We start from the raw sequence: 72,089 nt of genomic DNA on the forward strand, positions 1-72,089 counted from the left end.
GAACTGAGAAATTGGCGCGGTTCACAGATAGGTAGTTCCGATGAATGAAAGCAATACCACCCCCTGGCCTGTCAATTCTATCTAGTCTTGTGATGTGATAGTTTGGGGGAACTAGTATGTCGAGGATAGGCATGGAAGAATAATTCAGCCAGGTTTCGGTTAGAATTAGAAGGTCAGCTTGCTTAGTTAGTAAGAGGTCAGCTATATCGGCAGCTTGTCTTGCGGCCGACCTACAGTTCAGCAGAATACATTTTAGCCGGGTTTTGGTAGGAGAGGTGTCGGGTTCATGTAGGATGGGAACTCGTGTGAGGTTGTTTTCAACTATACCTCTAGAAATATGTCTTTTAACTCGAGGCATTGGCTGGGATGGATTGGATTAGGGATGCTTTCTGTGAGTTATCTGAGTGTGCCGTATTAAGGGATGGAGATTGGAGCTCATAAGAATGGAGTAGGGAACTTAAATTATTCAATGATAGAGGGTTTTTCTCCTAACCGGACAGGATGAGGCATTGGGCTATGGTTCTGTTTTCCATCTGGGAAGTGCCTGTTTCAGAGAGCTTGCGCATGGTTGATATGGAGATTTGTGTGGTTGAAGTGGCGGTATGTCTTTGCTTTTACTACGGTGCGCATGGAGTTGGGTTGTTGCAGAATCAGGTCATGCAGGGATTGGAGGTTCTGTTTGATTTAATGTAAAGATAGTAGTATTTCATCGAGTCTGGGGTCAGGAGTCTGAGTTAGCATTTTTGTAGAACGGACTGTAGTTAAGGGAGGGGGGGTTGATCCTTGTGTGACATCCTGGAGGGACACGTGCTCTGGTTCCTTATGTGGTAGTTTTTCAGTGTGGTAATCAGTAGGGAGGGGGGAGTAGCAAGGGGACGAGGAGGGTATTGTTGTGCACTATAAGGTGAGACATAGGGATTTGTGGTGAGTGGAGAGTGTGAGGGTGGGAACGTGGGCTGAATGAGTGTAGGGGTGCTGGGGAGATTGGGACAGCATTTGTGTTAGAGTTGATGGGGTGGAGTGGGAAGTGGGGAGGATAGTATTGTCTCGAGGGTAAGGGGTGTATGTATAAGTCCTAAGGGAAACTGAGGAAAAGTGGCTTAATGGGGAGTCAAGTTGGGAGTTGGGCTGAGAACTGGAAGATTGAATTGTTAGGTAGGTGTGATGGGGTCTTACAACTTTCTCTTTGAAGAGGGGAAAGATGTTATCCAATAGATTTAGGTTGCAGTCCGATGCTTGCAAGAGGATGATCCCATTATGACGAGAAAATCTTTACGCCATTGGGCTCTTCTTTTGGTAAAGAAGATGATGTTGTTGGTTATGTGACCTTTGTTGTTTGAAAAGTAGGGATCAGAGATTGGAGTTTCTAGGTGGGCTTTCAATAGGTTATGTTTAAAGTCTTTGGCTGCTTTTTTTGTAAGGTGAGGCGGGTATTTGATAGAATAGGTGCGTAAACCAGTGAGCTCCATAGTAGGGGCGAAACTTTTGTAGGAGGAGGTGAAAAATGGGTCAGGGAGTAAGAGAGGTGGTGTGTCTTGTGCGGTTAAATACGAGCAAGAGTAGAAGGGAAATAACTCTCACATGTGAGTTTGTGGAGTATGGAATCAGGAATGATGTCTATGTTGTGTGTGTCACCCTTCAATTTGAGTGTCTCTTTCGCATGTTCCCCTTGGAGCAACCTTTTATGAAATTGTTGTTGTGTTTGTTTGCATCTTGAAAATACTGGTTGAAAAAAAACACCATTTAACGGAATAAACGTATAGTCTTCCGTATATGTTTGGCTGTTGCACATCTTTTCTTCTTTTTAGGATTTGTTTTCTACTCTAAGAGCATGATAATTAATTAGCTCTGAAATGTGTGAATAACTTAATTGAATTATATTGAACAAAGATTGGTTTGAGGACCATTGTTTTTCTATACCGAACTGTACCCAGGTCCACAAACTAGTATTAACTTACCCCCTTGCTTGTAATGGCTACCATTTGAAAATCAGGCAACCATCTGTGCTACTATCTCTAATTGAGAATTTAATGAAGAAATTCTCATTTACCAGATCATGTGGTGACACACCGGTCCTTGCTGTTTTTGTATTCTGTTGAGCTTAAAGGTGCCTTTTTTTCTAAGAGTCTTTGACAGTTTCTGTAAATTTAGTTTATAGCATATTGGATCGCTTTGCAGTTTGAGTCTCTATCAAAGTTCCTGGAAAGTAAAGGTGATCCACCTATTCTGTGGACTTGGTAAAAAGAGAAGTTTTTCACTTACATGAAAGCATTTGATTGAGACAGAATGGGGGCAACGAAGAAGAAGAATATACTGCTACATTATCTAGGATCGGAAGAGCAAGTGATTTTTCGAACACTATCGCAAGTTGTTGTGGAAGATGGGCAAGGAGATTTTAATGTATCTGAACATGCATTCTTGTGTATGGAGTGTAGATTCAAATTTACAATTACTATGGTTTAGAATAGGTTTACATTTTACTTACAAGCACAAAGAGATAGAGAAGATTTTGATGATTTTCTTACAGCATTAAGAGCCCTATCTATGAATTCTAATTTTGGACCATGACTGAGGAAATGATTAGTAAGCAGACTATGTGGAATGTTCAAAGTAAGAAAATACAGAAACAACTTTGAGTTATGAGAGATCCAAAATTACAAGATGACATAGCTTTGAAGCTGATTGAGAGATGGAAGAAATCTGTGCAAAGTATTAATAGTAGGTGTGTGGATGTTGCTGGGGAAATTTGTATTGTGAACAGTAATATGTCCCATAAGTGTAACGCCCAGCAGGGAACAACGTTGTTTACTTGCTATGTGTGTATGAGTTTTAATCACAATGCTTCATCTTCTCAGGGTCCATCCACTGGTAAAAAGTGCAGTAGGTGTGGGCATGCTGGATATTTTGCACATGTATCTAGGGAAATAAATAGATGGTCGATAGTACCAAGGATAGAACTTCCAGTGTACATGAGATAGCGTGCATGAATTGTATTTGTGACAATAGAATGAGTGGTGATGCTGACAAGGAAACTGTATTATTCATTCATTATCAGTTATGGAGAAACTGAGGATAGTGAAGTTAAACATCTGCCTAAATGCAAGGTTCACATTCTTTGGATAAAGCTGGAATTGATTACAGATTCAGAATCTCCGCGGACAATAATTGCTGAAAAATATTTCCTGGAAACATATGCTGGTGTCCTATGATTAGATGAGTTGCAAGAGCCTGGTATTGTGGATGAAAATGTAGATGGGTATACCATTTAATATTATTGGATATTAAACAGTGGTCATCAAATTTAAAGGATGGGAAGCCCAAATTAAATTGCATGTGGCTGCAAAGTTTTGGGTTGGAAGGACCAATGAAAGCTGGGCATTTCTTTCAACCCTCAAAGCAGATAATCAGTTGGGCGGTTAAGGAGGTTGGTATTGATGTTTGAATGACCTCTCAATATCCTAAAGTTTTCACTGAGACATTAGGTTTGATGGAGAGGTACTCACATCTGATTAAACTAAAGCATGGGGGAAGACCTGTGAAACAAAAACTGTGGGGAATATCCATAAATGTGAAAGAAGAACTTAAGTCTATTCTTAATGATGAATGATAGTATAATTGAGGAATTGAGTTGTCACCCATAGGTTTGGCTCACAATGAGGACAAAAGTTTGAGGCTATGTGTAGATCAAAGCACTTAATGCCAATATCATAGTTGCCTGCCACCTGTTACCAAATATTAATGAAGTTGTGAATAAGTTGGAAGATACAAAGATATTTTCCACACTCGACTTATAATCTGCATATCATCAGAACAAATTGACAGCAGTTTCTAAACATTTAACTGCATTAATTATACCACAATTGTTATACCAATTCAAGAGGTGCATTTTGGGTTAGCCTCTGAGACATCTGTGTTTCAGACAGCAATTTTTAATATTTTCAACGACATGTATGACTTTGCGAGGTGCTTTATTTATTTATTATTTATTTGAACTTATATTGCGCGCAGCTTCCCTCAATGGGTTTCCCGGCGCCAGGGATAGATAAAAGAAAGAAAAACAAGCAAAAGGCCCAAAACAGAACAAATAGTGCAGAGGGATTAATTGAACAGAAGGGTCTTCAGTTTTTTACGAAAAGGGAGGAGATCAGTCTCGGCTTTCAAGGCCGGCGGAAGAGCATTCCACATCTTTGGGCCAAGATAAGAAAACGAGCGGCCGCCCATTTTGGCCAGTTTAATTCTGGGAACAGAGAAATCGCCACTAGTGGAAGATCTTAAAGTACGACCAGGCTTATAGACTTGAACCAGGTTCTGCAGGTATTTAGGGGCAGAACCCTGCCTGATTTTAAAGAGAAGGCATAAGGTTTTAAATTTTACACGGTTCGGGACCTTAAGCCAATGAAGGTCACGCAGAGCCTGAACTGCGGAAGATCTCCGGGGTACATTGCACAATAAACGAGCTGACGAGTTTTTCACCACCTGAAGCTTATTTATAGTGGCCTTATCGGCCCCAAGATAAAGCGCATTCCCATAGTCGATGCGGGAGATCACAAGAGCCTGGATGACAGTTCTCCTAGTAGAGCAAGGTAGCATCCATAGGATCTTCTGCAACAATCTTAAGGTGGAAAAACAGATTGCAGCGACCCTTGTTACCTGCTGTCTCATAGAGAGCCTATCGTCGATGAGGAAACCGAGGTTGCGGGCTACGGGGGCTGGATTCGGCAGAGGACCCATAACACAGGGCCAATGCCGAGGGCCCCACAGTTCTTTATTCTTGCCCAAAATAACAACCTCGGTCTTGTCACCGTTGAGCTTGAGCAGATGGTCATGCATCCAAGCGGCAACGCGTGACAGGCCAGATTTCAAGGCAGAGACCTCATGACCCTCACTGCTGGAGAGAGAGAACACGATCTGCGTGTTGTCGGCATACGAATAGATTGTCAAACCGGCGTCCTCCACGATGGTAGCAAGGGGTCTGACATAGATGTTAAACAGCAGAGGGCTGAGAATCGACCCCTGGGGGATGCCATATGCCGATGAATAGACAGCAGATTCAGCTTCTGTCGAAAACACCTGGAAGGTGCGCTCACCTAGAAAGGAGGCAATCCAGGCCAGCGCAGATCCAGCAACACCAAGGGAGCGGAGAGAATCAAGAAGAATGGAATGAGACACGGTATCGAACGCTGCACTCAAATCCAAAAGGATGAGTGCAAAGGTCTCCCCGCGATCGATACCGTGCCGAAGCCTCTCCGTCACCCCGAGGAGTGCGGATTCAGTGGAGTAATGTGCGCGAAACCCGGATTGGGATGGATGAAGATATCCCACGTTCTCGACAAACGAATTAAGCTGAGTGTTCACATGTCGTTCCAAGATTTTAGAACATGCAGGCAGCAGGGATATGGGCCTGAAATTGGCTAAGTTAGTGATGTCCGCGCCGGTCTTTTTCAGCAAGGGAACAACCATGGCATGCTTCCACTCCTGTGCCACCATAGACTCTGTAAGAGATGTATTCAGAAGTCTCATTAGGACTCTCCGTGGCTCGAGGTCCAACAGTTTTAGGATTTTCATAGGAACAGGGTCCCGAGGGGAGCCTGACCTAATACTGTTCAAGCACGATGAGAAAGTGATGTCATCAAACAATAGCCAGTCGTAGATGTACATTGAGGGAAGGGGAAGAGGACTGCTAAAAGTAGCCGCCGGTAGGGAATCAGCAGATGGCGGAGGAGTAATCAAGGATACATGAATACGCTCCACCTTAGAGATAAAGAAATCTGCGATGGCATTACACTGTGGTTTATCCAAAGCCGGAGGAGAAGGTACCGTGTCTGCTCCCGTTAGCTTCTTCACCACTGCAAAAAGAGTCCGCAGACAGTTCTGTGCCTGAGTAATCGTGGATGCCGTAAAGGTGGCCTTGGCCAATTTACAGTTAACATGATAGCTCTTTAATGCTTCTTTATAAGCCACCTTACTAGGGGTTGAATAGGAAAGCCTCCATTTTCTTTCCAGAGCCTTGCACTTGGCTCGTTGTAATTTTAAATCTTCAGAGAACCAAGGTGCAGGAGGATGAAGGGATCTGTGGTTATTAAATATAGGAGGAAGGAATGCAGTTACAGCATCCATTAACCACTGGGAAACTACAGCATTAGATTCTGATCCAGAGCTTTCCAGAATCGGAGTAGATTCAGTAAGATGTTGATTGAATGCCACCATATTAAGTTTGTCCCACCGATAGGAAGGCTTGCTCTTACCAACACAGGGCTTAGAATTGGGTGAAGAGAGAGGTAACATGAAGTGTACCACAAAATGGTCTGACCATTCTAGTGGGCGGGCCCTTTGGGAGCAGTCGTAAGGTAGATTAGAAATAATTGGGTCTAGCAAGTGACCGGCCGAGTGAGTAGCCCCCGAGTTGCGAAGTAAAAGATTAAAAACTTCGAGGTCAGATAATAACGACTGACTGAGAGTACCTTCAACATCTTCAAGATGGATGTTAAGGTCACCAAGAATGGTGAAATTAGCCGTTTTAAATAGTACGGGGGATATAATATCAGCCAATGACGATATCCAAGGGCCAGCATTGCCCGGAGGGCGATATATGAAAAAGACCGGAAAGCGTTAGTTGAGGGCCAATCATTAATTTAAATAGTGCGGCCTCACATCCAGGGAGGGGAAACGACTCCAACTTGCATTGGTAGATGGTTTTAAAGATAATAGCAATCCCCCCCACCCTTCCCGGAAGCCCTGTCCTGCCGTACCATCACGTAGTTGTTGGGAACGGCTATGGCAATGTCAGGTCCAGAGCTTTCGTGGAGCCAGGTCTCAGTCAAAAACAATGCGTATGGCGACTCATCATTTATAAAATCAAATAAATTGAATTTATTTTTGGGGAGCGATCTACAATTAATACTCCAAAATTGGAAAGGAAGGGAAGTCAGGAGTTTCTTAGTGGGCTTCCTTTTGCCCCGGTAATGCGCCTTGGTTGTTTGTGTCTTAGAGAGCAACATTTTGCCGGTAGAAAAGCCGCAACCAGCACAGGTAAAGTAATGGGTAGGCAAAGTACAGGAGATACAGGAGACGGGTATGCGTGGTCGCAAAGATCTTAGAGTAAAAGCAGAATACGTTAAACGATTGGCAGAGAGATTGTGAGTTAACCAACCTGAGCTGGAGTGCGAGATGTCAATATGCAGCCCGTCCTGCAGCCCGTCCTCAGAGCGGACGGGCGCAGACGGGCTAAACTCAGGCGTAACTCCGGCGGAAATCCGGCGATCCCGCTGCGCGTTACCGCTGCGCGTCAGCATGGCTAGCTTTAATGCTGGTCTAGCCTCCTACCGACAACTAGACTGCTGGGAGCATGAATCGCCGCCGGGCGTGTGCCCCACTCAAGATGGCCGCCAAACGAGACAGGGCGAGGGACCCGCAAAGTGCGGTGTTCTTCCCGATTAAAATGCAGGTAAGCGGGTCAGAGATGCGAGTGTGCGAAGGCCAGTTTAAAAACAGGGAAATATGCTAATAAAATTCAACTTATTAGACAAAAACGGGGATTTTTAAAATATGCACGCAGGAGCTGCACGATGATGCAGCGATAGTCCAATAATGCACAGGATGATATTCTCATGTTTCTTTCTAAAAAGGAGAAGGGGTACTTAACACATCTTAAAGAAGTGTGTGGGAAATTAGTAAAGTATAGTTCAACATTGAAACAAAAAAAGTGTAAACTGTTTTGGGATTCGGTGGAATATTAGGGTCAGCTTATTGGGTGAGGGCTTAGTGTCAAAGAAATCATTGGTTGAAGTAATTGTCAAAGCACCTGCACCGGATAATAAGCAAAGGTTACTTTCATTTGAAGGATTGTGTGAAAATTATTGTAAGTTCAACCAGAATTTCGCGATGAAAATGGAACCACGCAGGGGTGAGACTAGGCAAATGTACATTTAAATGGTCTGAAAACAACAAGAAGCCTTTGAACTGATCAACAATAAAATTGTGGCAGCACCAATTTTGAAACCCTTATGCTTCAACCAAGAGAGTGTATCAATACTGTGGAAGCTGGTTTGTATGGCATAGCAAGAATACCGTCACAAAGGTGCGGGTGGGAGAGTGGAATGTAGCTTTTGCTTCTTGCACCCTTAGTGAGACCAAAAAGAGGTATGCTGTCAGAGAAAGAGTTGTTGCCATGTGTGTGGACTGTGGAGCACTGTTGCATTCATCAATGGGGGGTGTCGTTTTACCTTGAAAAACAATCACAAATAGGTATATTGTCTCCAAGGGCTGTATGAATTGTTACTGCGTGAATTTCTAGGTTGATGTCTAGATTGCAAACGTACTGCTTATAAGATTGAGTATGTGCTGGGTAAAAGTAATGTTACCGCTGGCTGCTTATCGCGGACACCTTGTACCCATGAAGAAAATGTAAAGGATTGTGGAGAGGTGGAGATGATATACATCATTAATGAGATTGATTCAGGAAGTTTTAAAAATATAAGTGAGTAAATGTCGAGGGAAGGCGGTGACAGATATCTATTGTCACAGCAGATGGAGAAGTATGTTGTGCAGGGGTGGCCAAGAGAAGAACATTTTCTGCTGAGTTGTCCCCATTTTAGAGACTATCTTGGGGGCTGAAAGTTTATGGTAACTTATTGTTTAAAAAGGAAAATGCATGCCGCCCATTATGTTGCAGAACCGTATTTTGTTATTGTGATGGATGACATGCATGAAGGACATTCATGCATGTAATCCATGAAGAGACTTTGTAGGATACGTTTTTGGTGGTCAGGCATAGATAGGAGGGTATGTAGGGTTGTGAGAGAGTTTGATGTTCGTGCCAACAGTGAGAAGGGTGATAAAGGTTGCACATGCCCAATTATGTCTTTTGGAATGGTCTGAATACGCATGGAAAAGGGTAGCATTTGACATTCCACTTCCTTTCTTTTCTTTTCTTTGCCACAGGAGGTTCAGATTGCCATGGTCTTCCTGTACTGTCATTCTAACTGGCCGGATGTGAATTTTGTTGTGCCAACTAATACTGGTGATGTCATTGAGTTTTATAAGGAGTTTTTTGGCTAAGGAAGTATATCTTGAAGCTGTATTCACTGACAACGGAGTGCAGTTAAAATCACTGGAGATGGAAGGATTTCTTAGATGTTGTAATATTTGTCATGTCTACAATGAATTGTATACACCACAATGTAGTGGTCAAGTGGAAAGGTTTAATTTAGTGTTGAAGGAAAGCATTTTGTGGGAACATGGGGTTGAGTGTGAAAGGACGGCTAAGTTAAGAGAGAAGTTGTGGTTATATCACAACGCACCCCATACTACCTCAAAGGTTAGTCCAATTAGGTTGCTGAGGGCTGGAATCCTGCCTCCTAATTGCACAAACGGTGTTAGAAGAAGAATCAAAACGAAAGGTAATATGTAACCACAATGAAGAAAGTGGCCTCAATAGTGGAAAAGAAACAGGAGAAAGCTAATTTAGCCTATGATATTAAGTGGAAGGTCAAGCAACACATTTTCCAAGCTTTCACCAAAGTTTGGCAAAGCTACGCGTGTGGTTAAGGTTAACAGAAACCAGTGTGGTCACTCAAATTTGTAATCTTTAGAATGTGAGAAGAGTGCTAAAGAGTAAGTGTGAGGAAGGGGTCAGAGAGAGTGTTTTATTGGAAATACTCATATGACACAAAGAGGTGTCCTAAATCAGCAGGACAAGGAACTGCTGAGGGTTGGGCTGATATTAACTTTATCAACAGTGAATGTGTAGTATCACGGTTAAGGGACACAGAGCATTGTAAAAGACCAAGTTAAGTATGTGGACTATGTGCAATTAAAGTTTAATGCGTCTTTTATTGGTATCCTTGTGCACATTTTATTTTATTTTATTTTAAGGAGATAGATGTGTTGCATTGAGTTCCTTTTCCTATAAGTATTATAAAATGTAAATATGTTTATCTTCAAGTTAGCTGGTGCTGTGCAACTGCCTAGGTGATTCTGGAATTTTGAATCCCTAGGCATTGGAAGTTGGACTTTGTATGATGTGGGCACTGTGCTGTGTCTGTCTCGGGAGAAAGGGTTACATGCACAGCATGAGTGCCACAAAGGCTCCACTTCCTTGCAGAAGAAAAGGTCTGTGGAATTAGAAAAGAACATTACTATAATTTAAAGACAATCTAGCCACCAGTTTGCATTTTTATTATAAATAACTCACACCTTTCCATTTCCAGTCCACAGAGGTAGACTTAAGTTCTCTTGTTTCCCATAGGAGAAGAAAGGCATTCGTCCTTCTTTTGCCTACTGTTGTCACGATTTGCAGATTATTTCTTCTTAAAAGATTCAGACCTATTGAACAAGAAAATAAATAAACTTATTATTAGTCTAGTGTAGGTGAACTGAGATGTTTCAGAAGAACAAAGCGATGCTGGTGTAAAAATTATCAAAACACTCAGGGTCTGATTCACAGAACTAACTTAAGACAAAATCCTAAACTTACTACCATTTTGGTATTCACAGAAGGCACTTACTCATTTCGGTAGTCACAGAAGTTAGGACTCCTAACTTTAGGACTCCTAAATGACTTCTGTGAATACCGAAAGTCTTACAGTAAGAATTTTTCTCAGTTTAGTAGTAGTAAAGTTAGGACTCCTAACTTTAGGACTCCTAAATGCCTTCTGTGAATACCGAAAGTCTTAAAGTTAGGATTTTTCTCAGTTTAGTAGTAGTAAAGTTAGGACTCCTAAATGTCTTCTGTGAATACCGAAAGCCGTAAAGTTGATATTTTCCTCAATTTAGGAGTCCTAAAGTTAGGAGTTCTAACTTTACTATTCCTAAACTGAGAAAAATCCTAACGTTAAGACTTTCAGTAGTCACAGAAGGCATTTAGGAGTCTGAAAGTTAGGACTCCTAACTTCTGTGAATACCGAAATGAGTGCCTTCTGTGAATACCAAAATGGTAGTAAGTTTAGGATTTTGTCTTGTTAGTTCTGTGAATCGGGCCCGCATAAAGTAAAACTCCCAGCATTCATCCTAAGTCAAATGATCACCAAGACATGAAATACCAAATGTATCTAAGCTAAGTCTACCACATCCTTCACATGGATCATCATTTGACATTCACTGATGCAAGTAACTATTCCAAGTGCGATGTCCAACAACCGATCTACGTCTTCTTTTCTTATTGAAGGGATATACATACGCCGCGCAGTGCAGTCCTTTGTATCTTCACTTGTATTTGAACATGGGAATACATAGTTAGTTATCTTGTTTTTTGAGGAAATGGTCTTTCGGCATCCGTTGCAAACTTGCATATCGTTGATTGCTTAGTGCAAAGCCTACAGTTGCGCCTGAGGTTGAATTTGTTTTCATTCACCCGGCCAAATTACTGCTTCCTCTTTGATTGCTTACATATGTCATGCACACCAGGCCGTTTACGTTTATTTACAGTTGCTGTACATCAAATCTAAAAATATAACCGGTTTTTTTCATAGCAGACATTTCTGATGTGTTACTATATTTGGTATTATGGAAAGTAGAGTTAAACCTCAAATTCATGGAGGTCATCTGGAGGATAAGCATTTGCCACACTTGTAATATCTAAGAAAACTCATGTCCAGTTGCATCTTCTGGAGACTTGTAATGTTTGGGCATTAAACGTTTACTCATTTTAATCATTGTCAGTCTCCAGACTTTTGAAGAGAGTGAATGGTCCTTCTGACCATGGCAGTTGCTGTAGATGCACTCAGCAATCATTCTGAAAATACACAGGCCACAGGACATGCTAGATACTAAATCCCCAGCATCCTATGTTCTGCCCATTGCTTCTCCTTCCCATGCAAATAAGTTCATTAGTCTTGATCTAGGTAGATCTCTGTTGGGTCATCTAATCAGAACTGAGCCATGTTCTGAATGTAGTTGTTGTTGACATTTTCTGTTTCCTATTTTGCCTATGCACTTGATTGAAGCTCTGCTATATCCATAAACCAATCCATTGCAGATGTTGGAAGTGAACCTGTTGGTGCTCTAGGTTCAGTAGTAGTCAATGGTGTTACCACAGGTGGGTGTTCTGCTGCTGCAATTGCAGCATGCTTCTTTCTTCCTCAAAGTTGCAATCACTCATTTTGTAGGTCACTCACTTGCCTGACGACCCAATCCTTGTAAACTGAGACATCCACTGTTAAAACAAAATGAAAGTGGGCAGCGCTCTTTTGTACCATGGATCCAGTATTGTGTCACAGATGTACTATTCAGAGAACACAATCTCTTTTGGCCGCCTTTGATTGGCGTTCACATGAAGGAGGAAGCTGTTGACTAGGAGTGGGCGGAGTATGCAGATTTGCACTATGCAGAATCCCACAGAGGTGCGTCAAAACTCCATGGAATTCCACAGATTTCCTACACGAAGCAGACACAAAAAAGTCTTCATAGTGCTGATGATACACTGTTTGAGGAATCTGAACGTGCATCTGTGGCAGTTGGTCTTGGCCTCTGCAACGAGCTCCCAGAACAGGTGGTCAGATAACAGACAACTGCATGGACATACATGAGTTTCAGCAGTGATGAGTCTCCATGCATGGCAGTATTACTGGCCCACACTGACAGCACTTGGTCAGATGCCGGCTACACCTGTACCCCTTCATCTGTTCTCCAAATCCAGAGCATGAGGCATGTATGTTTAGTAGGTGTGTGGCCCTCAGCGGGGGCAGAAGGTCCTCTGTGATGCTCTCCTTGGAGGACACTACCTTGTGCCTCAGCAGTGCATCTGATGGGAATGGTGGTCCACGGAGGTTCTTACATCATTCGTATCTCCTCCCACTGCCCTGTGCCTAGGGGCTGTGGACAGGCGGAGGGTGTTCTTATAGGGCAAGGCCCCCGGCCCAGGGTCTGCAACAGGCAGAGGGGGTGGCATGACGTTACAACGCATACTTTTACAACGCATAACTTTACAACGCATTTTTTACAACGCAACATCCATTACAACGCATTCAATTACAACGCATGCCATTACAATGAATTTTTAAAAACTACCTTTACAACGCATTCCATTACCACACATACTACCTTTACAACGTACACCATTCCAACGCATAACATTACATTGCATGTATGGTAAGTATTGGATAGTGTAGGGGTAAAAATTACTATTCTAACTCCAGGGGGTGCAACAGTAGGGTAAGTGTTGGATAGTGTAGGGGTAAAAATTACTATTCTAACTCCAGGGGGTGCAACAGTAGGGTAAGTGTTGGATAGTGTAGGGGTGAAAATTACTATTCTAACTCCAGGGGGTGCAACAGTAGGGTAAGTTTTGGATGGTAATGGTATGCGTTGTAATAGTATGCATGGTAATGACTGCGTTGTAATGACATGCGTTGTAGTGGTATGCGTTGTAGTGTCATGCGTTGTAATGGTTGTGTTGTAATGGCATGCGATGTAATGGATGTTGCGTTGTAAAAGTTTCGTTGTAATGGTAGTGTGTTGTAAAAGTTGCATTGTAAAGGTTGTTTCCAGGCAGAGGGTGTCCTCATTGGAGCACTGTTCCATTGCTTCAGACACTGCTGCAGATGTGCCACTGCACTCAGCCACAGGCGAGCCGCACGAGAAAACCAGTTCGGATTGGGGCAGAGTTTTGAGACGTCACCATATGTGTGGACGTGTACCGGCCTCACTACATAGCTATTGGAGAACACTGGTAGGTTTTGCGATCTACTGAACTGGTTGGCTTTTTAAAGAAGGGTAAGGAGGCGGGGGAATAGATAGAAGAGAGACAACGAGATGGAGAGGTGGGATGTCGGATGACAGAGGAGGCAGTGGGAGGAGACAAGAGGAGGAGGAGCTACTTGATAATGAACAAATGGAATATGCAATGTAATTACATGCTACATAATTAGTTTTCTTAAAAAGCTACTGACCCATTTACTGTCACGCCCCTGCACACTGCATACCCGACTTGAGTTAAAGTTGTACTTAGTGTTTGTCTCCCTAATAAGGGTCTCAGTGTGACATGTGCATGAGTTCCAGGATGTTTCTAGTTCCCGGAGACTTCACTCATGGATTTTTAGCCAATCAGATTGAGACACACTAAACGCATCACAACCAAAGGAAACAACACCGGTGGAAACAAGTGGAGGAGGACACCCATGTCACTGCTGCCACAAAGCGAACCCTAGGGGTCGGGGTGGTGGTCGGTGAAAACCAAAAGTTCAGCAACAACCGACTGCCATCAAGGACTGCAGTAACACAGGGTGAGCGCACCCATAAACTCCCCTCCGTCAGCAGAGTTTCTTTGCCAACCTCCGAGCTCCAGAGTGCGGAGTGGCAAAAGTCTGTGAATTCCACCAGCGGATTGGAGTTTACCGCCCACCCCTACTGCTGACCAAATCAGCTGCTTCTTCATGGACATTAGTAAATGTTTGTTCTACCTCTTGCAATCGTTCCTGGAGGATCGCTTGGCTCATGGTACTGTCCTACTTGGTGGCATCCTGTGTCAAAACCTTAAAGGGAGCTACCGTTTGGATTAGGCACTGCACTCGTCCCAATTTGTACATCTCCGTTGTCGTGGCTTTGGCAGTAGCATCCCCTCACCTTTGTAGTACCTAATCATTGATACACTTGTACTGCTAAAACGAGCATTTCTGCATGTAGAAGGTGGACCTCCAAGAGGTTGGCAGCTCCTGTATGAGGGGTTCTGCAGGTATTTTATCAGCACACCGAATGACCCTCAATAGCGTCAATGCTTTGATAAAAGGACTGAAATGAATGCAAATCCTGTGACGTGACCAGTATGTTGTTTACTACTACCTTTTGTACTTGAAAGTCCTGCATAATAAGACTGATGCAATGTGTGAAAACATTGGACTCAAAAGTATCCTCTATCAGTCATTGCTTTGACAATGTACACATAGTATGTTGCTTAACACATAGTACACATGTTTGTCATGAATTGAATGGACTGGGCAGTGCTTTCATTTACTGCTTCTTCAGCCAATTGCAGCATTTGATGGTGCAGCACTGGCAGAGAGAGAGTGGAAAATAGGTCTGGGATGGAACGTTCTATTTTGGACTGAGGGTCTCCACAAAATCCAGAAACACCTATCATACCAATAAAGAAATAGGCAGAAGGTCAGTCACTAACAATTTGGCCACTTTTCAATTGTGTAAATTGGCATTTTTTACAGGTTATGTAGTTTGGCAACTCCTTCCTGAGCATAAACTTGATAGTTGATTAATGTGACATTTTCTTTGTGTGGATACCCCCCCTCCGGACCCTCAAGTGAGTTACAGGCACCAGATAAGCTTTTTTTTTTTTTTTTAAATATATTTTTATTGTTGCATCAGTAAGAAATAAACAGCGATATAATCAGCCGCCGGCAGGGCGTCAACATTCCGCCTCTGTCCGCTGTTTGCGCAACTTTTCGGATCCACTAGTCAAAAAAAAAAAAAAGGCTCCAGATAAGCTTGATGCTTTGGGGTAACTGCATCCCTCTTTTCTTGTGCCATGCTGAGGTTGCTCCTGGGGATGAATACACACCATGGAGCTCATTAAGATGGAGGATTTTCCGCATCCTCCGGGCCGGCGGAAGCCACCGCCGGCCCGGAGGATGCAGAAAATCCTCTGCGGACCCACCAAAGACCCACCGCCACATTAGGATGGCTGGTGGGTCCTGGTTTCAGTCCGCCGCTTTTCCGCCGCGGTTGACTTACAACTGCGGCGGAAAAGCTGCAACATGGCTGGCGGTGTCTATCAGACACCGCCAGCCATATTAGGATAGTGTAAAAGAGATGCTTTTCCACAGCGGCTTTTCCGCCGTGGAAAAGCATACGGACTTTGACTTCGGGGGCCCGTTGCGGGCCCCCTGGGTGAAGAGGGGTAGGGGGTGCACATGGGGGGTACCCATGGTACCCCCCTGCATTTGTATGCAGAAATCGGCCGGCACCGCGAGGTGCCTGCCGCTTTCTGCATACAAATGCAATGTATGCATTTTTAACATTGCGGCGGGTGCAGCTTGAAGCTACACCCGCCGCAATGTTAAAGATAGAGGATGTGACCGCCACCCTGGCGGTCACATCCTAATCTTCACGGAGGGAACGCCGCTGCCCATGCGGACGTTCCCTCCTACTCTGGGGTCGCGGAAGGACTCAAGTCCGTCCGCGATCCTAATGAGCCCCCGTGTGTGCCAGTCACACGGCTGCTTCGCATGATAATAATTTCTTCTTCCTCACCTCTTATCCGTTCAACTTCTCTCTCACAGCTGCTATCTTTCTGAGGTACTGTTCACACACACTAGCATGTTGATTTTTCAGATAGGCCAGTAGGTCTCCTGTACCATAATATCCACCTGGTTTACCACAACTTGACAAAGTAACCATCCTGCAATGTGCTCGTTAAGGGGCCTAAGTGTAAAGAAGCCCCTAACTGGGAATATGATTGTTCTTATCGAGACAATGCCTGAAGAACCTATTGAGGTGGAGCTAGTCCGCTATAAGATCCTTTTCTAGGGAAGGCTGTTAATGCTGTAGATGTTTTGGTGGTTGCTGCAGGTTTTTTGTTTTTATGAAAGGATGGAAGCATGTGATGTCAGTGGTACTACATGACTCAGAGCAGGTTGAAAAGAGGAGATCTGCACACAAGCAACCTCTGTTTTAGCACCTTCCTCACTTCCACAGCTTTTATGAACTTTCCTTTTCCTTTTCCCATCATGGTGGTTCTTGGTTGGGGTCCAATCCATGGAAGTTTATTTGAAGGGGGTCTTGTAAAAGAGGGGGTTTGCTCTTTCTTTTCATTACAGGAAATCATTAAGATGATGTGTGCAATGGAAGTAGTCCAACTCTTTCTTGCTCAGCAGAAACGTCAAATTCCTGCTCTGCTCCTATCTCTAGAAGAACAAGTTTAGCAGACTGTGGTTGCTCTTGATTTTCTTGTCAAGACAATTTGCTTTGCAATTGGGAAAATCAATTTCAGGCTCTCTGTTCTCAGACAGAACAGCTGTGACTGGAGCACTGAGAGACACCTGCTTTGGTTTTAGAGGTGATGGTGGTGCCTTTGTTGATCCATGGGTGGTTTTCCTACCAGCTTCTCCCTGCCCTGGGGAGGGCGCAGCAGCTATGCTATGTGTTTCTGGAAAAAAGGATCAGGGTTTGATGCCAGTGGTAACAACAACTACTTCACCTTCCCACTGGCCACTTTCCTTAAAATACCCTCCTTTTTTGGGTCTTTCTTCTTTACTTCTGTCATGAGTCAGCAGCATAAACAGAAGCACTTAGCAGAGAGGTCTCTGCTAATGCACAGATATCTCTCTGTTTCAGTCAGTATCAACTTGTGCACCTGCAGGCAACAAACAATTCTGGTCAATGCAATACATGTCATATTCATCATCATCATACCAATAGGGCCCCAATGGGCGTCAGGGGGCCAGCAAAAATTGAATACATTAAAAATACCCGGTGTCCCTCCAGGGCCCACGGGGCTACAATAGAAGGCCTTGAGGATCAGGCAAAAATAGATAAATACATTAATTATTAAATAGTTGGTGTCCCTTCAGGGCCTTGGGGCTCTTATAGGAGTCAGGGGCTGAAATGAAAAGAAAAATGAATACATTAATATAAAAATCCCTGTTGTCTCTTTAGGGCCCACCAGCACCACTTTCCAGGGGCCTCCTGGCCTAAAGAGTTAGTTCTCAGTTTTAAGTTCTTTCGGCACAGCTCTGGTCACCTTTTCTAGATGCAGCCTTCTACAGTGCACACCTTCAGCATCATTTTTCCATTGTGAGTTTAAGCTCTTCCCTGTAGGTGGCTGCAGTTTCTTCAGCAGAAGTCAGACCCTTATGTAGCTTCTCATTTACCAGACAGCCGGGATGATGATTCTACCAAACAGGCTTTTCCTCTGGCGGTGTTGCCCTCTAGCATCAACTTGATCCAGCAGGCAGTTGCTCCTTTCTTTAGTAAATTTGCAGCACTCCTTGTTGGAGTATTTTGCCTCTTGCCCACCTCCTCTGGTAGGGAAAACAGGAATGAGAAATTCATGCTCTTGGGTTCAAGTGATTTACATCCACTCTGTTAGGTGGATCCTGTTACTGGTCAATAAGACTGCTGGCACCCTGTGTCAATTTGAGTTTTTCAGGAAACATTGTGTATTATACAGGCCCACCTCTGAGCATTTCTTTAGGCAGTGCCTGGCATTTTGAATATACGTCCAAAACTGGCCGAGCCACAGTCTGTTTCCTCTAGTGTCAGCAGGAAGACATTGCAGGTCGGGTAGCTTCATGTTCATCAGACCATCCACAATGCCGCAGCCAGACTCGTCCTTGGGACTCCACGCCACAAACACATGACCCAACACCTACAGACCTCCACTGGCTCCCTGTTGAGAAGAGGGTCACCTTCAAACTCCTCAACCACACCTACAAATCCCTCAACTACATCGGGCCAAAATACCTCAATGAGAGACTATACTTCCATGTACCCAAGAGGAATATCAGCTCCGCCAACCTCTCCCTGGCAGAGGGCCCCCACATCCGGAGAAGTAGAACAGGCGGGGGAGCCTTCTCCTACATCGCAGCCAAGACCTGGAACGATATCCCCGTGAACATCAGATGCTCTCCAACCCTCCACACCTTCAGGAAGTTCATCAAGAACTGGCTCTTCGACTGATCCAAAGCTCCCCCCCCCCCGCGCCTTGAGAACCTGGCGGGTGAGTAGTGCACTTTATAAACGCCTGATTGATTGATTGATTGATTGATGTTAGGGACATCCAACACAAAGGCACAAAAGATGGTGAGTCATCCTCTTTCAGCTACCTGTTAGTCGGTGTGGAAAAATGAGGCAAGAAGGTGGCCTGGACTGTCCCTACACTTCCTTTCACAGACGCCTTGCCCACTTCAAAGGACATCATAAATGTTCCTACAATGTACATCAATGCCCGTCAGAACTCTCCTACCTCCATATTCTGTACTTTACATATGCAGGGGATCAAAAATGAATTCTAGTTCCCAGAGAGTAGAGCATTATAGATACACACTTCATTCACCATAAACCACAAACACACACCAAGAACAATGCACACGCACTCTCCGTGAATGTTAATGCATATCCTATGCAACCTAGAGAGAGGGAGGCCCTTACCCTAGAAGTCCACTGACATATAGCTTATAATAGAAGGCAGGTATGAAAGGATGCAGCTCATATTCCAATGTAAACAGAGCTTGCACTGCATGCCACTGCATTTCTCACCTTTAGGAATGCACATCACACAGTCCAACTACCCAAGGTAAACAATTTGAACAATTGGATGTTTCACAGGTTAGAACTACTTTTCCTAACAATAATATTTTAACAAGATCATTGACCTAGTGTTATCTCAAGTTTAGCATGAACGATGATTTTGTGCAACCTTATCTTAGTGTGATCGTGACATATACTTCAGGGTGGACTTTGTGTAACATTTGTTTACCGCAAACTTTGAGTTAAAGATTAAAAATGGGTTGAGTGTTACAAGTGACCTAGTGTGGCTTCTACTTACTGTGCTCTTCCTCTGACTTAGTGTGTCTTCTCGTGGAGGGAAGCCTTTGCCTTAATGTGACCTTTGGTCTAGTGTGTCTCTGGCTTATCATGGCTTGAATTTGAGACGAGCCTTTCACTAGGCATTAGTTTAAGGGGATCTTTGACTTTACATGGTCCTTGAATTAGCCATAGTGTGTTGCTTTCCTTGACATTGAACAGACAATTAGGTATTTAAAATGCAAAGGCTTCTTGTAGAAATAGACTATCCATTATTTTTCTCAATTTCCATGATGCAAAGCACAGCAGGATCTGTCTTTTTCTCTCTGCCATTCCCTCTCTTGCATGCTCTCTCACCATTTCTCTATATTTATCATCCTGAACTCTATCTCCCCCGCCTCCTACTTCAAAGGACAAACTCTACTGGCAAAATGTCTGTCTAGAGCAATTGCCAAGAAATCCATCTTGGTAAATGTTTGAAGTCTCAGCATGCAATGAAACAATAAATGTCTAGCTTGCAAACAATTCTTCGTCTGACATAATTAGTTTTTTGTTATCAGGAGAACTGTGGTGATAATGTGTAATTAGAGTGCTTTTATTTAGTTGTTTTACAAACATTTGTTATCTCATACCCTTTATGGTCTACTAAAGTCTGTACACTGCTAGACATTGTACTCATTGGCTCTCTCCTACACCTCATCCTTCAAGCTCTGAAAAACACCAGGCCCTGGCCTGTGCCAAGCGCACCATCATTGAGTGGCCCCAAGGGATCATGCAAAATATTAGAAAAATAAAGAGCACTTTCCTCAGTGCAGGCACAAACTTGCCCCCCCTCTCAGGACACATTAGTAGGGGAGACATCGTTCACAACGAATGCGCTAAACGCATTCCATTACAACGCGGTTTTTACAACCGCGTTGTTACAACGCAAACCGTTACATCGCAAGTCGTTACAGTGACTTGCTATAGGGGGCATGAGGTGTTGGATTTACACTCCAACACTTTCCCTGCTGTTGCACAAACTGGAGTAGGAATAGTAAATTATACTATTTCTAAGTCCAGCGAGCCCCCTACAGCAAGTCTTTGTAACGACTTGCGATGTAACGGTTTGCGTTGTAATGGCTTGCGCTATTAAAGTCCATCTCCCTTGTTAAAGGCCCTCGCCTTCGGCTCGGGGCCTTTAACGCTGGAGAGGGCCTTTAAAAGCCGGTATAGCCCTCTACGGCGGGCAATAAGGCTATAATGGTGTCTGCAAAATGAAATATTATCATTACATGGGTTAGGATTTGGGAAAATGTATTTGGGTGGCTGGCAAGCCTACACAAGGTGCAGCAGAAGCAGGACCTCCACCACCCCTACTGGGGTCGGTCGGCAGGTGTTAAAGCTGTCTGCTGGGTAGGTGGGCACTTGACCCCCAAACTGGATACCATATCTTAGAAGGAAGCTGATTTTGTGAGGTGGGTGAAAGGAGGATAACAGGCCTGCCATGCAAGTGGGGTCTGTCTAGACACAGCACTTCCTTCCCCCTAAAGCTGGATGCTCTTTCCAAGTGCATGTAGATCATTTCTGAACTTGTTCTGTCTGAGACCACCACAGTATACACTGTGGACTCGATTCATGTGGGACTGGTGATGGAGGAGATGCTGAATAAAAGGCAGCCCTTGGGTGCACTTCACTCCAAAGGTAGGTCCAATGCAAGAGTCTTCCCAATGACAAATATGTCAGCAGCTCTGCTGTCAGTAAAACTAACTGTGAACCCCAGCTCTGTGAGTGAAGCGGGGGACCAGAAGCATCTCGAAAAACGTATGTTTGGTCAAAAATTTGTTTATTACACATCGAGTATGCATCATGCATCGATATCATATATATGACCCCTCTAATCCAGCTAGCCGAGGACTTCGGCACTGAAGTAGTAGCATAGGCTGATGATACCCAGCTTTTATTCACCTGGAAAAAGCACGAGACCACTATGGACCACATTAGAACCTGTCTGTCTGCTGTGTTCAACTGGTTCACTTGGCCCAGTTGAAATGCAATGAAGATAAAACAGAAATACTGTTTTTGGGGGAATTTCCTTCGCAGTTTTGGCATGATTTCTGGCCTGCTGATGTCCCGCGACCATTCCCTTCGGGTCTTCCTGTGAAAAAATCTAGACATCTGGTTCGGCGAAATACTTAGCGTTGTCAATCAGATTAGTAAATTGAAAGGTACATGTTTCGGCATTTTGAAGATGCTCTGAAAATGTCTGCCCCTGTTGCCCTTTTCCGCCAAAGAAACAGTAATACAGGCATTAGTTACCTCCGGTCTTGATTATGCCAATGCATTGTATATAGGTCTCCCTGGCTACCTAATGGATATGTTGCAGGTGGTGCAGAACGCTGCTGCGTGGTTGCTGCTGGACTTACCCAAACACAATAGCGTGAGGCAACATCTCCGCAATTTGCACTGGCTGCCGCTAAAAGCTAGGGTCTTGTTCAAGGCTTTAGTTACGGTCCACGCAGCACTCTATGAATGTGGTCCAGTGTATCCGAGGAAACATTTTTCATTTTATGCACCGGGCAGACTCTTGGGCTCCTTGAATACGTGCCTGGCCTCTGTACCCAAAATCCGTTTGAAAAGAAAGGGGAGCAGCTCACTGTCTTATTTTGCAGCTTAGTCGTGGTACTCTCTTTCCCTGGAGCTCTGTAGCCTTCACAACCCCTCTCAGTTCAGGAAAAAACTTTAAACTTTGCTATTCAATTAAGCCTGTTTTCCTTCTGTTCACTGTTTTCATTTGCTGGGCTCGCGCCGGGACACTCTTCGGAGCAGCCGTGCGCGTTACAAATCACCAATAACATAACATAACATAAGATCCCTCTGACTCCTGTGGCATCTGACTGACTTTCATCACAATATCAGCATGCCACTGGAACCCCCCAGAACCCAACAGTCCAGACAATGTACAGTATGAACAGTTTCATCCCTGAGTTCCTTAAGATTTGAATCTAACCAAGAGCAACAAAGATGGACAGCTGCCAAATACTGGCAGAAGCCCATTACCATCCTCTTCTAATAAGGTCCATCCAATGTGTTTCATTGCAGAATACATCACAGGTTTCAATTACCTTGTTTTGTCAAACTACAAAACGATATTCTGGTAAGATAACATGACTGCAATGTATGTAATGTATACAAAAGTTTTGTCGGTGAAGTTTTCCTTTCCTATTGTGTCTTCTTTTCCTATTCTCATTTACATTTTTAGCTGTGACTTGCTACCTCCTCCAGCTCTTGCCACAGCCAAATCCACTTTATCTGCCTACTCATACAGTAGAAATTGCCCACAGGGCCTACCGACAAAAAGTGAGAGGCCTTGGAATGGATAGGCCCAAGGGATACATTCTCCATGAAATGTGAAACAACCCAAAACAATGGGTACCCCTTGCCTGACTCTAGATTTAGGTCTTTTGTGTAAAAAACACCAGTCACCATAGAAAAGGAATCTTTTTCTTTTTATATTAAGGCCTTTATCCACTTTAGTAGTGACATGCTTTATCATCAGGTCTCATCCTTCCTCCTAAAAGCCACGATGGGCTTGACTGAATTTCAGGGGGCACTTAAGATATTCTTTGTGACCAGGGAATGCTAAATAAATAAAAATGCCTCATCCAGACCAAGGTATCCCTTTATTGGCGGTCTGGTTGGTTATGGACCCGAAATATCACAAGGGGTTTAATTAGGATATAATGACCCTCAGCCTTTTTATCATCAGACTGAAGATGAAGAAGTAAAGGAAAGAAAAAACGTGGCAAAAATCCATCCCTACTTACTGTTCCTGGATCTGGAATAACATCCCTGGATCCATGAGGACCACCACACCATCTGTGCACCCAGGATCTGGAACAACACCCTGTATCCATCAGGACCACCACAGCATCTGTGCACCCAGGATCTGGAACAACATCCCTGTATCCAGCAAGACCACCACAGCATCTGTGCAGCCAGGATCTGTAACAACATCCCTGTATCCATCAGGACCACCACAGCATCTGAGCACCCACGATCTGGAACAACATCCCTGTATCCATCAGGACCACCACAGCATCTGGACATCCACGATCTGGAACAACATCCCTGTATCCATCAGGACCACCTCAGCATCTGTGCACCCAGGATCTGGAACAACATCCCTGTATCCATCAGGACCACCACAGCATCTGTGCACGCAGGATCTGGAACAACATCCCTGCATCCAGCAGGACCACCTCAGCATCTGTGCAGCCAGGATCTGGAACAACATCCCTGGGTCCATCAGGACCACCTCAGCATCTGTGCACCCAGGATCTGGAACAACATCCCTGGGTCCATCAGGACCACCACAGCATCTGTGCACCCAGGATCTGGAACAACATCCCTGGATCCATCAGGACCACCACAGCATCTGTGCAGCCAGGATCTGGAACAACATCCCTGTATCCAGCAGGACCACCTCAGAATCTGTGCAGCAAGGATCTGGAACATCATCCCTGTATCCATCAGGACCACCACAGCATCTGGGCTCCCACGATCTGGAACAACATCCCTGTATCCATCAGGACCACCACAGCATCTGCGCACCCACGATCTGGAACAACATCCCTGTATCCACCAGGACCACCACAGCATCTGTGCACCCACGATCTGGAACAACATCCCTGGATCCATCAGGACCACCACAGCATCTGCGCACCCACAATCTGGAACAACATCCCTGTATCCACCAGGACCACCACAGCATCTGTGCACCCAGGATCTGGAACAACATCCCTGTATCCAGCAGGACCACCTCAGCATCTGCGCACCCACGATCTGGAACAACATCCCTGTATCCACCAGGACCACCACAGCATCTGTGCACCCAGGATCTGGAACAACATCCCTGTATCCAGCAGGACCACCACAGCATCTGTGCACCCAGGATCAGAAACAACATCCCTGTATCCATCAGGACCACTACAGCATCTGTGCATCCAGGATCTTGAACAACATCCCTGTACCCATCAGGACCACCACAGCATCTGTGCACGCAGGATCTGGAACAACACCCCTGTATCCATTAGGACCACCACAGCATCTGTGCAAGCAGGATCTGGAACAACATCCCTGTATCCACCAGAGCATCTGTGCACCCGGGATCTGGAACATCATCCCTGTATCCATCAGGACCACCACAGCATCTGGGCACCCACGATCTGGAACACCATCCCTGTATCCATCAGGACCACCTCAGCATCTGTGCACCCAGGATCTGGAACAACATCCCTGGATCCAGCAGGACCACCACAGCATCTGTGCACGCAGGATCTGGAACAACACCCCTGTATCCATCAGGACCACCACAGCATCTGTGCAAGCAGGATCTAGAACATCATCCCTGTATCCATCAGGACCACCACAGCATCTGGGCATCCACGATCTGGAACAACATCCCTGTATCCATCAGGACCACCACAGCATCTGGGCATCCACGATCTGGAACAACATCCCTGTATCCATCAGGACCACCACAGCATCTGTGCACCCAGGATCTGGAACAACATCCCTGGTCTATCATGACCATGATTAACCTTCTTCAGTATGGGAAAATGCTAAAGGCAAGCCCTTTGAAGGATCACACACAGTATGTAATCAATCCTTCTTCGGGTAGTACAGGATCCCCTACAGAGGTGACTCTTGGACCCCCCCTCCCTCCAACATTAAAGGGCAGTGGGAATTGTAGTAACATTGATTATGTCATCATCTCAACTGATCCGTGCCCCCTGTTGCAAGACTACGAGGTGGTTGCCAGATGTGGTGGTGACCAAAACCCATTAATTGCTACGCTTTCGCTAATCATTTGGCTGAAGAGGGAGGCAATGATGATGGCCACTCAATTGAATTGTCATGAAATGGGGGGGAGAAGACTCAAATGAGAAAGGATAGAAAAGGACAAATCCACACAGGAGTTCCTCTGGGAGAACAACAGTGCTTCCTCCACTAGAACATCTTGCGATGAAACCCAGTGAGAATCGCAGAGGTCTTCTGTGATCCATGCATTTGTAATTCATCTAAACTGCTAATTAATAACCCCTTAGTGGTGAACCCCCAAAGGCTGGCTAAATCATGCGTGCACTGTTTCTAACAAATGACCTAAAATGGCCTTAATGGAAAAACCTTGTTGCCAGGAACAAATTAAACTGTGTAGAAGCGAATACAAGGAGGCCATTGGATACAGGAAGAAGGAATTCAGGAAGGAAGCCTGGAAGGTTTGGAAAGGGCAAGTGGATTAAATGATAACCTGAACAAACCTTTTTTTCTCGGGTTATAATAAACCTATAATAGACACAAACACCACAGTACTCTTCGGCTATTATTAACTGTGAAAATAAGATCTCTTTAATGGTTTTCCTGGAAGATAAACAGTCAACCTAGAAAGATATTTTTCACTTAGTCAATCCAGGTTAAAGATGTTATTCATCACCATGCAGACGGGGTCACATACACAATGTTCACATTGTAACATTTCTCCTGTGTTTGATAATCTAACTATGGATGCTAAATCTTTAATTACTGAGGTTGATACCCATGTCTCCATGGCGCTCATTAACGCACGTTCCCTGAGCAAACATTGCCAGGAAATAGCTGACCTTGTCAGCGACTTTAACCTAGATGTGCTCTACATTACAGAGACATGGACTGATGAAGCATCTGCCCCTGACTATGTCACGGCAGTCCCCCCAGGCTACAGTGCCTATCGGCAGGACAGGTCCATAGGAAAAGGTGGTGGGATAGCCATCATAGCGAGAGACCAATTTGATGTCCGTTGTTCGCCGATTCCTACTACCTCATGCGAAGCCATGCATTTCAACATAAAATTGTCCCCGACCTATAACTTCAAGGGAATATTGATTTATAGACCCCCGGGGACTAGATCTGCGTTCCTCGCAAATCTTAGCAATATGACTGAGTCCATAGCTACAGAAGACTCCACCACGATTATGGGAGATTTTAATTTCTATCTGGAGCTTTCCAGTAATAGGGACACCTCAGCCCTTCTGTCAGACTTAGACACAATGGGCCTCAGACAACTGGTCACGACTCCTACCCATCAGGCAGGCCATACACTGGATGGAATTTTCACAAATGTGGAAGGACTGAGTATTACCTCAGTTCTCCCTATGACCTGGACAGACCATTCAGTCATCCTCAGCAGACTCACCATCAAAGGTCTGCAGAGAAAAAAAGTAGTCCTTGCGAAAAAGGGTACGTTCAAAGCTTGGAAGGACATCAATTCCAATGACTTAACGCTGCTTCTTAATACCACAACCCCAGAATTATCCACCGATCCTAATATTGCTACCAATCAATTCCATAAGTGGTTGGGTGATGCCACGACTCAGCTGGCACCCATTAAATCACTTTCTAAGAATAGAAATGCGCCAAAAGCTCAGTGGTATACAACAGAACTAAAAACTCAAAAACAATTAACCAGGAACAGGGAAAGACACTGACGAAGAACCTATGATAGTGAAAATAAGGAAAATTATAAAAAAGCCCCTGCTACTTACAAAGCTATGATAATAGCAGCAAAGAAAGATTTTTTCACACGCCAGATAGAAACTGCAAAAAATTCCAGTAAACAGTTATTTAACATTGTCAAAACCCTTGCTGGAAACTCCCCGGATCTTAATCCTCCCCCTTCACAAGCTTTATGTGATGCCTTATCGGAGTTCTTTTTTGCAAAGGTTAATGATATTTATCAAGCCTTCAGCTCAGATCAGGCTAGTAGCAGAGCCACTACCCCCATGATTACTCCCAAAAGTTCCATGATCTGTTTTAGCCCCCTCACCACTGACCAAATCAAGAGCATAGTCAAAACAATTAAAGCTGGCTCAGCCCTGGACCCATGCCCGACCTCCGTGCTCGCTACTGTACCAGACACAGTTATCCCCATCATTACCGCTGTCTGTAATACTATACTGACAGCTGGAATCTACCCTGATTCATTAAAAAACACGTTGATCAAACCCCTGCTCAAAAAGCCGGGCTCAGATAAAGGCGAATTAAAAAACTATCACCCTATAGCGAGCCTCCCTTTCCTAGCCAAGGTTCCTAGAAAAGGCCATGAATCAGCAGTTATCAGCCTATATAGAAAACCACAATTTGCTGGATGATACCCAGTTCGGTTTCCGCAAAAATCATGGCACAGAAACCGCTCTCATCAAAACAGCTGATGACATAAGAATCATCCGCGATCAAGGAGGAACTGCTCTGCTAGTTCTTTTGGATCTCTCAGCAGCTTTCGACACGGTTGACCATAAGATCTTGGTCGACCGTGTCGAGAGGATGGGCATTCAGCTCACTGCTAGGGACTTACTTGCCTCCTTTCTGGCCAACAGAACCCAGGCGGTTACACTGGGCCCCTTCCAGTCGGCTGATCTGTCGTTACCGTGTGGGGTTCCCCAAGGCTCATCCCTAAGTCCGACACTATTTAATATTTATGTGTCAGACCTTGCTAGTGTCATCAAAGCGCATGGGATGAGCCTAACCTCATACGCTGACGACACTCAGCTGGTGCTGGCAATAAAGGGCGATGGACAGAGGGTGGCAGAGAGATTCCAAAATGGGATGATCACTATCGGTGAGTGGATGGCAAGGAATTGCCTAAAGCTCAACTCCGATAAAACGGAGGTGGTTATCTTTGGCAATCTCTCACCAGTATGGTCTGATGCTTGGTGGCCATCGGCCTTAGGTACACCTCCCTCCCCCACGGTCAAAGTTAGAAACCTAGGTGTTACTTTTGATGACCAGCTTAACTTCATGGCCCATGCAAACAAGGTGGCAGCCAATGCCCATTTCAAGCTTAGAACGGTAAGAAAAATTATACCGTATCTACCAGATTTAGCAGCCAAAACGTTAGTCACTACTCTAGTTTTGACATCACTAGATTACTGCAACGGTCTGCTGCTCAATGCTCAGAGCAGATTTACCAAAAAATTACAGACCGTGCAGAATGCTGCCGCTCGCGTACTGTCAAAAAAAACCAAATTTGCACCTATCTCAGACACCTTGAAAAACTACCACTGGTTGTCCATCCACAACAGGGTAAAATTCAAAGCTTTGTGCACAGTCTATAAGACACTACAGGATCAAGGACCTCGTTTCCTTAAACATCAACTGATTCCCTACAACCCATCGAGAACCCTCCGATCCACCTCACTTAACCAACTAGTGGTTCAACGTAGTCGAACTGCTTCCTGGGGTGATCGCCGCTTCTCAATTGCGGCTCCTAGACTTTGGAACACCCTTCCAAATCACATAAAAACCTGCCCTTCTCTTCTTCAGTTAAAAAAAAACTGAAAACGTGGTTATTCAATCAGTAATCTACATCCCTGTACTTCCTGATCATGGTGAGATAACAATGCATTTTAGCGCCGAGACGCCCATGGGTAATTGTACGCGCTCTACAAATATAATAAAACATAAACATTCAAACAATGAACAAGAGCCGCCCTGTGAAAGCTCCAAGCCCAGACAGTGTCCCAATGGATGTGTTTAAATCAAATGTTACTTTTTGGGAACCCATCCTGACAAATGTGCCTAGGGCCGCTGTATCTAGCCATCTAATCCCAACCTGGAAGGAAGCAGTAGGAGCTCCAATTTCTAAGAAAGGAAATAAAAATTTACCCAGTTGTTACCACCCAATCTCCTTATTAGACAGCTCATGTAAGGTCTTGGGGACAGTTATTGCCTGCCAAATGGGGTCCTGGTTAGAGAAGACGCAGATACTCTATGGGGCCAATATGGGTTCTGTAAAGGTTTGGACACTATTGATCAGTGTGCCTAAAGCTCCAGCTTATCGTAGGTAAATAGGTCAGTGCGAAGGGGGGATCTGTACAACTTGCACTTATGTATCTCTGTAGTGCATTTGACATGGCAAACCTCCCCATGTTGTGGTACATTATGGAAAAACAAGGGTTTGACAAATCACTATTTAAGCTGTTGTACAGGATGCAATCGGACACAGTGGTGAAAATATGTTATGGGATGAAGGGGAGCTTTCGCCGGACATTGGGTCCAGGATGGGTTTGAGTTAAGGCTGTGTGGCAGCGCCCCTGTTCTTTTTAATTTATATTATTGTCCAAGAGGAATCCATACATCGGATAGGGAAAGACATGCACCAGGTAAAGGATACCTCAATCCCAGTTCTGCTTTATGCAGATGACGCTGTGCTGAAGGGCCAAGAAAGGCCAGTGGGTAGTAAATTCTCCTGGATGGGCTTAAACATTTTTGGGATTTGTTAGCCCTAAAAACAAATCTTAATACATCTTTTATTATGATAGTTGGAACTAAAGGTACCAAAACTATGAAATTCCAATTAGGGGGCACCTATATTGTAAAAGTGTAAACCTTTACATATTTAGGGACTGGGTTTGATTCAGGAATGTGGTGGGACCTCTTACTTAGATCACACGTACTACAATTTCAGAGATTTTTTATTCTTTACTTAAGTTTGCATGAAGATTGGGCCACAAACCACTGAGGAATCGTACCACATTTTACAATACTAAGGGCTCGATTACTATTTCAGTCGGAAAGCATTCCGACCAAATCGGTCTCGGAATGGTTTCCGAACGAATCGGATCGGGGGAGTCCGATTGACTGACCGAGTACCATGGTTCCGGATACCATTCGGTCAGACTCCTATTGACACAGGCTCCCATTGAAGAAAGAGGTGGGTGAGGAAAATCGTGCACCCTGTGGTGGGCACCCTTTGGTGCCTGCCACATTGGGCATGGTCTGAAAGGGGGGTCCCTTGGGTACCCCCACGGCCCCCATTCGGAAGGCTTCAGGTGAAGGGGGGCCTGCTATGGGCCCCTAAAGTCACATTCTGACAGCTGATCCATGTCCAAAAATTTTGGGGGGAAAGGCTGTCTGAACCCAACATCGTAATTGCTCCGTTGGAAATGTGGTCAGTAGACCTGTACGAGTCAGCTCCAAATGACTCGGTTCATCCAAATGCCATCCGGAACCAACTCAGAAAGTCAGAACGCTTTCCCAACATCGTGATCAGTTGTTAGGAAAGCTTTCTGAATTGGTCAGAAATATGGGTTCTGAATTAGATTCAGCAGACCCGAATTCAATTCAGAACCCTTCCGACCGATATCGTAATCGACCCATAAATGTTCTGCGATTGACTCATATGGAGCTACAAAAATTAGGGCACTCTGCAGAAATGTAAAAATACGCTTTTGCGTAGATTGATGGCTGCACCACAATCCCTGTCCACTTTGTATGTCATCTGGAGCTTGGTGTAAATTATATAGAGGACAGAATTAAACTCAGTCCCTTAAACCTCTTACTAAGGATTTGGATGACAATAGAAGTCAGTCTCACCAGGGGGGCAATACTAGATTGCCTGTGTTTGGATAATGTTGGGACAATATCCCGGTTGAAGTATGTTAAATATGTCTTTGACACTTTGGGAATCTCAGAGTATTTTGTAAATCCAGAAACTTTCACAAGTGGTATTAAATCATTGGCTAACCGATATTTCCATAAATGGTGAGAAGAAAGCCACCTGAGGGATTTTTTTCAATTACACACCATTTTAAACTTATTGGTAGGTTTATGAGATTGTCCTGCAGTTCAGTGCAGCAAACCACCTTGCTGAGCTGCACTGCATGTGACAGGGAAAAGGCAGGAAAACACTGTATTTAAAAGAATATGGTGAATTCCTGCATTTTCCCTGGCACCCATTTGACACCCTAGCGCCAACGTAGGCACCCTTGCACTATGGTGCAAGCGTGCCTCCGTTGCATGCAGGATTGTTTTTGTGCAGGAAGGCGTACCTTCCTGCGTAAAAAAATCCTGAGAGGCATAATCCTCTTTCTATGGGTAGAAAGAGGAAGTAACAAGGAGAAATACATATATTTCAACTTGTTACGCCTCTCTTGGGAAGGCATATCTTTTTGCCACATTCTCGGATTTACCGGTTTTGGTCAATCTGGGAATGCGTGAAAAACCATGGGCGTAGGGTGGGAACACCCATGGATCCCCTTCCTACGCAGAATAAGCAATGCAGTGATTTGTTCTGCATTCCTTTACTCCAAATGTATAGAGCCACTCAGGGCCACACAAAGTGGCAATGCATGGCTTCATAATTTGCATTTAAGGTTTGCGTCATACATGTACCACGTTGCGTGGTGTAAACAAGACACAAACTGGCTCATAAATATGCCCCTATCTTAAAGTCTCAGTAGGTCGGGAGTACTAATTGTCTCTGATACAAAATGAGAGGTACAGACTTTTTCTCACCAGGTTATGTTTTAATCTCATTCATTTCTTTGTAGCATACCCGATTCAGGGTACTTTGTTTACCAATCTCCCGACTCTCCCTTGCAATTACGAAACAAAACAAAGCACTCTGCACTTTATGTTGTTCAGTACTTTATTCAATAAGCACATAAAGCACTTTCTGGTCCACGCTGCTAACTGTAGACGTTATAAGACAGCCCTTGTTTTTCTGCAGAAACTAGAAACCCTCAAATTTGTTAGTAGTGGTTAACTTTATTAAAAGGGCTTTAGTCATTAAGAGGAGATGCAGACTAGCTTTATGCATGTAAAGAATATTACAGGGTGTGTCCTGTGTTCAGCCGAGGACTTATTTTCTATTTTATGCAATTGTATATTGTATCCTTTTTTATTATTTATTTTGTATGTTTTCTTTAGATATTTTTATTAACAAAATTATGTTTTTACTGTATGCTTTAGGAATTGTGCTTTTATGGCTGGTTTGCCATCCAAATAAAGTTGATTGATTGATTGATTGATGATTGACTCTTGGTTTGGAATTCAGCCTTTGACTCTCAGCAGCCCTACTCTTCCTCTTTTGCTAGATTCAGACTGCAGAAATACCACAAACCTACATGCATACTTAGCAATACCTTTTATGAAGTATTGGTATATTTGAATTCAATAATTAATTTGCAATTTAATTTGTGCATGAAATTTATTGTTTTATGTATATTATTCCATTTCCAAGTTTCATAAATGTGTATATTTTTATCATCGCAACAGCAGTTCATTTGAATATCACCCACCCATTCCTATTACTTTTTTTATTAGAGGGTAACTGGATTGTAGGTACCACATGCATTTAGAAATAGGCAATTCATTTCCACGCCAGTAGATCAGTGTCATAATAGTAGACCAATAAGCAGACACAGTGTCATTTGTCTCGGTGACGATGTTCCTCAAAAAACATCCTTCTGAGGCGCAAAGCATAGTTTTGTCAATGGAGGAATCTTGAACTGGAAATGTGGGACCATGGACTCACTGAAGAGGCTACAATTAGGCCTGGGCAAAATGTACATTTTGGGGCCGATTCACAGAACTAACTTAAGGCAAAATCCTAAACTTACTACTTTTGGCATTCACAGAAGTTAGGATTTTGTCTTAAGTTTGTCTTAAGACAAACTTAAGACAGACTTAAGTCAAACTTAAGACAGTCTTAAGACAGAATTAAGACAGACTTAAGACAAACTTAAGACAAAATCCTAACTTAAGTCTGTCTTAAGTCTGTCTTAAGTTTGTTTTAAGACAAACTTAAGACAAAATCCTAACTTCTGTGAATACCAAAAGTAGTAAGTTTAGTATTTTGTCTTAAGTTAGTTCTGTGAATCGGGCCCATGCAGAGTAATTTACACCTTTGAGAAATTTATTGTTATGCTTGTTATGTGAATTTCCCAAAATTACGCCATTTTTCACTTAGTATAATTACGCACTGTGAGCACTTGATGTTTGTAGTGCTTTTGTTTTTGCACCATTTTAAGCACATGATGCATCCTTGTTGAAAAAACTGACATGAGGACGCATTTGGATCTAAAATATAGCTCAAAATTAGAAATTTGCATTTTGCGTAATTCTGTGTGGTTTTACTGATTTGGAGTAATCTTGCATAATATGTGAATGCAAATTGTGTGCATTTCACAAACTCCTAGCTATAATTAGGGAGTTGTGTCTTACGTAAGTCTACCTGCCTGCCTAACAAACACTATAGTCGGGGATTCAAGAATATATTTCATTAAATAAAAAGTTCTTGCAGCACAAACAATTTTAGAAACAGACATATTAGTAAGTCTAACCTCAGACTTGAAACATTCCCAGCAATGAAAAGCTCCATCTTCAATTATTCCTTTGCTTGCAATGCCCTAGATGTCTCCCACTGTCTCCCAACTCTCTAAAAGAATAACAGATGCATGTTCTAACAGGTCAGCTTGATATCTCTACAGCAGCAGGAATTCACGGACAAATTATCGAAAACCTAAATATAGTGATGAACAATATTATGTACAACATATTGAGCTTATAAATGACGTTTTCCAATGCTATAATGTAAATGACAAAATTATTGAAAAACGTTTGTTTACCCTAATATTGAAAAATATGCAAAAAATATCGTTTTTTAAGATTTATATAGTTAAAAATATTAAATATTAAATTAAAATGTAACAGTAATATAAGTAAATTAAATATATGTAAGTAATAAAAAATATATAAATATATACTTATTTAAACAAAAACAAACATATATATAAGATTGTGCCCGTTTATTTACACATATACAATGTAAAACTATTATTAAAATAATAATGTACATTTATATTATAAATTACAATTTTTTATTTAATAATGTAGCAAGCAGATACACAGAAACACACAGACAAACACAGACACACACACACACACACACACACACACACACACATATATATATATATATATTTATATATACATATATATATATACTAGCAGCGCTTGCCGACGTTGTCCGGGTATGAATTGCTGCCGGCCAGTAGTATATTGTTTTGTAGGATTTCGTTTTGATAGCATTTCTTATCTGTGACAGGCCTGTGAAACGCTCCAATTCACAGTGCACTGCTGATGCACTTAAGAGTGCGCGTTCAGTAGTGTGTGAACTCGAGTTTCCCTACTTTATTTTTCCTTGCAATATTATATAGCGCGAACTCGACAACATGGCATGAGCACAATATACATTACAGAAGAACACATTCATTTGTGGTAGGCACGGGGAGACAAAGCGATTTGCCTGGAATCACAGAATGTTGAGCTGATGCCGAGATTCGAACGTAGCTCCCCAGCTCTAAAGTTCGCAATTCTAGAACTTGTGGCGGGAGGTGTGTCTAAAAGTGTATGTCGGTGCTGTCCATCACTGAGAGAGACCTGTGCATTTTTCAAATGGGTGGTGAAAAAATATAAGTATGTTGCTGGAGATGTGGGCCGCCGTGCCACCAATGTACTTACCGGGGGAGGGTAAACACCCATTATTCCGCAACTTTCTTTCCGCATACCATCACTCCGCATACTTTCATTACGAAAGTACAATGACTCCGCAATGCCATTATAACGCATGGCATTACATTTTATATGCTTTTACCACGCATACATTTACAACGAAATTCGTTGTAAATGCATGAATGGTAAAAGCATGTTTTTTTTAATGTTTGGATAAGGTAAGTATGGGGATAGGGGTATATGTTTTGGGGTACTGAGGTAAGTTTGGGTATTTTAAGGGTTCAGATATAGTTTTGGGTTATGGGGTACAGGGGTAGTTTTAGGGTTCAGGGGTAGGTTTGGGTTTTGGGGTACAGGGGTATTTTAAGGGTTAGGGGCTAGGTTTGGGTTTTGGGGTACAGGGGTATTTTTAGGGTTCAGGGCTAGGTTTGGGTTTTGGGGTACAGGGTTTTTTTAGGGTTCAGGGGTAGGTTTGTGTTTTGGGGTGCAGGGTGATTTTTAGGGTTCAAGGCTATGTTTGGGTTTTGGGGTACAGGGGTATTTTTAGGGTTCAGGGGTAGGTTTGGGTTTTGGGGTACAGGGGTATTTTAAGGGTTCAGGGCTAGGTTTGGGTTTTGGGGTACAGGGGTATTTTAGGGTTCAGGGCTAGGTTTGGGTTTTGGGGTACAGGGGTATTTTAGGGTTCAGGGGTAGGTTTGGGTTTTGGGGTACAGTGGTATTTTTAGGGTTCAGGGCTAGGTTTGGGTTTTGGGGTTCAGGGGTATTTTTAGGGTTCAGGGGTACGTTTGGGTTTTGAGGTGCAGGGGTATTTATAGGGTTCAGGGCTAGGTTTGGGTTTTGGGGTACAGGGGTATTTTTAGGGTTTAGGGATAGGTCTGTGTTTTGGGGTACAGGGTATATTTATAGGCTTAAGATGGGTTAGTGTTTAAGGGTGTTGGGGTATTTTAAGGAGTAAGGGTGGGTTATGATTATGGGGTGCAGGAGTATTTAAAGGGAGCAGGGTGGGATTAGCACACCATATGAGACATGGCATGAAGGGCGGAACGTACCACACGCCCCCAGCGTTTGTCACGCCCCTAGCACACACCCACAGCACAACGCAGACACGCCCACAAGGGACTACTTTGCTGGCACGGTTCTTTTACCTTTTAAATGTATATGGTGGGCGTCTGCATAGCCTATGTCCTTCTGCTGCAACTGCCCTTTCCAACGCTGTATTGGGTGTTGTGATTGGTGCTGTGGTTCCTGAGATTACCCGCCTCAAAGGTTTGGGCTCTCTCTTTATTATATTAGTATAGATATATATATAGCTTGTACGCAAGGCAGCGGAGGATCCATAACTGGAGCTATGCCTTAATAACACCTTGTAGCTGTTGACTAAATCATGTCAAAGTGACTTTTGTTTCCAGGAATCCCTTTCATTCACATTTCTGATGGCCCAGCTCTGAGGAATGAGAACTTTCCAACCATTCTCTCACTTCAACAAAACAAGGTGTCACTATTAACTTCACCTTCATTTGAAGCATCCGTTCTCATGACGTTTCCACTAAACTGCAGAGTACAGAAGGCAAGTGTGAACCCGAGGCGAAAAGATGATGGCTTATTTCCTGGGATTGTTGAGAATACAAAATATGTACTATTTAAAAAAAAATCTACAAATAAAAAAAGAAATCTAAACACCCATAAATATATATAAATATATACACACACTCAAACAAAATAAAATAAAAACCACAACAAATAAACTACAAAAATTAAAAAACTTACCAATTTACTTACACCTTAACATGTAAGCAATATAAAAGAATACATTTTACAAAAAATATATTACATATAAAAACATTAAACAAAAATTTAAAAAAACTTTAAATAAACAGAAACATGATAATATTTCAAACAGTATAAATTAAACAATACAATTTCAGTACTAATACATATATTATTGCCACCCCAATCTGTGCAACAGTAGGGAAAGTATTGAATTCAGGAGAGATAGAATTTACTATTACCACTCCAGTCTCTGCAACAGTAGGGAATGCGTTAGACTAGGAGGGGTAAACTGTACTATTCCCACTACAGTGTGTGCAACAGCAGTAGGGAAACCAATGGACTCAGGAGGGATAACATTTACCATTCCCACTCTAATCTCTGCATCAGTAGGTCAAGCATTGGACTCAGGAGAAGTAAAATGTACTATTCCCAGTCAAGTCTAGAAACAGAAGTGAAAGCGTTGGACTCAGGAGGGGTAAAATGCACTATTCCCACTCTAGTCGGGGCAACAGGAAGGAAAGCGTTGGACTCTGGGGGCGTAAAATTGACTGTTCCCACTCCAGTCTGTGCAACAGTAATTAAAGCACTTTACTTCAAGCACATACCCTTTTTTAATACAAGTATTTATTAAATAAAATTATAAAACTATTAACTTAAAATTGAATGTATACATTAAAAAAAAACGATTGGAAGCATTAGAAATGCTTTTAAATATTTATAATAAGAAACAAAATATTTATGGGTCGATTATGATGGCGGACGGAAGGGCGACCGCTGGCCTGGAGTAGGTGGAAAATGCCTTTTTCCTGTCCGCCTGCCGCGGTCAGCCCGTCCGCCATATTAGGATGGGAAACACTGTCAAAAGTCCGTGCGGGACAGAAGAGCACGCACCGCCGCGGAACTACACCCAACCCCGCGGCGGACGTAACCAATCCAGGGACACCGCCGTACGGAATGACGTCTCCGACCGTCCTCTAAATCACGATGGCGGAAAACACACATCAAATCGCTGCGGAAAAACAAACTGCCTGAACACGGCGGATTCCCCACAGCGAAGATACAACACATTGCAGAGATACCCACCACAAGCAGATCGCCGTCATGGACCCAGCGCTACACGCATTTCCGATACTCTTCGTGCTCCACCACCAGCAAGTCATGGACCATCATCGACGACGACGCAGGTACGCAACACACCATTTGCTGTCGGAAGGGGAGTACCTGCCAGGGCTGTGATGTTGGAAGGGGGAGTGTCATGTTTGAGAAACTTCATTGACGATAGCACCAATATATCCACAATTCAAGTACTATTCAACCTTCCATGTAATGCCTCACAGGCACAAATAAGGCTGGAGTTTGGGATAAATAATCAGCAATATGCCCGGCAAGGCCAAACTTTAAAAGTCTGGAACCGTGTAAAAAAACTATCAGGACAATCAATTGTCTCAAGCATTATGGCAAGAAGTAAGAGACAACCAGAAACTTCAAGCATGGACATACCTAAATAAAGCAAAAGAAGAATTTGGAATAACATCAATTCGGGAAAACACAATCACCCAGGAAAGGTTTAAAAAAACAATTAATAAACTGGTTATTCATCTATCGCTCATAAAGGACAAAGAACTATTGGGAAAAAGAAAGTACTCATGGCCAATTGTAAACAACTATAAAAAACAGCAAGTCCAAAACTACCTTCAAACTCCCTGGTCCGTCCAAAGTAAGCGAACATTTATAAGAGTACGCTTTGGTCTATGGCCAGGTTTGTGCCATCTTCCACCATGGAAGTCAACTGAGCGCAACACGATATGTAGACTATGTAAAGGGGGGGGCAAGAAGATATTTTGCACTTGGTATGTCTGTGACCTGCAATAGAAGCAGAAAGGAAAGTTATCCTCAGGCGGTTATTTAATGCTCGAGGTATAAGAACTTGTAGACAAGCAATAATGGCATGTCTAAGCCCGAACGATCTAGTAATGAATGCTGCTTTTGTAACATTTTTAACTGTGATTGCGAAAGGCCTTAAGGAAAATTTTATGTAGATTTTCTCTTTTAAAAAGATTAGCATTATTATTTGTATGATGTTCTTAAGCTTTTCTATTGTTGAAGATATTTTAATGTGTACTTTTTTTTGTAAGATTTTAATTAATCAAACAAATAAACTTAAACTAGCAAACTAGCAATTCAAGTACACAACCAGGAATGACAACGACAAACCACTACACATGATTGACTTGCTTTATTAAACATAATCGGGGTATAATCTTACAGTAGCCAAGAGCATGGGCACTGGGTACAACAGAGCGGGTACATCTGAGGCAGCACATGAGAGGGCAGAATGCAGTATCAAAACAGCAACAGGGCATTGTGCCCAACAGAGTAGGTACATCAGAGGCAGCACATGAGAGGGGCCAAGTGCATCGACAGTCCATGGCAGAGAAAAGGTACATCAGAGGCAGCACATGAGAGGGGCCAAGTGCATCAACAGTCCATGGCAAAGAACAGGTACATCAGAGGCAGCACATGAGAGGGCACAATGCAGTATCAGAACAGCAACAGGGCATTGTGCCCAACAGAGCAGGTACATCAGAGGCAGCACATGAGAGGGCAGAATGCAGTATCAGAACAGCAACAGGGCATTGTGGAGTACAGAGCAGGTGCATCAGAGGCAGCACAAGAGAGGGCAGAATGCAGTATCAGAACAGCAACAGGGCATTGTGCCCAACAGAGCAGGTACATCAGAGGCAGCACATGAGAGGGGCTAAGTGCATCAACAGTCCATGGCAAAGAACAGGTACATCACTGGCAGCACATGAGAGGGCACAATGCAGTATCAGAACAGCAACAGGGCATTGTGCCCAACAGAGCAGGTACATCACTGGAAGCACATGAGAGGGGAAAATGCAGTATCAGAACAGTAACAGGGCATTGTGCCCAACAGAGCAGGTACATCAGAGGCAGCACATGAGAGGGCAGAATGCAGTATCAGAACAGCAACAGGGCAGTGTTCGTAACAGAGCAGGTACATCACTGGCAGCACATGAGAGGGGATAAGTGCATCAACAGTCCATGGCAGAGAACAGGTACATCAGAGGCAGCACATCAGAGGGGCCACGTGCATCAACGGCCCATATCACAGAACAGGTACATCACTGGCAGCACATGAGAGGGGATAAGTGCATCAACAGTCTATAGCACAGAGCAGGTAAATCACTGGCAACACAAGTACGTGGGTCAAGCGACCCTTCCCAAGGACATTAATAATGCAAGGGTGATTACATTCGACATTCTACACACAAAGTGAAATGGCATGTGAGTGATGTGAACTAAACCTCACACCACAGAATCTGGTGTACTGCTTAAACTACTCGCCTCGGACACACTTCCAGCACCAGAAACAGGAGTGTGAGACACAGCCACAGATCTACTGACTGACACATGAGCCATAGACCCAGACACACTGCCAGCACCAGCAACAGGAGTGTGAGACACAGCCACCGATCTACTGACTGACACATGAGCCATAGACCCAGACCCACTGCCAGCACCAGAAACAGGAGTGTGAGACACAGCCACAGCTGTAGTGACTGACGCATGAGCCATAGACCCAAACACACTGCCAACACCAGAAACAGGAGTGTGAGACACAGCCACAGCTGTAGTGACTGACGCATGAGCCATAGACCCAAACACACTGCCAACACCAGAAACAGGAGTGTGAGACACAGCCACAGATCTACTGACTGACACATGAGCCATAGACCCAGACACACTGCCCGCACCAGAAACAGGAGTGCGAGACACAGCCACAGATCTACTGACTGACACATGAGCCATAGACCCAGATACACTGCCAGCACCAGAAACAGGAGTGTGAGACACAGCCACAGATCTACTGACTGACACATGAGCCATAGACCCAGACACACTGCCAGCACCAGAAACAGGAGTGTGAGACACAGCCACAGATCTACTGACTGACACATGAGCCATAGATCCAGACACACTGCCAGGACATGTCCCTGTACAGTGGCCAACAAATACCATGCCTGCATCTGTCACATGAGAGTGGCAGACACACACAGTGCCAGTACCTGAAACAGGAGAGGGCACAACTGATACAGTGCTACTACATGATGCATGACAGTGAACAACAGACACAGAGCCACTATCTGACACATGAGAGTGAACTGCAGCTGACCCACTAGGACCACTGGAATGATGAGCCACAGGGCTGTATGGGCCAGGAGGCAGGGTGGCTCTGGGAGCTGGGGACAGCTGTACTGGAGCGACATTGGGGTGGTCAGGTCTCACTGGTGTGTGTCTCCGTTTCTTTGTGAAATGTAGGGGCACCCTGGACATGGCTGGACTGGTAAGTGGTGTGGCCTCATCAGACATCAAAGGTGGATCATGTGCTTGTGGTGGTCTGCTCTCTGGGGACGTGCTGGACCCTGCTTGTCGTTTGCTGTGGGCCTGCCTTCTGCCCTCTGCATCATGTGTAATGGGGGATGCAACGCTCTGCTTCTGCGGGGCGTGGATGGGATTAGAGGTATGGGGGGACTCCACCGCTGACACATGTGTTTTACGTTCCTTCAACAACATCAGCTTCAGTGCAGCCAGGGGTGATGTATGCCTGTCCTTGATGGAGCTCGTGTCTATGGGAGAACCCTTGGCCCTGGGATGTGCCTTGGCCGTAGGAGGTGTCCTGTCTCTGGAATGTCCCTGATCCCTGGGCGGTGCCCTGTCCCTGGGTGCAGACTTGTCCATTGTAGTGTACCTGTCTTTTGAAGCGACCCTGTCCTTGGGAGTGTCCCTGCTCTTGAGAGGTGCCCTTTCCTTTGAAGCGTCCTTGTCCTTGGGAGTGTCCCTGCTCTTGGGAGGTGCCCTTTCCTTTGAAGCGTCCTTGTCCTTGGGAGTGTGCCTGCTCTTGGGAGTTGCCCTTTCCTTTGAAGCGTCCTTGTCCTTGGGAGTGTCCCTGCTCTTGGGAATTGCCCTTTTCTTTGTAGTGTCCTTGTCCTTGGGAGTGTCCCTGCTCTTGGGAGGTGCCCTTTCCTTTGTAGTGTCCTTGTCCTTGGGAGTGTCCCTGCTCTTGGGAGGTGCCCTTTCCTTTGTAGTGTCCTTGTCCTTGGGAGTGTCCCTGCTCTTGGGAGTTGCCCTTTCCTTTGTAGTGTCCTTGTCCTTGGGAGTGTCCCTGCTCTTGGGAGTTGCCCTTTCCTTTGTATTGTCTTTGTCCTTGGGAGTGTCCCTGGACTTGGGAGGTGCCCTTGCCTTGGGAGTACCTTTTGTGGGTGATGCCTGTGTAGCATGTGAAGCCATTTCCCCCAACACCCCTTGAGGATCCTGTGTGTCAACTCCAGTGTAGCTCACATCGTCTTCGGTGACAGATTTCCCAGTCCTAGGGGATGGTGTCTGTGCCCTCCGTGCCCTGCCTTGCTGCCTGTGGCTGCCTCTAGTGAAATAACCTGTAAATGAGGCCTGGTCTGAAAATTCACTCTCCCCTGAGACATCAAGTGGTGTGGATGGGGGAACAGAAGTAGCACCCTGTCTATGCGACTGTACAATGGCTGAAGACACAGTGTTTGCTAATGACTGCACTGTTCTGTGGAGACCAGCAACATCGCCATGCAACCCCTCCATGAATGCCACCACCTGCCCCAACATCCTATCGTGGAATGCATTGATCATGTTGGTCTGCCCTACACACAGCTGTCGCAGCAGATCTACTGCCTCAGCACAAAGTGCACTTTGTGTCACAGGGGCAGGCTCTGCGGTGCCTGCACCGAAGGCCACTCTGCTCCCCGTACTCTGGCGTGCACGAGCAGTACTTGTTGCAGTGGGTGGCAGTGTGGGCCCTGTGTGCTGTGTCCCGACTGAAGGTGTTGATTGCCCACTCCCTGCCTTGACAACAGTGCTGACTCACCAACACTGTCTGAAGATGAGGACGATGGTGTCTCCACATGTGAGTCCTCAGGGACGGTTCTGTCCCCCTCTCCGGGGCTGCCCTCTTCAGTGTCAGTCTGCCTGTGTATGATTTCGGATCCGGATGCATTGCCGCCACTCAACTCCGTCGTCTGTGGGTCAGTGCCCTCTGCCAAAGCTGAAAGAGAGAGAAAAGAGTTTTACCTAAGTGCCACACTCACGTACAGAAGGTTACAAAATCACAACTTTCCATACAGTCGAATAACATGTAGCACCAATCCTGCATACGACCCCCCCCTACCAGACATCCTCATATCAAAGAACCAGTGTTGGCTGTGAAACATGTACATAATACAAACAGGGCAACTGCATGCAGACCAGCACACATGTCATGCCATGGGACCACAGACCTCAAGGGCATGTCCTGGAACCCTCAAATACAAAGCAAGGGGTATGTCCACCTGGCGGACATGGAGGCTACCGCTCACTCCGCTAATGGCACCAACATGCAATTGCAGCAAAACAAACGCACCACGGATGTCACTACTGTGTCTGAGCACCAATACATGCATGCACTCACAAGTCTCACACACATACAGTCTGCTTACTGCTAGTTTGCTGTTGATCCCCTCTCAGACGGGCGGACAGGTCAGGATGCGTCACAGCAATGATACGGTGCATTAGAGGGGTAATGGTGCGTCGGGCCAGACGGGTTGATCTTGGAATCATCCCCAGTGTCATCTCGGCAACATTCTTGCTTAGCCTGGATATGTCGTCCCAGCGCTTGTGGCAGTGTGTGTGTCATCTATTGCACACCCCCACTGCCCGTACATCACGTGCTATGGTCCTGCACACGGCCTTGCGAAGGTGCAGCTTGACCTACCATGATGGGAGACAAGAGGGAAACGTCAGTGGACAGTTTGACATTCACAAACATCGTAGGAACACGTATCTTCATGCAGCCATGCTCAATACAACACATGTGAAGGTCCCACAGCACACCGCAAAGATTGCAGAAGGCAGGAGTCAGTGACCTCCTCATGCCCACCAACATGTTCCCCACTGCACTTACCACCTGTCCGGGGGCACCGTAGAGCCGTTCATAGTGGCTGAGCACACCGTCCACAAGGACATCCAGCTCCGCTGCGGTGAAGGGACGAGACCGGGTCTCTCGCTCTCTTTGCATGGCAAGGTGCACGACTGTGGCAGTACAGCAGCAGTTGTTGGATAGCTCGGCAGCAGCAGGGCGAGGTGATGGTCGCAGGCAGCAGTTGTTGGATAGCTCAGCAGCAGCAGGTCGAGGTGATGGTCCCGGGCAGCAGTTGTTGGATAGCTCAGCAGCAGTAGGTCGAGGTGATGGTCCCAGGCAGCAGTTGTTGGATAGCTCAGCAGCAGCATGTCGAGGTGATGGTCCCAGGCAGCAGTGGCTGAAAGCAGTGAATGTGTGCTGAAGAAATTCACACATATATAGGGCCCTGAGCTCATATCAGTGGCACACGTCTGCAGCAATTGGTTTTTCCCTGGATGCCTCATTCAAAAAGAGCCAATGACTGGCCCTGGTGTGGCGGTGCACGGCTTCCGCTATATTTGAATGCGCATACGCGCCCCGCGTTACCTCTTCCCTATGGCTACATGTGCACGGACCGTCACGGTCACAGATCTGCAACCGCATGTGCGCGCTTCCACGACGGTGCATCATTTGACCAAAATCAAACCCTGGCATCGCTATGGCGGTGCACGCATTCCGCGTGGGCGGTGCAGGCTAACACATACTTTAGAATATGCAATTCGAAATGGCAGTTGATACCCCCCTTACAGTCACATTGCAGCACCCACCGCAGACCGCCGGTCCTGGCCGGTCACCCACCGCTGGTCCTGGCCAGTCACCCACCGCCGGGTGTTGGCTGGTCACACACCGCCGGGTGCTGGTGGTGGGTGATCGTCCAGGGCATTGAGGTTACCATGGCATGGATGGGCCTGGCCGGTCACCCACCGCCGTGGGGCTGGCGGTGGGTGATCGGCCAGTGCATTGAGGTTACCATGGCATGGATGGGCCTGGCCGGTCACACACCACCAGTCCTGGCTGGTCACACACCGCCAGGTGGTGGCCGGTCACACACCGCCGGGTGGTGGCCGGTCACACACCACCGGGTGGTGGCCGGTCCTGGCCGGTCACACACCGCCGGGTGGTGGCCAGTCACCCACCGCCGGGTGGTGGCCGGTCACACACCGCCGAGTGGTGGCCGGTCACCCACCGCCGGGTGTTGGCCGGTTACACACCGCCGGGTGGTGGCCGGTCACACACCGCCAGGTGGTGGCCGGTCATACACCGCCGGTCCTGGCCGGTCACCCATCGCAGGGTGCTGGCGGTGTGTGACCGGCCACCACCCGGCGGTGTGTGACCGGCTAGGACCGGCCAGGCCCATCCATGCCATGGTAACCTCAATGCACTGGCCGAGCACCCACCGCCAGCACCCGGCGGTGGGTGACCGGCCAGGCCCATCCATGCCATGGTAACCTCAATGCACTGGACGATCACCCACCGCCAGCACCCGGCGGTGTGTGACCGGCCAACACCCGGCGGTGGGTGACCGGCCAGGACCAGCGGTGGGTGACCGGCCAGGACCGGCGGTCTGCGGTGGGTGCTGCAATGTGACTGTAAGGGGGGGTATCAACTGCCATTTCGAATTGCATATTCTAAAGTATGTGTTAGCCTGCACCGCCCACGCGGAATGCGTGCACCGCCATAGCGACGCCACTGAGGGTTCATTTTCAAATGATGCACCGTCGCGGTAGTCTGCACATGCGTTTTGAGAGGTGTGACTGTGATGGTCCTTGAACATACAGCATATGTCATGCACAATATCGTGAACAACGATAAACTTCTGTGTAGGTGGAAGGCGTCCACACATGGCATATGTACACACACTGCATGTCTCCGCACACATGTAATGTTGATAGTTGTACATGTGTGTTAGGACATGTACAGAATGCTGCAACAATTATGATGTCAAGTCAATGGCCCTTGGCCACGTGTGTATTTCATGTCCACTTTTTTGCATGTGTGGTCATACCATTGACCTTGCCAGTGGTTAACTATGGCTATTGATGTGCACCAAAGTTGCATCACATGTGCATGGCGACGCGTTGACGTCTTGGTTTTGCGTACACACGTTTAATTTGTACACATCTACACAGTACATCAAGGGTGTCTAACCACATTCAGAAGCTGTTGAGAGTGTATGGTTTGTGTGTGCAAGTAACAATGATGGGGGTATACATGGATTCTGTGTATGTGTATGTGTGTTGCCTGTTGTGTGCCCATGCATGTCATGTGAGGATGCACAGCATTGTAGGTGGGGTCATTGGTGCATGAAGACAAGGAGGGTGTGTTCCATTTTCGTGTTGTGTGTGCACGTGCATGTGTGTCTGTGGTGACGCTTGTCCACATTTGGGTCCTCAGTCATGTGTTGTTGGCAGTTCTTTAGACATGTGTGCACGTTACATTGGACATGTTTGCACACATGATGTGGTTTGTGGCTGAACATTGTTTTTGTAGTTATCTGGATTGCATGAAATATTGGTCACGTCACACATATAATCATTGTCTGCACCATGTCTTATTTGTATTGTGTTGGTCAACATGTGATAGTGTGGAACAGCTATGCGTTGTTGGTCAATTGACATCTGCTCCCATCTACTCCCACACAGGAGGGCTCCAAATGTGCATCGACCATACACTGTGCTGGAGGACATGGTTGACGAGGAGGTGATCCGCAAATTCCGGCTTGATCGATGTAGATTGCTGGAGCTTGTTGCCCAATTGTCACCTCATCTGCAGCCACGCAGAACAAATCCTGGAGCTATTACACCCACAGCAAAGGTGATGGCAGCACTTCACTTCTTTGCAACAGGCACCTTCCAGTACACAGTTGGACAAGCCGGGGGGATGTCACAATCTATGTTCAGCATGGTACTGCGGGATGTACTGAATGCCATGATGCTTTACAAGGATAATTACATCCATTTTCCACGGCCGGCAGAGTTGGCAGCAGTCAAAGGGGACTTCTATGCCCTGGCACAGATACCACACGTAGTGGGTTCCATTGATGGCATACATATCGGTCTCATTCCACCCCAGGCACGTGAACCTGTATATCGCAATCAAAAGCACTACCATTCGATCAACGTGCAAGTGGTGTGCCTGGCTGACAACATCATCTCCTGTGTGTGCCAGATTTCCAGGCTCCGCACATGACTCACACATCCTGCGGAGCAGCATTGTCCCCCAACTGATGGCTAATCTGCGTCCAGAACGTGGTTGGCTTGTAGGTGAGTATGCTGTGAGGACAGTTGTGTTGTATGTGTGGCATGGTGTTCCCACCAATCCTGGTAATGATATATGTGTCTGTCATCCACCCACATAGGCGACTCTGCGTACCCAAACCGGCTGTGGCTGCTGAGTCCCATACGTAATCCTACTACACCTGGTGAAATGCGTTATAATGATGCCCATGGGAGGACACTTCGAGTGGTGGAACGTACTTTTGGACTGCTGAAGTCTAGGTTTCCCTGCCTGGATAAAACTGGAGGGGCCCTACCATACTCACCAGGCAAAGTATGCAAAATCGTGATTGCCTGCTGCATGCTCCACAACCTGGCCTTGCGCAATAACATTGAACTGATCATGGACCCTGAAGTCCAACAGGTTGCTAGGCCTCCCATTCCACCCATGTCGACTGATGAGGATAGTGGTGAGGAAGAAGGTGTAGACCAGAGGCGTCAGCTCATTGATCGCTATTTTCCTTGAATGTGAGTAACTACCTCTTGTGCAGCTAGACAATGCGTGATGTATGTTTGCTGGTGGAGTGTGGATGTGGTGTGTCTATGCTGCCTGTTGTGGTATGTCCTGTTTGCAAATGTGTGTGGTAGATGGTGTACATGCAAAGCTCCCTGATGTGTGTCCTTTGATCCACTTAATTGGTGATGAGTGTGGTTTGTTGGATGTTGCAATACAGTGTGTTGTGATGGGTGTGAATCACTTTCCTGACCTGTGATTGATGTTCTCTCATTATCCCTAGGTCACTCCCACAGAGGCATGATTCTCAACAACATACCGCTCATAGGAGGCATGGACTCTGGCGATGGCTACCAGGGTTTCGGCGCCAGGATGGGGTGGGTGTCCTTCCCCACCTCGCCTGACAACTGCACTCCTGGTTGTGAGCTGTGCCCTCAGCTGTGTCCTGTCTCGTGCACTCTCCCTGCTTGCCTGAGATATCGATGGCCCATCATCGGCCAATGGGTCAGGCAGGGTGGCACAGGCAGGAGTGGTGATGGTGGTGGTGGTGGAGGTGGTGGTGGTGGTGGCTGCAAAGCTCACAATGGCAGGTGTTGGTGTAGTGACACAGGCCAAGGTGGTGGAGGCAGGGATGTCCTGGGAGCCTGATTGCCCTGGGAGTCTGCTTAGGCCCGCATCGTCCTCTGCACTCGAGCTGGCAATGGGATCGTCCCCAGAGAGTCCGTGCTGTGAGGGGGGCGACTGGTGCTGGCGGTTGCTGCTTTCGCCAGTCAAGTTGTGATCACCTGAGGGACAAGATTTTCATGATCAATGCTGTGGACATGACATGTTTTTGGTTCCAAAATTACAAATCATTATGTAATCAGGACATGGTTGTTGTTGTCATCATGTTGTTGTGGTTGACAGTACAGGCCTATATGGTGGCGTGGAGGTGGGAAGGCAATACTTGGATATGTGTGGTCCTGTCCTGCTATTGGATGTTCCCTCTGTGAAGATGTGTATCTACCTGTCAGTTTGCAGGAGGAGATGCAGTGGTCAGCAAATGGTGTGATGACTCAATCTTGCTCTGGGATGAGACATGGGGGCCTGTTGGGAGTTGTAATGCTGGTCCCTCACACACCCCACCCACCACCACCCTCCCTGTGGACATGGGGGCCTGTTGGGAGTTGTAGTGATGGTCTCTCACACACCCTACCCACCACCACCCTCCCTGTGAACATGGGGGCATGTGGGGTCTTGTAGTGATGGTCTCTCACACACCCCACCCACCACCACCCTCCCTGTGGACATGGGGGCCTGTTGGGAGTTGTAGTGCTGGTCTCTCACACACCTCACCCACCTCTCATACACACCCCACCACCCTCCCTGTGGACATGGGGGCCTGTTGGGAGTTGTAGTGCTGGTCTCTCACACACCCCACCCACCTCTCATACACACCCCACCACCCTCCGTGTGGACATGGGGGCCTTTTGGGAGTTGTAGTGCTAGTCTCTCACACACCCCACCCACCACCACCCTCCCTGTGGACATGGGGGCCTGTTGGGAGTTGTATTGCTGGTCTCTCACACACCCCACCCACCACCACCCTCCCTGTGGACATGGGGGCCTGTTGGGAGTTGTAGAGCTGGTCTCTCACACACCCCACCCACCACCACCCTCCCTGTGGACATGGGGGCATGTGGGGTCTTGTAGTGCTGGTCTCTCGCACACCCCACCCACCACCACCCTCCCTGTGGACATGGGGGCCTGTTGGGAGTTGTAGTGCTGGTCTCTCACCCACCCCACCCTCCACCACCTTCCCTGTGGACATGGGGGCCTGTTGGGAGTTGTAGTGCTGGTCTCTCACACACCCCACCCACCTCCCATGCACACCCCACCACCCTCCCTGTGGACATGGGGGCCTGTTGGGAGTTGTAGTGCTGGTCTCTCACACACCCCACACACCACCACCATCCCTGTGGACATGGGGGCATGTGGGGTCTTGTAGTGCTGGTCTCTCACTTACCCCACCCACCACCACCCTCCCTGTGGACATGGGGGCCTGTTGGGAGTTGTAGTGCTGGTCTCTCACCCACCCCACCCTCCACCACCATCCCTGTGGACATGGGGGCATGTGGGGTCTTGTAGTGCTGGTCTCCCACTTACCCCACCCACCACCACCCTCCCTGTGGACATGGGGGCCTGTTGGGAGTTGTAGTGCTGGTCTCTCACCCACCCCACCCTCCACCACCCTCCCTGTGGACATGGGGGCATGTGGGGTCTTGTCGTGCTGGTCTCTCACTTACCCCACCCACCACCACCCTCCCTGTGGACATGGGGGCCTGTTGGGAGTTGTATTGCTGGTCTCTCACACACCCCACCCACCACCACCCTCCCTGTGGACATGGGGGCCTGTTGGGAGTTGTAGAGCTGGTCTCTCACACACCCCACCCACCACCACCCTCCCTGTGGACATGGGGGCCTGTTGGGAGTTGTAGTGCTGGTCTCTCACACACCCCACCCACCTCTCATACACACCCCACCACCCTCCCTGTGGACATGGGGGCCTGTTGGGAGTTGTAGTGCTGGTCTCTCACACACCCCACCCACCACCACCCTCCCTGTGGACATGGGGGCCTGTTGGGAGTTGTAGAGCTGGTCTCTCACACACCCCACCCACCACCACCCTCCCTGTGGACATGGGGGCCTGTTGGGAGTTGTAGTGCTGGTCTCTCACACACCCCACCCACCTCTCATACACACCCCACCACCCTCCCTGTGGACATGGGGGCCTGTTGGGAGTTGTATTGCTGGTCTCTCACACACCCCACCCACCACCATCCCTGTGGACATGGGGGCATGTGGGGTCTTGTAGTGCTGGTCTCTCACTTACCCCACCCACCACCACCCTCCCTGTGGACATGGGGGCCTGTTGGGAGTTGTAGTGCTGGTCTCTCACCCACCCCACCCTCCACCACCCTCCCTGTGGACATGGGGGCATGTGGGGTCTTGTCGTGCTGGTCTCTCACACACCCCACCCACCACCACCCTCCCTGTGGACATGGGTGCCTGTTGGAAGTTGTAGTGCTGGTCTCTCACACACCCCACCCACCTCTCCTACACACCCCACCACCCTCCCTGTGGACATGGGGGCCTGTTGGGAGTTGTAGTGCTGGTCTCTCACACACCCCACCCACCACCACCCTGCCTGTGGACATGGGGGCCTGTTGGGAGTTGTAGTGCTGGTCTCTCACACACCCCACCCACCACCACCCTCCCTGTGGACATGGGGGCCTGTTGGGAGTTGTGGTGCTGGCTGCTTTGACAACATGCAAGGCTGGAAACGTAGGAGGCAACATTTGTGTTTGGTCATGGTGGGTGCATTTGAGCCCAGGACTTCACATTTGGGTGACTATGTGGCCCACATGCATGGATTGGAGCCAGGGAGATGTGTCTTGGCAGTTGTGCAAGGCAGACCATGGCAGTGTGATAGTGGTCATTGGTTTGTACTTACCAGCCTCTAGTTCCTCATCGATTCCTTCCAGGCTCTCAGGGTGCAGTATGCCCAGCACCTTCTCCTCCCATTCTGAATATGGTATGGGCTCCGGGGGAGTGCCGCCGCCAGTGTGGTGTGCCCGCAGGTGGTTCTTTGCCCTGATGCCTTTCACCCTTGTCTTGAGGTCGTGCCACCGCCTCTGGATCTCGTGTTTGGTGCGGGGCACGGTCCCTGACGCATTCACTCTGGTCACTTCCTGTCCCACATGTTGTTTTTGGTTGCCACGGCGGTCTGCTGGACTAGGGTACCGAAGGGATGTGGTTCAACACGGATGATTTCATCCACCATGACCTTCAACTCACTGTCTGTGAACTTGGGATTATTCTTTGGTGCCATGGTGTGTGATGTGCAAGGTGTTGTTGGGGTGGGGTGGGATGTGCAGGTGTGTGGTGTGTAGGGATGGTGTGGTGGGTGTTTGTGTGGTAGGTGTGTTTGTGTGCAGGTTGTATGTGTGGTTTTGTGTGTCTGCTGTTTGTGGTATTCAGCCTCTTGCTTGCAGCTATGCTGTGATGCAAAGGATTGTGGTTGTGGGAGGGATCCATTTTATACTCTGTGTGGTGGTTGTGTCCCAATGGTTGTTGGCAGTCAGGTGTTCTGTGGGTGTGTTGACTTGGGTGCATTGTTCGGAGCTTGGGGGGGTGTCATTGGGGCGTGTAGTTGCTGGGGGTGGGTGTTTCAGGTGGTGGGTGTCCTGTTTGGTGTGTTTTGTATTTACTTCCGTCAGCCATTTTGTAATCGGTTTGACGGAAGGGATGGTGTTCGTGTGGTCCTTCCGCAATCATGCTCCGTTTGTCGATGCATTGTTTCCGCAGCGGTCGAGGAAGGTGGTGAGTTCCGTTTGACTGGGGCGTTATCCTAATCGCGTGGCCGGAGCCTCCGCAGGTATGGCGGCGGCTGTGCCTGTTCCCGCGGTCATGTTCGTCCGCGGCAGAGGGTGTTTCTTTAGTACCGTCCGCTTGCCGCAGTCTTTGGTGTGCTCCGTCCGCCGCGGACGGTGTTTGATGTGATCCGTCCGCCGCGGTCTGAGTTTCTTGACGATATTATCCTAATCGCAGCCGCGGATTATCCGCGGTGCGGTCAGGAGTGGTTTTGCCGCGACCATGGCGGACAGAACACATTTCCGTCCGCAATCCTAATAGGCCCCTAAATCTGTTTTTCATTAAATGAACTCACTATACTCCCACATACATAACAATGCATATTTACCATATGTCTCATTAAAAAAAATAATAATTGCACAATTTACATAATTAATTGCCAAATAATTAAATAACATTTAAAAAAAAAATTAATCAAGTGGTATTGAATTAACTTCCTAGGTCAAAGCCCTACACATCCAACAACTCTCATCTAAAATGTAAAGGAAAAGATTATGACATTTACACAATTTACATAATTAATTAAAACACACTTAATTAATAATTGGTTAATATTTAGTAATTAATCAATTAATATGTAATTAACTTCCCACCCTGTCCCCTCCAAACCCAATAACCTACACCTAAAATATACATTAAAATAATATAAGAATTACCTAATTTGCATAGTTAACAATTTATTACTAATTATCTCATCATCAATAATCAATTATTATTTAATTAACTTCCCACCCTATACTCCTACAAACCCAACAAACCACACCTAAAATATAACAAAAAAAATTGCCCAATATACACTTTTAATGATCAAATAAATAATTAATATTAAATAAAAAATATAAATGAGTTACACTCAATTAACTTCCGGCCCTATGCCCCTTCAAACCTCCCAACCAGCTAGAACACTGTAAATTGCAATTTTAGAATTAAATTACAAATATAACTATCTTAAAATTAGAAACAATATTTAAAAACATTTACAACAATTACACTATTAATATAAAACATAAAATGAAAATAGTATTTAAACAGGTAAGGAAAGTAAAAAAAACATTTCTTGTCCTAAAAATCGATATTTTTGTCAACTATGTATTTGAACACAATGGGGCCCATTAGGATGTCGGGCGGATTGCCCCCGCCAGGCTGGCGGTAGCCACCGCTAGCCTGGCGGGGGCAATCCGCCCGACATCCACACTCATTTTCCCCCCCGCCATATTAGTATGGCGGGGGGACCTCGGTGGACGGTAAGACCGTCCGCCGCTTTTCCACCCCGGTCGCCTTGCGGCCGGGGCGGAAAAGAAATAATATGGTGGCGGTGTCTATCAGACACCGCCAGCCATATTATGATGGTTGTATTTAGGTGCCTTTCCGCGGCGGCGAAGCCGCCACAGAAAGGCATGCGGTCTTCACTCTGGGGGCCCCCTGCGGGCCCCCAGAGTGAAGGAGAGGTGGGGGTGCACACGGGGGTACCTGTGGTACCCCCCTTCATTTGCATTTACAAAGCGGCAGGCACCGATCCGTCAGATCCAGTTCCTTTCTCATGGATACGCTCAATAACAAAAGATATCCCACAGACGCATGCACCTAAAAATTCAAGATACTGTCACCTTTTCTTACATTTTCTAATGTCCTTCTTTATTCTTACTCAACCTTTTACCTACTCAGTTCAACCCATTAAACTCCAAAGGAAATATCCATGTTTGGTATAACACTAATCCAAGCCTCCTCTGAATTTTGCTCCAGTCTTCTGTCCCTGCCCCATAGTTTGAAAGGAGAGGGATGCAAGAAGTCCTATGCAGAGTCAGATGTGGTGCAGGAGTGTCCAGGGCTAATCTTCCTCCGTAACCTCGGCTTTGTGTGGATTCTCATAGTACTGCCAGCTGCAGGCTCTGGCTGAGCAAAGGTGCAAACCAAGACCCATATTTACTAAGGTTTTGCACAGGTACAACTGACTCAAATGATAATGGCAATCTACATACCATTGTAATGATAAGGGGGGCTTGTCTGTGTGGGCTGTGGGGTCCACCCCTTTATATTTCTAACCAAAATTGTTTGCAATTCTTTAACAAAAGAATTAAAATAATGATACGCTGAGGGCAGCACTTCAAAGCACTCATCCGCAGTTTTACCGCATTCCTTTCCCAGATGGATCTTCTCTTACTCTGCATATACACTGATATGATCAGACAGGCATCACCAATCACTGTTTATTGGGCTGATGAGCTCATGGCCTATGAGGTCATGAGATGTATTACATAACAAGGGGACCCTTGTCTACGGAACCTGGGACTCTAGATAGTTCTTGTAAAAAACAATGGTTCATACAAGGCCGATTGGTCCTGGTAAATATTTTCAAAGTAGGGGATGAATCAAGCAGTGCTCCTTTGACACAAGTTAGTTATGAAGAGACCATGTATGGGACGGGACGCAGGTGAACATTGTAAAGCAGTTCATTTATTAACAATATTCGCTATATCAATACATGCGGATTATAGATCCTGTGCTCACAGTTTAGTAAAAAAAGAATCTGATGTGGTGAGAGAAGAAAGACTTTAAAAACATACATCACAGTGACAACAAGAGCCAAAACTCCGTATAAAATTAATTCAAGAAATTAAGGAGTTTTGTTATAGAAGGGTCAACGGTGTTTCAGTCTCAGCAATTTGAGATCTTCATCAGGACAGAATAGTGAGCATATGGTATGAATCAGAATAAAGTGCGTCTAGTTGGACCCTGGGGTGGCGAATCTCAGGTCATGAAGAGAGAGCATCATCGTGGGCTGTTTAATCACAGTTATAGTCTTGTAGAATAGACTAAATTAGGTTCCGGTCGAATACTGCTGCTGGCCATATGTTTGAGCCATACTCACCTGGCCCTATATACAGTTCATACTGCACCTAGCTGTACATACAGTTGATACTGCAGCTGTCCATATATACAGTTGATACTGCAGCTGGCCATACATACAGTTCATACTGCAGCTGGCCATACGTACGAGTCATACTGCACCTGGCCATATATACAGTTCATACTGCAGCTGGCCTTACGTACAGTTCATACTTCAGCTAGCCGTACATACTGTTCATACTGCACCTGGCCACACATACGGGTTATACTGCAGCTGGCCATACGTACGAGTCATACTGCATCTGGCCATGCATACAGTTCATACTGCACCTAGCCATACATACAGTTCATACTGCAGCTGGCCATACATACAGTTCATACTGCACCTAGCCATACATACTGTTCATACTACAGCTGGCCATACATACAGTTCATTCTGCATCTGGCCATACGTACGAGTCATACTGCACCTAGCCATACATACAGTTCATTCTGCATCTGGCCATACATACAGTTCATACTGCACCTAGCCATAAATACAGTTCATACTGCAGCTGGCCATACATACAGTTCATTCTGCATCTGGCCATACATACATTTCATACTGCACCTGGCCATACATACAGTTCATACTGCACCTAGCCATACATAGAGTTCATACTGCAGCTGGCCATACGTATGAGTCATACTGCACCTGGCCATACATACAGTTCATACTGCAGCTGGCCATACGTACGAGTCATACTGCACCTGGCCATACATACAGTTCATACTGCAGCTGGCCATACATACTGTTCATACTGCGGCTGGCCATGCGTACGAGTCATACTGCACCTAGCCATACATACTGTTCATACTGCGGCTGGCCATACGTACGAGTCATACTGCACCTGGCCATATATACAGTAGCTGGCCATACATACAGTTCATACTGCAGCTGGCCATACATACTGTTCATATTGCACCTGTCCACACATACGGGTTATACTGCACCTGGCCGTACATACAGTTCATACTGCAGCTGGCCATATGTACGAGTCATACTGCACCTAGCCATAAATACTGTTCATACTGCAGCTGGCCATACGTACGAGTCATACTGCACCTAGCCATACACACTGTTCATACTGCAGCTGCCCATACGTACGAGTCATACTGCACCTAGCCATAAATACTGTGCATACTGCAGCTGCCCATACGTACGAGTCATACTGCACCTAGCCATAAATACTGTTCATACTGCAGCAGGCCATACGTACAAGTCATACTGCACCTAGCCATACACACTGTTCATACTGCAGCTGGCCATACGTACGAGTCATACTGCACCTAGCCATAAATACTGTTCATACTGCAGCTGGCCACACGTATGAGTCATACTGCACCTAGCCATACACACTGTTCATACTGCAGCTGGCCATACGTACGAGTCATACTGCACCTAGCCATAAATACTGTGCATACTGCAGCTGCCCATACGTACGAGTCATACTGCACCTGGCCATACATACAGTTCATTCTGCATCTGGCCATACATACAGTTCATACTGCACCTAGCCATACATACTGTTCATACTGCAGCTGGCCATACATACGGGTTATACTGCACCTGGCCATACATACAGATCATACTGCACCTAGCCATACATACAGTTCATACTGCACCTAGCCATACATACAGTTCATACTGCAGCTGGCCATACGTACGAGTCATACTGCACCTGGCCATACATACAGTTCATTCTGCATCTGGCCATACATACAGTTCATACTGCACCTAGCCATACATACTGTTCATACTGCAGCTGGCCATACATACGGGTTATACTGCACCTGGCCATACATACAGATCATACTGCACCTAGCCATACATACAGTTCATACTGCACCTAGCCATACATACAGTTCATACTGCAGCTGGCCATACGTATGAGTCATACTGCAGCTGGCCATACATACTGTTCATACTGCAGCTGGTCATACGTACGAGTCATACTGCACCTAGCCATACACACTGTTTATACTGCACCTGGCCATACATACAGTTCATACTGCAGCTGGCCATACATACAGTTCACACTGCAGCTGGCCATACATACAGTTCATACTGCACCTAGCCATACATACAGTTCATACTGCACCTAGCCATACATACAGTTCATACTGCAGCTGGCCATACGTATGAGTCATACTGCAGCTGGCCATACATACTATTCATACTGCAGCTGGTCATACGTACGAGTCATACTGCACCTGGCCATACATACAGTTCATACTGCACCTAGCCATACACACTGTTCATACTGCAGCTGGCCATACATACGGGTTATACTGCACCTGGCCATACATACAGTTCATACTGCAGCTGGCCATACATACAGTTCACACTGCAGCTGGCCATACATACTGTTCATACTGCACCTAGCCATACATACAGTTCATACTGCAGCTGGCCATACATACAGTTCACACTGCAGCTGGCCATACATACAGTTCATACTGCACCTAGCCATACATACAGTTCATACTGCACCTAGCCATACATACAGTCATACTGCAGCTGGCCATACGTACGAGTCATACTGCACCTAGCCATACATACAGTTCATACTGCAGCTGGCCATACATACAGTTCACACTGCAGCTGGCCATACATACAGTTCATACTGCACCTGACCATACATACAGTTCATACTGCAGTTGGCCATACGTATGAGTCATACTGCAGCTGGCCATACATACTATTCATACTGCAGCTGGTCATACGTACGAGTCATACTGCAGCTGGCCATACATACAGTTCATACTGCAGCTGGCTCACCCTGGAAGGCCTGTGGGGTCTGTTTCCCACCTTTTAGACTAGAAACCTGACATTTAACGAGCAAGTGGGCAGGTTGCCTTTCGAAGCAATTCTTGGAAAACAAATGAATTGTATTGAAATATGATGCTTCTTTTTATTTGTTGAGTTAATGGGGCCTGTGTGTGGCTCTCACATTTGATGGGGTTCTCATTTGCCTGATGATTGATGAGCAGTGCTAGAAAATGGAAGTTTGAAGAAACATTTGAAATGAAAACAACTCGGAAATATTAACGACATCTGAAATAAATGTTTCTTGATAATAGTTATTTGTTTATGTTGAATTGCATAGTGGACTCGAGAGGCCATCTATTCAAATGTTCATGCTTCCTTTTGAAACTTTGAAGCAATGCATGAGTGTCCAGTCACGAGCGACTACAGCAAATGATGCTGCACGCCATGTCTAAGGGCTATTTCTTGTTACCGGTGTTTTATATAGTGCAAACTAGACCCAAAGGTATCAGGTATTAGAGTGCTTTACATGAGCACCCCCTGTTGTTACAGACAGACACATTCATCATTTTCTTTGTTAGGCACAGGGAGATTAAGTGATTTACCCAGAATCACAGCACTTTAAGCGTCGTTGCCGAGACTCGAACCCGGTTCCCCAACATCAATGTCAACTGCTCTGGATGTTAGGCCACATCCTCCCAGCAATTATTATGAGTTTGTTGGTGCAGGAGCAGGACAGCACCGCTGGCGCACTGCAACCCTGTGTAGGAACCACTAGCCAGATCAGGAGTTTTCTCTTGGTCCGTCGGGGGGTTCTTTGCCGTTCCCAGGTCGGTGCATATGAAGGGGGCACCACAATTTGAATGTGAAAGGCAGTACCTGCACGGCATGGACTACTGCCATCCATGCCATGCAGGTACTGATGTGCAAGAACACAGGGGGGCACATGTTGTGTGCATCCACATGGCGTGAGACACCAGGGCCCCCTTTTTTTCCTCACCGCCACATTTTTCATGGTGGTCACACCGCCATGAAAAGTGTGGTGGTGAGGAAACTTGTAATATGCTTGGCACGCTGCAGTGACCCCGCCAAGCATATTGCAGCCTCAAGACTGCCACATAAACGCCAGGGAACGAAGGTTAGCTTCCGTTTATGGTGGTCTCAGGGCCCACCGACTGTCTAGTCATAATAGGGTAGTTGGCCATCCGTGGACCGCCAGACTCATAATAAGACCTATAATGGTACCTGGACTTCTCAACAGAAAATAATAACAGATGTGGGGTAAATTTGTGCCCTGAAGATAGTAATAAAATAAATGCCACAGAAATACATTTTAATTTCTATAAAGATTAATAACTTGTGGCGTAGTGTGGTTCATAACAAACTTTGAAGAACTTGTTGACAAATAAACAGTCTGATAAAAAACTTTCTCTAAAGGTATATTTGCAGTGTTTGAGCTCCTTGGAGGTAAACAACATGGCCTTGTTTGGATTATTCGTTATATGCATAGCTGGGGGAGCTCAGTAGAGGGATGTGTCACGGTAATGAATCCCATCAGAGTCAAATATGACAAATACGCCCAACGTTTACAGAAGATTATAAGGAACTAATGAGATCAAATAGTGGCAGCCCACGACAAAGTGTTAATGACACAATCGACTCTGGGGCATATTTATGAAAGGTTTACATCACGTTTGCACCACACAACGTGGTATATGAGTGACGCAAACCTCTAAGTCAAATTTGTGAGGCCACATAAAGCCACTGTGCGTGGCTTGGAGTGGCTCCAAAATTCTGCAGTAATGCAAAGCAGCGCAAATCACTGTGTTGCACTAATCTGTGCTAGGGAGGCGTTCCATATGAATTGCGGGGTGTTCCCACGTAACTGCTATCGTTTTTAATGCAGTCCCAGATTTACAAGACTTCGTAAACCTGGGAATTCACCAAAAAGATAGCCTTCCCAGGAGAGGCGTAGCGAGGAGAAATATCTACATTTCTCCTCATTACTTCCTACTTCTATGTGTGCTGTATTTTGCAGCAGACATAGAAATAGGAAAATAGCCTCTCATGGTTGCTTTTGAGGAGGATGGGGCCCCTTCCTGCACAAAAACAATCCTGCATGCAATCCCATATGCAACACAGGCACCCGTGCACAGGGTGACTTGCTGCGCTGCACCACATTTTTATACATTTTCCCCTCTGTCTTTATTTTGTAAATACACAAATTGACTTAATTGGTGAAAAGTAACCTTATGGTTGTTGGCTGTGGAGCCGTTTCCAAGGTGCGCTCCGGGACAGGGCAGCACCCAGGCTGAGCGTGCTTCAACATGGGTCCAAGTGACGTCAGCAAAGAAAGCCCTTCACCTGACGCCATCCACTCCCCTTTTTTGCCCTCTGCCTTTTCCTGGCTTTTCCTTCATCACCTCCTATGAACTGGCAGTGGGGTTGCTCTATTTCACCACAGCCTGACTGCTGAGGATGGAGGCAGGGTTCATTACAAAGCAGCAATAGGACTGCCAGTACTTTAATCCTTGAGAATAAGGCCGGGTGCAGAGTAATTAACTGGCTCAATTTGAGTGAACTAGTAATGCTCATTTTGACTATGGGCAAATCAACTCACTGAAACTGCTGCCTTCCACAATGTACAGGAAGGGAAACCTTTCTGTACAAAAATAATCTCAAGAGGCTTTTTCCTCTTTCTTTGTGTGCTGCAGATGCAGAGGCGTAAGCTTTTGCCACTGCCTCAGATTTACTATTTCTCGTAAATCTGGGGCAGTGTCAAAAGGCCATTGATGTTGCTGGGAACCCCCTAGCAACACCCATTGCACGCCCCTTTAACGCAGAGCACTGCTTTAAAGGGACTGATATTTATCAGGCAGCAATAAGCCCAAAACAAAGTGGCTTAGTGCTGCCTGAAAAACAAGAAGCAATCACATATTTCTCCTTGTTATGCCTTCCGTGGGAAGGCGTAGCATTTTGATGCATTCCCAAGTCTACGACTCATGGTAAATCTAATGCACCACAATCCATAGGTGGATGAGTGGGAACGCCCACTTAATTGTGAAGTCAGCAAAACTAATGAATGTGTTAGGTTGAACTTTAACATGAATTAAATAGATGTACATATGGTCAGACACGTTTTGGATCCATAAAATGTCCGGCAAATTGTGTACGTGGTGGTATCATCCGTCATCATGACAGAAGTGCATCTAAAATACACATATAGATGACAATGTGTCATTAATCAATAATTAAAAGCTAAGTAGCTCCAAAATCTATGAGACAAAAAATGTGTCATATTATACACCTACTTAAGTTTTAAAATCCACTATTTAATCAGAACAAATAATAACAATTGTACACAAATAAGTAATAGGTTATCACAGTATATCTGTATTGCTCTACTTAATTTGTTGTACTGTGCCTCTCTGAAGAGTGACATTTCCCCCTCTCCTGTTATCTTAACACGCCTGTTATATCTTAATGATATGGTCCCTTTACCTATGGAATGGAATTATAAAACAATTCACAACACTCATTTGCCTTACCCCTCTTTACAAAATCACATTGAAACATGTCCAAGAAACTATAAATCATTGTAGGCAGGCCCTGTGCACCTGATGTTACTTGTATCCTTCCAGCACTTGGTGAGGGAGATAAAAAAGGTGTGATAAATAAAAGGTCTTCTGCATGCCATTACGGGCTATGTGCAGTCAAGTTCGGAAAAATGTAATATACATATTTCCTATTATGTTAACAATCAGCCAGGTATTTACTATTATCTATTTTTACCTGAAAAGTCTATTGCTTGTAGTAACAGTGCCCTCAACTATAAACAATAAACAAATATGACCCCAAAGGGAAGGTAGATTAGAGGGGTCATGAAATAATGTGATGTAAATGACATAGGAATCTATTAGTATGACCAGAAGACCAAAGGTTCACTTAGACTTCACACTATATGAATTGTGTATTTAACATTTAAATGTTCGGAAAACAAATACAGTCTGAACAATCTGTCTGTGTACACGGGAAGAATAAACAAGTTTGGAAGGAAAAAATGGATCACATCATGAGATATTTCTATCTAAAAATAATAAATCATAATCATCATAAAACAAAAATAATTAATCAAACAAGAAGGGATAAATCATATTTTGTTCCAAATAACACATATTGTGATCTTGCCTTGAAAGGCAATGGCATCCAAATAACTTCCTAACAATTGAATTTTTTTATTTAAAAATATTTATTGAGCGCTCGTACACCAAGCGGTTTCATGGCGCTGTAGAGGAAAGTGATACCTGAGTGAGAGGGTGATGCGGTTTAGATTTTAAAAACCTGTGCAAACAGATTGGTTTTCAGGGTGCTCCGGAACTCCAGATACGAGGGTGTTGATCTCATTTGGAAAGGTAGAGAATTCCAAAATTGCGGAGCAAGAACGGAGAACATTGAGCCTCCCATTCTGCACTTCTTGAATCTGGGCACCACCAGTAGGGACAGAGAGGAGGATCGGAGTTGTCTGCTGGGGATGTAGGGGACGATTTTTGACATGATAAAAGATGGGTCTGTTCCCGCAAGAGCCTGGAACGTGATACATCCCATCTTGAAGAGGGCCCTTTCTCTAATTGGGAGCCAATGGAGGGATCTGAGAAGGGGAGTGGTATGGTGTGACTTGGGTAAACCATAGGCCAGGCGGGCAGCTTGGTTTTGCACCAGTTGTAGCCTCCGGATGGCGTATGTGGGGGCGCCGTTGTATAGGGCATTCCCATAATCCAGCCGGGAGAGGACCATAGCCATCAAGATCAGTTTAAGGGCCGAAAAGGAAAAAAAAACTGAGATCTTGCGAATGGTGCGCAAAGTAAAAAAGCAGGAGGAGACCACTGTGCCGATCTGAGAGTGTAGGGTCAGTTGTTGGTTAAGGGTGATTCCCAATGTCTTAACGGAGGGAGAGGGAAAAGGGGGAGGACCAAAGGAGGGGGCCAGAAGATGGGGGACCAAGGGTTGAGTTTGCCGCCAGTGAGAAGAAGTTCGGTCTTATCAGGGTTGAGCTTGAGGTGGTTAAAGCACATCCAATCCCTGATAAAGACCATCACCGACTAAAAATTAGAAATAGAATCGGGGGAGTGAGAGAGGTTAAAAATGAGTTGGAGGTCATCGGCGTAGTTAAACACCGTGACCTCCATCCTCTGAAGAGCAAAAATGAGTGGGCAGATGTATAAATTAAAAAGAAGGGGGGAGAGAGAGGATCCCTGAGGGACGCCACAGTGTACTTTGCGGGCCTCGGAGGAAAAATTTGCCAGATGGACTGCCTGTGAGCGGTCGCTCAGGAACGAGCTGATCCAGGCCAGGGTAGAACCTCCAATGCCTGCCGCCTCGACACGGGAAAGAAGGATGGTGTGATCCACCACGTCAAAGGCGGCCGACAAGTCAAGGAGAACCAGTGCCTGAGGGAGATTAACATCTTGCCCCGCTCTGAGTGTGTCAATAACAGAGAGCAACACTTTTTCAGTGGAATGGAGAGGGCGGAACCCTGCTTGGCATGGTGATAGATAGCCGCTGTCCTCTACAAAGTGGCATGACACTCCATGAACAGACAGATAGAAGCCAGGCACCTCAATTTACCATTCGGGAGGAGGGCAGGGACAGTTTTCAGCAGTTTGGGAGGAGTAGGAGTAGTTTGGGAGGGAGGAGAAAGGCTGGGTGGGGGTGATGTAGTGAGTGTATGGGAAGTAGAGGGTGTAAGAGCAGTTGTGGTGTTGTGGGTTATGTTGTGTTTGTGTATTGTTGTGCAGCTGAGTGTGTGACTCAAGTTTAATGGTGATGTGTGGTTGTGCCTTTGGATGTGTGAATATAGAATATTAAGAAAGAAAGGGTCTCAGAGGCGTGATTAATGCCTAATTCAACTATACATGAGTGAATCACATGCGACCAAGGTGAAGGGGGTTTCAGCAGCTTGGTAGGTGCCTGCCTCGATAGGGGTGTGGCTCCATGATGAACGTATAGTTGAATTAGGCACCAATCACGCCGCCAAGACACTTTCTTTCTTAATGTTCTATAATTCTAGATTTCCTCATTTATACCTTGACGAATTCTTATTCTGTCCTTTCTGTCATGATTATTCTATATAGCTGGTCCCTCATTAGCCGAGCATGGAAATGTTAACATCATGTCGGGGCTACTTCATGGATTTTGAGCTTTGTAGTGTTTTTACCCTATAGATATCACATGCTCACAATTCTGTCCAAATGAAGAGCTCAAATTGTTGAGATCGAAACGCCGTTGACCCTTCTACAACTAAACTCCTTAATTTCTTTAATTACTTTTGTAGGGTGTTTTTGCTCCTGTTGTCAGTGCGATGTATGTTTTAAATTTTTCCTTCTCTCATCACATCGTGTTCCTTTTCACTAAAATTGTGAGCACTGGATCTATAATCCGCTTGTAATGATATAGTAAGTTTTGTTGAATAAATGAACTGCCTTACAATGTTCATGAGTCCCGTCCTATACATGTTTTCTAAGAAAGTTCCTTATGCCATAGGATAACCTATTGATTCGCGTCTTTGTAAATATCTATCTCTACAAGGACCAAGTGGCCTTATATGAACCATTGTCTTTTACAAAACAAGCTGCAATATGTAGCAGAGACAGTGTGACTCAACACCTTTCATTTGATTGAAAGGGCCTGAATGAAGGTAGAAAATATTTGTGAAAGCAGTCCCATAGTGTAAATTCATTCAGCATCATCAGCACAGGCACATACATTTATGTGTAAACTTTACATTCAGCAACTTTAAATACATAATTCTGTTAGAGATATTTCCACACAAAGTTTTGTGTGAATTTGTTAACGTGTTATATATGTACACAACACATATGTAACTTCATAACTATAAAGTACTAACATTTATGTACTTGAAAATGTTACATGAGGTTGCCACCATCAGAATGTCATGTTGTTATAATAACTGAAGACCTGTTGAAATTTTCCTTAAACAGCATTATCTACCTCACAACAACAAGAGACCCTCGATGTCTTCATCCATGATCTAAAGTATTGTTTTGTGTGTATTCAGCAGCTGGCAAACCTAAAACATGAATAAGTGTCATTCAATTAAAATATCTGGGTTACTGCTTGATAGGAGTCTGGCATTTTATCATATTTGCCATAATTTCCCTAGCAATTATGTTACTTCATGTGTTATAGCCTAATAATGCACACCCATACGAACTATACATTGATCCTCCCATCATGCATATTTGATAACACAGTCTAATGACACGCTGCCGGATAATGACTAATGACATTACACCTTAAGTGGTCATGTACCATAATACCATGTGTCATGATTCTGTGGACAGCATGACCTCTAACCAGTGCCGCAATGTTATTGTAATGTCTGCAGCATCTAGAAATACAGCTAAACATGCTCCTTTAAATTGTAATTTTGCTTTAGAAGTCATAGGTATGTCAGTGCACATGTATGTACAAAGTCTTGTATTTCATTTTAGTACTGCTCATTCACCACTCAATATGAAACAAAATTCTGTATAACCAATGTCAATATTTGAGGCCTACGTGGCCCTGGCTCTCTTGTTGTTTCAGTATGAAAACTTATAAGAACCTTCATCCTTTGTCCAAACCTACATTTTGTGCAGGAATTAAGTCACCCCTGAGGAATTTGATATGCAGGCCATAGTCCAGGCTGATGCATGTGAATATTAATGAACATTTAACAACCACTGTAAGGTACAGCAGAATGTAACATTAAATATATGGTCATGTGTTTAAATTCTATACATACAGCATAGACATACTCATTTGGTACCTGCAGGATTTGTCCTCTATCAGCCGACTCACAACAGTTGGATACCGGCGATTGCCTTATAATATCCACGAAGGTTGTGATTATGGTTTATGAGTAGGTCAAAAGCGGCTATCCTGGCTGTGTGTGTGATAGTTGACCTGGGCACAATAACTCTTACCTTTATAATTCTTACACACTCAGAAAGGATCTGTGGTTATAATGTGTTGTAACCATACTAACATAATATGTTAGCAGGAAGATTGACTTTATTTATATCAAAAACATGGATTTGTTGTATACTTTGGACACTTTTTCCATTTTGAGAACATCTATTTTATAAAGAATACATATTTATTGTAACATGTATTTGAGAACCTTCATTGTATAACACACCATTTGTTCATTGTAAACATTGCACAGATTTTGACTCAATTTTACCTCGGAAATTTTCCATCATGGACACTTTATAATAGAAACAACAGTACATATATATGGGAATCTACTTAATTTGTTTTCTTGTAGACACCTCCTTCACATGTACATATTTATTCATTCCATGTCACAAAACATCATCAGGCTATGGAAATCACTTAGAACGAATAGAAAAATGAGGTATACAAATTCCTTATTCTTGCATGTGATACACTTACAGCACCTTTTGAAATTGTTTCCTCAATGTTGTGCTTTCACAACATATACTTCTATTTATGTAGATGGTCTATAAGTAAATAAAACGTTACTTTATTCAACAGGCCACACGCAGAACAATACTTACCCCGTTGTTGCTGCTCTCTGACCTTTAGCTCCCCATCAAGCAGGGGATAGGTGACTGGTAGTATGTAGGCCATTGGGGCGGTCATAGGGTGCTATACCTGCTTCAGCTGCCAGGAGTACCTCCTGCCTGTCCCTCTGCTACTCTCTTGGCCCAGCAACACAGGTCCTCTCATCACTCATGGCAATGCAGGCTATGACACCCATGGACCATCAAGGTCAGCACTTTTGTCACAATGGCCCTTGAGATAGATTTTTTGTAATAAGGACTAACCTAAGATATGAGAAAACTTAAAAATTGTAGAACAATTGTTAGCTGTCTCTTCAGATTTATATTTATAACTTCTAAACAACTAATGTTTGCTTGAGGACAATTTAAAAAATACCACTTTTAAGTGTTTTGACAACACATGAATGTGGTGTAATCAGCTACTTTAGTTTCATGAAAATGATTTTTTGTATAGTTATATTTATTCATATTTGTATGTAACATAAATGTATACACATATTTTTAAGTAAAGAAGTTATCCCTCATGGGCCTTACTTTTATGTATACATATGCAGACACACATCCTAGATCACTTTTTGGGGTTTTGTAAGTATATGTTGTTCTAAAATTGAATTTTAATTGTATTTTACATATTGAATATTCAACTGAAAATCAAATCCAATTATATGTATCAATTAATTGCTAGCTGCAACCCTTAAATATGCATATATTCCCCTTTATCACATTATAAGTTGGAAATAAAAAAGGCTTAGGTATGTGTCTGTAACCTATGCATCTGCATTTCTAGACCACATTGCCTATGGTCCCTTACTGTCTCCCAATGTGTATCTCTTTGAGCTAGTGTGTTGATAGTATCATGATATATTGAATCCAAATTTAGAAAATCAAGCATTGCATCAACAACATTTTATAATATCATGTATATACAGTGTAAGTATATCTTTGTTGTAATGTTAGCACTATTAATGCATATGCAAAGTGACATTTCATAAGTATGGTATACCACACTGTAAGCACATTGTAAATGCAACGGTGACTGATACATTTAAGTGTGAAGTACATTTATTTGAATTTCAACAACTATAAACTAATGGAAGCATGAAGAATAGTCAAATCATAGATTGTTAGGCTGAAGATAATTTAACATGTGTCAACTCTCCACAAAGCTTACATGACTTTATTGGTCTATCCGTGAAAAACAAATTGGGCCCGATGACGAGCTCGGTCATAAACCTCCGACCCTAGGTCAGAAGCCTTCCAACCAAGACCGTCAGTTTTAATTCTGACTGACTCATTACAATACTGCCGATCAGAATTGAAACTAGCCAGTCATTCCTGCTGGCTTCTGATGGGCTTCAGGAGCCAGTCTGCCAGTCGGAGAATGGCACGTAATCCAAATGGAAGGCATTTCTGTCTTCTGGATTACAATGCATGGTTTCTGGCAGGGTTTCCATGCCGTCCTTTCCGACATGGAAACCCTCTTGGAAAACGTGTTTGGGGACCCCTAGCAGGGCCCCATTCTTTTGTCAATTTCCGTTTGGGGGCCTAGGGTGTGTCATAGGTGCCCTCTTGTTGATCCCTGCACCTTGTGGCAGGCACTTTGAGGTGCATGTCACAGGGTGCGGGGATGAACACAGACTCTCATTCCTGTATTGAAGCTTATGTTACGGCCGGTTTATGGCTGTAACACAAGCTTCCATAGAGGAACGAGAGAATGCAAACACACCCTATGAGAATTAATGTTGACTGCCTCAGTAAGCATCTCCAGCTCATCAGAAGGGAAGTTAGTGACTCAGTCACAAGTAGCTTCTGCCATGGTCGCTAGCATTTGAGGTGGAGCAGCATACTATGAGGAGGTTTGGATATTACCAAAGCTAGAAGGCAGGTGAAAAACCATTACAGAACGCAAACGTCACAGTGTTGTATACATGCGTCAACAGATGTATTCCAAAGCCATTGGATATTGCCAAATCCATCAGCCCTAGTTAACCTATGGGTGTGTACTCCATTGTTGGCGGTTATACCTACAAGATGTACATTTTTCATCCATCATCATGCAGAGGTCAGGCACTTGTCAGTTGCAGTGTTACCAGTTGAAAAATAATAGCAGACTCCATAGCAACACCTAAATGGTGGTTTATGTGGCAAAAAAAACATAAACATCGAAAATGTGTTTCTTATAAAATCTAAATTTTTCTATGTGAATATAGTTATTGTATACAATATATAATAACTATATTGTATGTGGTACAATTTCAACCTCCATGGACAGATTTTAAAATGTAAGTTTGGGAAATAACATGAACAATCATACATAGTGCTCCAGGTAATTTGCTTTATTTTATTTATTTATAAAATTTTATACAGTGCAAACTAGATCCCGAAGGATATCAGAGCGCTTTACAAGAGAGGCCAAGCGTGTAATGACTACAACAAATTAGTAAAAGACGGGGATCATACAGTAAACAGAAGTAAGCGGGCCATGAGGGGGGCAATAATATGCATAGTAAAAAATGGGGATCATATGATAAACAGAAGTAAGCGGGCCATTGGGGGGAGGGCAGTAATATGCATAGTAGAAGAGCTGTATCAAATGAAGGTAATAAGAGCAAAAGTCACCCGATCCCGTGAGCATAACCCACTAGGGTAAGAATTTGCTCATTAGTAATCTTGCCTAGTCATTGAACTGATTTTTTTCATCTATGGCTGTTGGATAGTGGTTTGTTAGTAGTGATAAGTAGGGACCTACAACTGATAATATTGCCAAAAATAAAATGTACGGTTCAGTCAAAGTCTCAATAAATTATTCCCTTGCTGAACCCTTGATAGCTGGCTGCAGGCAGGATTAACTTAGGAGACAGGTTTATAAAGCATTTAAAAATGACAATACATTAAATAGGACAAAATGCAAAACAAAATCTAACACCAATTTATAAAAATATGATATATTTTTATGAACAAATCAACAGCAAAATGACAAACATGCACTGTAGGGAACCAGAGATGTGATTTTTTAAAGAATAAACACTTTTTAGTACTCAAAAACCAAAAGCTCCAACTTGGGACATTTGGTCGCTCTTGACTGGGATAAAGTCAAAGTTTGAGGCCAACCGCGATTGAGCCCGGGTCGGATACACTAAGTGGGAGGCTTCGGTCAAAGTTTTACTTTCAAACTTAAAAACTTTTTTAGGGCCTTTATCTCGATGTTGAGCAAGGCTCCTTGTCAGGCCAGATCTGCATCGACGTCAGCAACATGGTCCAGCGTGAGGCATCGGTGAAATCCTGGAAGTCTTGAGTTCAGAAGCTTTCAGCAGAATGAACCTGAAATCCAGGCTGGGTCATGCTTCAGCATTGGCGGCTTGACTCTCGTCGATGGGCTGGTCACCTTATGGAGCTATTTTACCCAAAATTCTCCAATCTTCTCCAAACTTCTGGATCTTCTTCCTGGAGTTCCTCATGTGGGTTCAAAGTGTCCAAAACACCAATTCAAGGGTCTAGAAGCTCTGAGATGGTCCTTGGGGTGTTGGGACAATATTTCCCATAATGCACCTGAAAAAATCCTTAAACGTCCTCTGGACGCACTCCAGAAGGTTATTTTTGGTGGAGATGATGCTGTTAGAGCTCTTTGAGCCTCTTGCTTTCAGGGAGTCCACTCCTTTCACCTTTGAAGCAAGGCAATGTCCTTAGCACAGTGTGCAGCAGGTTTCCAGTGGGGAGTACTTCTTCTGTAGTTTCAGGCAAAGAATACTTGTTACACTTTTGTACCTGTTGTTTTCAGGGTGTCTCTCCTCATCATTTTAAGCAAGGCAAATTGCCTAGGTATGTATTTCCAAAGTGTGTAGCAGGTGCAGTCCTTATGAGTACCGTCCTTATGAGTTCAGCATTCTTGGGGTGCAGACCAGTGGTTGCAGCAGGGCAGTCCTTTTTCATTTGATTATTCCAGGCAGGGATCTGAGTTGCTGTGTAACGCTTCCATAAGTATCCAATTTCCCTAAGTAACAAGCATGGGGCACCTCTGACCAATCGTATGCAGGAGGCCACCGTCATATATGACCACTTCTTTCAAATTGTTGGATATTCTTTACCCAGAAAGCACTATTCTTCCAAAATCCAAAATGGAGAAACTTTATCCTGGAGACTAAGATCTGGCCATGCGTTCCCACTGCTGTGGCTAAGCTACCCTAACTCTCTCCTTCTAGCACCCCTGCTAATCTCATTACTGGGCGACTGTCTGGCTGGGGTTGCAGGATGTTGGGGGGAGCCTCTGCTGTCCTAAACTATCATTCTCCCTTTGGAGACCAGTTTGGCTACTCAACCCCCATTCTGCCTTTTGATCTCCAGCTTGCAGTTCTCCTCTGACACAAAGTCCTTTTTCTCTAGTCAGGCTACTTCACACCTCATTTAGACAGCTCTGCTCAGCTTAGCAGCGGTTAGCCAACCAGAGAAGGGCTGCTGGAAGGCTTGATGTTGGCTCGTCAGAAAATCAAGTGTGATAGTTATAGTAAATCCAACAGTGACAAGTTGTTGGATTTATTCTATCATTTTAATACTGTGTAGTATATTTGTAGCTCCTTTCTTTCAATAGTTATACTTTAATAAAGTGCTCCTATGTTAGACAATAGAGCCATTGATATAGAATGGGGAAAAACGAAATTAGAAGTTTTTCCCTCACCAGTGCATATAAACATCTTTGATAAAGTTTCTTTTTATAGTTAAAAGGCACCCTACCCCTTGGGCACCTAGGGGAGTCCTTAGGGGCGACTTATATGTAACAATAAGGTGGTTTGAGACTTTGGAAGTACCTTCAGTTCCAAAGTTGAATTTGCATATAATTTACTTTTAAAAGCAGAATGAAAAGCAGGGCTGACTTTAAAATTACAGTAATCTTTCTGGGCCTCAAAACCTACATGCCCTACCATACACTATTGGCCTAGGTTGACATGCCAATTGTAATTACACCTAATTAGCATATAGGTTTCACACAGAGCACTGGTCCTGGGTCGGGTTAGCAGAGCCCAGGGCACAATCAGAGTCAGAATAGCCGCATCTAGTAGTCAAAATGGGGGCACAAAGTGGGAGAGGCTGCAAAAAGCCCTTGTTTCTCACAATGACCTTCAGGGAGTAGTAGTACATTTTCATTTTCCCGTTCATTAAAGTGGAGTATACATTACAAAATGTGTAATGAAACCACTTTTTAAGCTATGGACCTCATACATGTACGTGAAAATATTTGGGTTTATATGTATGTGTTTCAATGTGAGTGTAGACATTAAAAAAGTCATAATGTTTTTGGATGTCACAATTTTCAAAATTATAAATACATTTAGTTATATTATGTATTGTACATGCATACTTATCTTGTTTGTCTTCCATAGACATCCTCCAACCTCTACAGAACAACCCTGCCAAAGTGAATAGACGTAAACCTAGAATGTTCAGTCCTTTTCCTGGCCTTGCCACCATATCCATGCAAAGATGTGAAGTCATAAAGCAATGTTGCCTAAACCGGCAAATTAGCTTGGATTTGTGCCATCAGCTTGATCCACAACTTCATCCTCTGAACCTAAATCCTATTTCAGTCACACAGATGTTCCAGGCAATGTTTATTGGGGTATTATAGGTATTCATGGCAGTGATGCTGACCCACAGCTTCATCCAATTCCCAAGTAGTGCAGATGAATTGAACAATGTGAAAGCTGAGTTTTATGGTTTGGGTCTACTTCAATGAGGCACATGGCAAAACTTGTAGACTTATGGAGTGGGCTTTTTGGCTCCTGAAAAAAGATGTACTTGTCTGGATACGTCTGGTGGAGCCCTCCTCTACCTACTTGAGAAAGTGTGCAAGATAACAATGCTGCACAACATTGCCCGGTGGCAGAACATTCCGTTCATCCCCATCCCTAATGATTAGTACAATGAGTAGGTCCAGGGTGATGTAGAAGAATCACCAAACGAAGATGACAGGAGTGAGTAAGAGGGGATGATTTACAATAAGATGTCAATCAATCAATCAATCATCATCTTTATTCGGTCATATTAAAAAATAACCATAAAAGCACATACAAATGGGTCTATAAAAAGATGTTATTACAAAATATTATCATTTAAAATGCTGAATATTTCTTCACAATCCTAAGCTGAGATGAGAGTGTATAAAAGATAAAAA

The sequence above is a fragment of the Lissotriton helveticus genome, chromosome 11 (genome assembly GCF_964261635.1).
Source record: "Lissotriton helveticus chromosome 11, aLisHel1.1, whole genome shotgun sequence".
NCBI lineage: Eukaryota > Metazoa > Chordata > Amphibia > Caudata > Salamandridae > Lissotriton > Lissotriton helveticus.